At 40.9% G+C, this 72,089-nt stretch overlaps 1 non-coding gene across 1 annotated transcript; it reads left to right on the top strand.

Moving 5' to 3' along the window:
* The first annotated feature begins 35,971 nt into the window (after window positions 1–35,971).
* LOC119251947 (uncharacterized) lies at window positions 35,972–57,905 on the top strand. Its single transcript, XR_005126667.2, has 3 exons — window positions 35,972–36,009; window positions 36,169–36,359; window positions 57,867–57,905. It is a non-coding gene; the product is annotated as an uncharacterized LOC119251947 (transcript).
* Window positions 57,906–72,089: the final 14,184 nt, after the last annotated feature.

Below are 72,089 nucleotides of genomic sequence, written 5' to 3'. Positions count from 1 at the left end.
AAGCATGGGGCATGCGCATATGTAAATACAGACACCTGTGCCAAGAAGCAGGCGCTAAAGGGGAAATTCATAGGAGCTACCACCCTGCCTGCTGGTCTGCCTGTTGGTCTGGTCCCCTGATTCAGCATTAAAGACCCGTCATATGTACTGAAGGCTCCAAAATTCTCTTTTCATCTGCCTGAATTAACAATGAACCTGCCCAGCCTAGAATGGTTTCACAACACACTCACACATCATCATAAGTTCCCCTATAGGACTGATTTGGCTGGACAAAAAGGCAAGGTTGGGGGGAGGGTCATAACAAAAGAGAGACCTGGGGCCTCCCCTGGTGACAGAGCTCGCGCTGGGCTGCGAAGCTGCCTGCTGCCTCTGCAGTGCCAGTTCAATCTCCTGGCCACAGGTGAGGGTCCCACATGGCGCAACAGACCTCTCCTGCCACGCCCGCTGCTCCCCTCAGCAGTGTATTTCGTCAGTCTGGCTGTTCTGTTCCCTGCTCTGGCTCTGGTGAATTCTCTCACCCTCCTGCGCTTCTGACTGTACCCAGTGCTTGTATAAATAAATAAATCTTAAAAAAAAGAGAGAGAGAGATCTGAGCGTGGAATCCCCAGCCCTCCTTATTCTTGGGGATATTGTCTTGGTGCCCAGAGTTCCTGTTTGTCAGTGTAGTGGCAGGAAGGCCACAGAGCAGGTTTTCATTGATCTGAGCAGATGGGGTAAAGGAAAGTCCTGGAGCTCTAAGTGGCTTTCTCAGGCATTTATTGAGCCTTTACATGTAGTGCAGCAACCAGGTACATGGCAGGCAGCAGTGCCAGGGGGCCAGGAAGCCAGAAGGCCTCCAAGCCCCTGGCAAGTCTTCAGTCTAGCCTTCTATCTCCACTTCTCTCTCCTGCCTCTCCTGTCTCTTGGTGACTATCTCAATACTGAGCCATGGCCCACAGAAGTAAACAACACAGCTTACAACAATGTAACAACTGCAGGTGCCCTATCAGGCAGGGCAATCCTAATGGTGGGAGGGCAGAAAAGCCTGAAAACTATTTACCCTAAAGTTGGGTAGGGATAAGATCATGCAGGGGCCTCTCACCAAGGACAAAAGTTCTGGTCTGAGGAACATACTGGGAAACCAGTATTTGCTGAAAACAGCAGGCAGATATTAGAATAGATAACATGCTTGACTGGCAGAAACAATGGAGCCCCCCAAGCAATAGCCCCTGGTCACTCCACCCTAGCTTGCACCCCTGATAACACGCCCCATACCATGCATTTGCCCATCTTCTCTGAACCTGGTTCTAACTAAATAGGAGACTGCCCATAGATCGGGGCCACACTTTTTTTTAGATGTAAGCCCTTTTAGGCCTCGCTCCTCTCGGACTTTGAGTTATCTTTCCTTCCTCTGTTGTAGCTCCCAATGCTGCCGCCTCATGCAGTGACGCCTGAGGAAGGAAGGCCTCCCTACTTTTGGAAAAGTAGAAGTGGGCCCTCCTGGGTCAACTGGTTGATCAGAGATGGTGGGGTAGTGAGTGGTGTGTCTTCGTGGGTCTTTCTAGGACAGATGACTTTTTTGCTTCTCCTTTTGGGCCCCAAGAGGTGAGAGTTGCTGCTAGAATAATGAAAGCTACAGAAACTGCCAAGTGAAACTGGTCAAGGGATCCTTATCTTAGAACTTCCACCAGCCAGGTGCTACAGTGCCGAGCTCACTTTAGGCTCAAAGGGGTGGCTTCCGGTGCCCTTCTGTAATAGGGTAATCCATAGGGAAAAAGGGAGGTTCCAGGTCCCCTGCCCCACCTGAAGGAAGGGTGGAACTGGGCAGGAAGGAGAAGCAAGGAAAGACTGGGAAGAATGGAGAAGAGAGAAGACCCTTCTGAGAAGCAGAGAGAGGAAGGAAGAAGACCTGGAGGAGGCACATGGTGCAGAAAGACATGTGAAGAAGCTGTGCTTGGACTTGTGCTTGGACTTGTGCCAGGGACTTAGGGAGCGTGGAAGAAGACACCTGAAAGAGACAGAGAGACCCATGGGGAGGCTGACAATGGCAGCCAAGTCAATACCTTGACTTGAGTTTTGATTTTGCTCTTTTCCTTCCAGACTTGTCTGGATCTTTCTGTCCCTTTCCTACAGTTCCCCACCAGAAGGTGCCTTACACTTGTGGCATGCGTTTGGGCCTCAATGGCCCTGCTTTGTGAAGGGATGGGTAACTTTGGGTGTTTCATTGTGAAACTATATCCTTTCTCTTTTCTTTCTATTGCACATTAATTCTATTAAAGTTCTTTTTTATTGAGGGTCTTTTGCACTATGTATCTAATGTCTTTATGCAGTGGATGGCAGAACCAATTTAGGGCAGGTAGCTTTGGGGATCCTGGGATGCCCCTCAGTCTGCTCTTCTCTCCTTGCCAATCTCATCACTCTCCCTAGGGGAAGTCTAGCACCTCACCTTCTCCAGGCACCCCCACTGCTAGGCATGTTTTAAATGTGGCTGTCTCCCTAGGCCATCAAAACTGCTAATGTGTTTCTCGCCACTCAGTTTTACCCTTATTGTAACCATGTTTTCCAGGAGTTTTCCTCTGCCATGGATGCTTATTCCAGCCATCCAAAATGTTTCTTTTTATTTTCCAATGCTATTCAATCCTTGCCCTCTGCCTAAAGACTTTCTTGAAAACATCAAACAGAGAAAATTGCTCTTTATATTTCTTTCCATGCTCGGATACCCTGCTGTCCCTATACACATCCCTTTGGACATAGTCACTTGTTGACAGTACAGGTGTCTCACACAGAATTGGGTTCTAAAGTCACCTACGAGGTGAAAATTGTTTGTGATCAAATTACCCCTGAAATTCCCTTCCCCATCATGATCGAGCTGTGCATACAGCTTTGTGGTAGTAGCTCTGGGGAAAATTCACCTGTGCCTCTGACCTGACTGGCCCTGGGCTCTCAAGGCCCTCAGTGTGGCTTTCTGTTTCTTCATGGATGTCCAGGAGACCGCCACCTGCCCCAATCGGCCCTTCTGTCAATGCTCAGGGAAAACCAGGGATCCACATTCTCTCCAGCTGTCTGGACTAGCTTAGACCTCCTGTCTGTGCCACGTTCTGTAGTGTGCATGCTTGTGACACATGACAACAGTGAGCCCTGGGTCTCTGTTTCCAGTCTCCTCTTCAGGGAACAGACCCCCTATGTGGGAGCTAAACGAGTCTCCATTGTGAACCTGTGTACTGTGTCCCTACTAGATGGTAAGCTCCCGGAGAGTGGAACCTGTGTGTTACTCATTTTCAGTGACCAAACAGCAAAGTGCAGGGTAAATAACACTGTGACCAAGGATGTGAGATGGTGGCATTGAGGAGAGTCTAATGAATATTAATGCATACTCGGGCCTCCCTAGTGGCACAAGGGGTTAAGCACCGCACTATGAAGCAATTCACAACCTCTGCAGCATGAGTTCGATCCCCAGCTGGCCAGGGAGCTACCCACATGGTGCAGCAGATCTCTTCTGACACGCCCACTGCTCCCTTCAGCAGTGGATTTCAGTCAGCCTGCCTGTTCTGTTCCCCACTCTGTCTCTGGTGAATCCTCTCACCCCCCGCACCTCTGGCCTATACCCCAGCTCTTGTATGCATGAATAAATAAATCCATAAAAAAATATTAATGCATGCTCCTGAGTTAGCTTCCTTTCTGCCCATGCAGCTGCGGCAGCCATGAGAAGGGGTGGCCCAGAATGGGTGTATGGCTCTCTTTAGCCTGCTCTTCATTACAGCTGTGTAATGCTGCCCAGTGTTCTTATTATGGGATGTGCTCTCTGTTACTCCAAAGCCTAACCTCTGGAAGTCTGCAACACTCATGAATCAAACAGCATATTCCACCATGTCTTTTCAGTTAGTGTTCTTATAAATGAGTAGTTCCTGATATGTGTCTATTGACAGGTGCTGTGCCGAAGACTTCTGTATATTCCCCAATCCAATTCCTTGAACTTTTCAGAAAATGACCCTGAATCCAGGAAAGATCAGGAGTGATGTGTTTCCTGTGTCCTTAGTGATGGTTGAGGCTGCTACACATTCTTCCCTTAGTGCCAGCACCTGATTCCTACGAAAGAAGTGCTTCTAATCTTCAAATTGTGCATCAGGAGATGGTGGTCTGGACATTTTCATGGAACACTTTAAGAGGGAAGGAAGGAATGTTGTAAACGGACAGTGAGAAGCCAATCTCTGCTGGCCCCAAAGATATATTTTGGACTGAAATGTCTTCCAACCTAAGGTACAGTTGGCAGAAACTCTCTCAAACTGTATCAGGACCATCACCTCCCTTGTCCTAGTCACCATGCCCTGGTTAATATAGCCAATAATAACACTCACCTTTCAGCTATGAGGCCTTTGTTAAACATAGACATCTGTTAAGTGCATTGTCTATGCTGGTAGTGACAGCAAAAGGAGATATTTTTGTTCTCAGCTTACATGAGAATCAAAGCTACTCCAGGATTGGGGAAGTTTTAGGTTTTAGGAAGGCTGCTTTTCTATGTAACAGAACCACTCACTGGTGCTCATTTTGTTTCTGTTCACAGACACCTGACTTGAGTCATCACTGGCTTACATTGGCAGGGAATTCTTGACTGGCGTCATTGTCCTTAAGGACTTTTGAGATCACTGTGCTGTCTTCCAGCCAAAGTCAGTACGAAGGAGACAATTGCCTGTACTCCCCCATCCTCAGCTGCTTCTCCTCTTCCTATTCTTCTTCCTCCTTTGTATTTCTCTGTAAGAACTTTCACAGAAATTTACCTTTTTTTGTTCACAGTTCCTGATGTGGGGTCCAGGTGTACATTTATGTAATTATCCTGTTTATGACTCAGTATCTTCAGCTTGAGAATTCAGGCTTCATTTCTGGAAATCACTTAACTATTGTGTCTGCCTCATTCTATTTATGCCTGCCGTCTGTAATTCAAAGCAGACATATGTTGGGATCTGGTGTCAGTTTTGTCCAGGTATCATTACTAAAGTTAAAAACTAAACCCCTTACTTCTTGCCCAGCAGGCAAGTTTAGGAGGGTTGAAAAAATAAAAGGATCCATAAGGTTGCCATGGGCAACCAGTAACCTTGACTGTGACATGCAGAGTTCCAGGAATGTAGAAACAGAACCAGGACACATTCTGTGTCAGAAACAATTGCTCAAGATCAGACATCCCAGCAGATAACTGGTGCAAACTGGCCCCTCAAGCAAGAAAGCCCACAAAAAAAAAAGTATAAAAGAGAAATTCAAACCCTCCCCAGGGCAGACCATTTTCTCCCACCTTGACCCCTGCTCCCTTTCTGGGGTATTTCAAAAGGTTTGCCTTTTCTATTCAACACTCTGTCTCTGGGGACTTCTTTCACGCCTGTGTCTCTGGCCTGTCCCTGGATATTAGACCACCACAAGTTTCCCACAAGCTCTCAATCATATTTTTAAATCCTCTCCTTTTCTGCCTCTGTTGCATTTCAGCCTCTTTCCTCCTTTCTGTCTTCCCTTTTCAGCTTCCTCCTTTCTATCTAATTCCCTTTTCAGCTGCTTCCACCTAGCATTTGAATGATGAATTGACTTTTTAATTTTAGTGATCATATTTTCCCTCATGAGAAATTCTATGTGGCACTTTTTCAAATCTATGTGGTGCTTTTTTGTTTCTTTTTAGAGCTGTGTTCTTTCTCTATAGGTTCTATTTGTTATTTTACCTCTTGAATGATTTAAAACAATCATTTTTGGTTTCACAGAATTTTTTTTCAGTTTTTTTTAATTTTATTTTTATATTCCCCATAAAATTGCAACCCCCTTATTTTTACCCCAACCCTCCTTGCCCCACCCCCGCATAGTGTGTCTCTGGTTCATATTTGTTGATTTTGATTTTTTCTTTCTTATAGTTATTCTTTTTCCTGGTCCCTTATTTAAGTTTTCTAGATTCCTGCTATGAGACCATCCGTATTTTTCTTTTTCTTTCTGGCTTATTTCGCTGAGCATGATCCCTTCCAGCGCCATCCATGTTGCTGCAAATTGCATGTGTTTATCTTTTTTGAATGCTGAGTAATATTCCATGGTGTATATGTACCACATCTTCTTGATCCAGTCATCTGTTTTTGGGCATTTGGGCTGTTTCCAAAGCTTAGCTATTGTAAATAGTGCTGCTATAAACATAGGGGTACAGGTGCTCTTTGGAATTGATGTTTCTGTGTCCTTTGGGTAAATCCTTAGGAGTGGAATTGCTGGATCATATGGAAGCTCTATGTTTAGTAGGTCCAGAAATCTCCACACAGCTCTCCATAGTGGTTGGACCAGTTTACACTCCCACCAGCAGTGCAGGAGAGTTCCTTTCTCTCCACATCTTTCAAGTCCTTGGAGAGCTGGGCCCACTTATTCCCTGCCACCCCCTGGTGGCCCTGGGTGCTCTGCAGCTTCTTCCCATGAGAAGAGATTCTTTCCCACCACCTTGGAAATTACTTTGACTGAAGGGATGTCAGCAAAAGTGCCTCATTCATTCTTCAGAGTGTGCTTTAGGTGAAGAAGACATGAGCAGAGGCAATGATGACCTGCAGTCGCTATACCTGTTATATAATGTAAGGTGGCAAAAACTTTGGTTTTCAAGGCACTGAGATTTGGGGTTGTTTGTTACACAGACAAGCGGTATAAATTGGCAGACAATCCTAACTTTTCTTCTGTCTTGTCTGCTAGCACTGGATTATGGTGGGAGAATTATTCATGTGGTTTATAATTTTTTATTGTGAACTATCTTCATTGTGCGTTGTTTCTGTTTTTAATTCTGTAGGTGGTCAGTGTATCGCTACAGAAATACATATATTCTTTTCTTCCTTCTTCCAAGGGACCCAAGGTTTTAATCAGCCTGGTGGCTTTTCTATCCCATGGCGTTTATTTCATGTTGCTCTTGTAAGTTCTTGTAAGCTTTTGTTGCCCTGTATCTACATATGTCTCGTTATGACATGTGGCAACAGGATGAAAAAGGATTACTCAGAGTCCATGTCCAGAACAATGAGAAGCCTAGAGGGACTACACCAAGAAAATGCAGCCCAGCTCCAAGGGCAGTCTCATTTTTATTTAGAATCAGAATATAAAAAGACCAAAGAAGCAGCAGGCAAACGGGGAATTCACATGTATATGGGGGATGCATATCCAGCTACAGAGCCAAGGCTGAGAAGTAAGGAGAAAGCCAAGGAAAGTCTCAGTGTTTATGCTACTCTAGCCATAACACCTATTACTGTTTTGCACATGCTGTTTTCAGCATGTATGGATCCTCATACCAAGCCTTTTGCCCTTAGAGGTTCTCTGTCAACATTCCCTGTTTCTGCACACTGACAGGCACAGAACAGTCAAAGCAAAGGATAATCAAGGCAAAGTCAGAATAGTTGAGGCACATAATAATACAGGCTCCCACATACCTATGACAAAGGCTTATGTGCTCAATTTTCCTGAGATTCTTTTCTCTACTCAGAACTGGAGACAGACATGCCTCCCTTGCCAGTTCTCTACTTGGAGGGCAGCTTCTTGTACCTTTCCAGGGTGGAGTGGCCCCCCTTGGAACCTGCCTTATGCAGGGTCTCAGTTTCAATCCCATATAAGTCAAGGCCTTGCCTGCTGCCCAGTACTAAGGGAAGCCTGGAGCCTGGCTTCCAGGGTCACATCCAGACAGGAGCCCTGGTGATAGCCTGGTCTCAGGTCTTGCTCTATTTCCGACAGTAGGGTCCCTTTCTTCCTTTGCTCTTGACTGTGGTTGATCTTTGAAATTTATACATTTCCCAACTTTTCTTTCTATGTGTAGCGGAAGGCTTGGGGGAATGCCTGGATGGGTTCTTTGGGCTTCTTTAATGGCTTGTCTTCTCAATGAGGGGAGGGACCATTCATGTCTTATTCCAGATGGGAAGAAAGATGAGGAGGTGGGTATAGCTGGTTGCTTCTGCCTGTCATCACCCTGCTCCTTCTAGCCTTCCCAGGAGTTGTCTCTTATACAACAGGTTTGTGCAGACATGGCCTCGGTACTTTCAGTGTTCCCACACAAGCATTTTCTGGGTGCAGGAGCTGGCTTTCTTCCAAATGATGGGTGGCTGGGTTTCAGCCCTTGCTGAGAGGCAGTCTCCCTTTTCCTTGGCTCCAGGGGCACACGGGGTTAGGGGGGCATTCACACTTTCATCCCAGCAAGTCACCCGCTAAGGGCCTTGGGGCATCAGAGGGGCTGCTGAATCATTCCATCCTGTCACTTTTCACCATTAGCATGTGCTATTTCCCTGCATTCCATCTGCTGGGGTGTCTGTTGAGGGAGATGTGATTTTACCTGTGCACCTTCTGTTGCCCAGGCCCGATAGTCTGCAGGTGGAGAAGTTCCCCCGACCTCTACCTGGTCACTATGGGCCAGGCACACTCAACACTTCTGACACCTTGGGGGCTGAGTTGGTATCCACCCAGCAACCAGTGAGGGCTCTGGCACCCCTACCCCATGAGGAGATTGGTAATGTGTGTCCTGGATGGGTGGCTGTGCTCTGATCCTGTTGCTGGTCTGAGCCCTGTACTGTCATGGTGGAGGCTGAGACAGGCTGCCAGTCAACATGGATCATAGTGTCTGGTACTGAGTTGTTCTGTGTGCATCCCTTTGTGTGCGTGTGGTTCGTCCTCACTCTAAAATGTGTGTTGTTGGGGGGGGGGGTCACTCCAGATGTTTTGTCCCCTCACTCCGTCCTGCCACATTGTTGCAAAGATCCTTTGTTGGGTCACTCCAGATCTGCCTATTTCCATCCTGACTAGTTTATAACTCTCTCCCTGAGGTTTGAAGAAAATACTGAATCAATTGTTTTAAATCATATTCATTTTGTATATGTTATATTATAGGACTAGCACTTAATACTTTGCAGCCCAGGTCACCTCTAGAACCTTGCTCAATAACTAGAATGGATACTCAGCTTTTCCTTTAGTTTCACTGATAAAATGTCCTACAAGAGCCCTATCTTCCTGATTCCATGCCACCCTCCCCTATGACTCTGTCTTGGCGTGTGGATGAGATGATGCTATCATGTTGCTAGCTGGGGTGCCCGGGATATTACTCAGACCTTTGTCCACGCAGGTACCTGCAGTGTGTGTGTGTGTGTGTGTGTGTGTGTGTGCGTGTGTGCATGTGTGTGTGTGTGTGTGTGTGTGTAACCCCTGATGGGAGGCAGGTGGCTGGGTCTTCTCTCTCCCTCCTTGTGACTGGCCACACAGGCCCTGGACTCTGAGCAAGCCTCTCTGTGCTCAGGCTGCTGTTGATGAAGGGAACAAGTGGAGCACTAAGTAAACTCCTGAGAGCAGGCGTGGGGAGCCCTTCCAGACAAATTCCTAAAAGCAGGCTTGGGGATCCACCTTCTTTGGTGGCTGTAGCAAGACACACAGGGACAAAACCCACTCAGACTCCTCCTTGACTGGATGGGCATGGCAGGCCCACAAATTTCTCTGAGTTTTGATTCTTCTATTTATAAATCAGGCAAAACAAATGGACATCTTTGGGTTGTGGATGAGTGCAGTGGAAAGAGCCAGGTGAGGTTTCTTGCTAAAGGGTTTGCAGCACACAACCCACCCCCTTGTCTTCCATTTGTCAGAACTATTGTTTCCTGAATTCACCAGGAGTTTTTGACCTTGAGACTGCCTCTCCTCTTTGTTTTAACCTTGACTGTGTGTCCCCAGTTCCTGTCTGTAGTGCTGACCCTGTTGCTGGAGGGGATGTCCCTAGTGGGGCAGAGGAGACCCAGAATCTCCACATCCTACTTGAGAGGCAATGCCAGGGCATCTTTCCTGCTTCCCAACCAGGGAACACTTGCTGTCCTGGTCCTCCCTGAGGGCTGGACCCCCATTCTGTAGACATGGAGTAGGGGGCATGATCACCCCAGGTGTCAGGATTCACCACGAAGATGCCAGTTTGCCCCCAGGAGGACAGAATGGCCAGGACTCACTCTCTGCCCATGGCCTTAGCAGCTCCTAGAGACACATTGGCCAAGCTCTCAGGAGGAATGCCTCTGTAGCTTCTAAAAAGGTCCAACAGAACTTACCAAGAAAGTGCACACTCAAAGGGAAGAAAAATGATTCCTGGGAGCAAGAGCAGCTTCACAGCCCATGGTTCTTCTCAGTCAGCACAGAGGGCAGGTGGGACAAAGAGAGGAATCCATTTCAGCCAGTGAGTGAGCTGGCAGGACAGCGGCCAATACTTGTCTATTTCTTCCTGGTTCCGCTGGAAAAGTGATCTTGCAAGGAAAGTTTACCTGTTACCTGTTTGGTCTGCCAGTCCCAGCCCAGCTGCACGGTGCCAAGATGGACACAACATTCAGCTCCTTTCAGGGGCTCTGCAGGATGTGAGCAGCCTGGCCAGATCCACAGAAGTGGGGTGTACTGAGAGAGTGGGAAGTTGTGGTTCTGAATGTGAGGGTCCTGCTGCCACTGGGAGGGAGGGCAGTGACTGCCATCTGTGCCCCAGCCCCTCCACTCCTCCTATAGGGGTGCCCCCAGGACCATAGATGCTGCCAGTACTGTAGAGGCTGCAGAGATGGGTGGGTACCAGGGAACAAGGTATCTGGAACTGAAAGGAGAGCCCTGTGTTTGAGTCCTGGCTGCTAGTGCAGGGGCTGGGGCATTTGGGGGTGAGCTACCTATTATAAACCTCCCTTCTCTGCATTCCACAGGAGATAGGCATCAGCTAGACAGGCTGTGAGCAGCATCAAATCACCAGGGTCCACAGGTAGGCTCCACACGTTGGCCACATTAGGAAAAGCTGCTACAGATGGTTATCCCTCTGCTCTTTTTCTACAATCTTCTCTATAAAAACTCATGTGGGCACTGGAGACAGCCAAGGTGGACTCCCCAGCAGGAAGAGAGATCTCTGCACAGATCTGCCCCAGACTCAGTCAGGACTCACTGACTGATCCATCCACCTGAAGCCGCTCCTTTTATTGGTCCCCAACTTGATACCTGCCCTGCCCCACCCCAGCCCTCCTGGCTACTCTTAACTTGGGACACACAGAGGGGAAGCCAGTGACACCCGCCTCACCTCAGAGATTCCTTAGAAAGGACACCCATGTGCTCCATCTTACCCTCAACCGCCTCTGCTAAATGCAAGCACTGGCTGACTGGTGGTTACTGAACACTCTTGCTGTCAAGAAATACTTGTTCTTTTCAAATGGATGATCTTTGTGAATTACCACAGATCTTACCCATTTGGGGAACAAATAAAGCACTCAGGATAATACCCATAGGGTGTGTGTGTGTGTGTGTGTGTGTGTGTGTAAGGCCACAGACTGCTATTTGCTTTCTTTTATTTTTTAATTTTTGATGCGATAAGGAGGGAATGGAGTTTTTCCCCTTGAAAGGAGAGAACCAGAACCTGTTGCCCCCAAAAGACGCCACTTTGGCACAACGATTCTTTAGCATCTGGGCACAGAAGAAAGGGCAGGCAGGCACCCATAGGAGGAGGCTCTGGCTCCCCCTTCTTCCTAATTGCAGAGGGGCGGACAGCCACAGCAAGAAATGATATCTCCGGTCTGCAGGTCAGTCAGTCCGTCAGTTAGTCCTGACTAAGCCTGGCGTCGATCTCAATGGAAAATTTGATTTCTTTCCTGCTGCGGAGCCCACCTCAGTCATCCTCAGTGCACTCCACATGCCTCCTGGATAGAGAAACGTTATTGGGGTTTTGACTTTGTATAGATTGCTGCTGACGCTGCCACTGCTGCTAGTATTAGCACATCAAAACCATCGTCATCATCATGGACCACAAGGAGCATTTCCCAAGATACAGAAGTCAGGGGACCTCCATTTTTATATCTAATGAATCAGTGTGCCAGGTATTGAAAGTCTTTGTCACTGGATACACGAAAGTTTACACAGAAGAATGTGCCACGAAAAGCACTGTCCCAGAACTCAGGATGACTCTGCCCCACCTGTGGTGCCTCCCACACCCCATCAGCCTGCTCCCCCTCCCGCTCTGGACACACGCAGACGCAGGGCACTCCGTCTTCCTGCACCCCTCCCCTACTCCCCTGTGCCCACCAGCTGCAGAGACTACAACAGCGGCGGCAGGCGGCAGTGGGCGTTTGTCTGCGCCGCTGCACTGCAGGGAGCTGCACGGACCCCCGTGGCAGCACTGCAGGCAGCTTTCCTAACTCGCAGTCGGGATCTTCCGCCCTGCACAGGGCAGGCTGCGAATGCGCCAAGGCACCTAGGAAAATCTCTCTCCGCTGCTGGGGAGCGGCAGAAGGACTCCTTCCACCAAGTCCTTTCACAGGAGTGAGAGCAAGCGAACACCCTCAGGCTGCGCTAGCGGTTCCCAGGTGGATGGAGGAGGGCGCTGCAGCCGCCTCGCTCCTCCCTAACCCAGTCACCTTGCAACGTAAGCACCATGAAGCCGGAGGATCCAACAGACTGTGCGCCGAGGCCCGGCACTGTAGGCCGAAGTCCGAAGCCCATCAGCGGGTCGACCCGGGGATCAAGAGGGCGGAGTCGGAACCCGGGCGCGCCACCAGGTAGACCCCTGGAGTCTGGAGGTGGAGTCTCAGCCCGGGTTGCTCCGCTGGTTGAGTTGGAACTTGCAGCCGCCAGGCGGAGCCCGAGGCCCGTGGAGAAAGAAAGAGGCCCCAACACTTGCACGGCGTTGCCTCGCATGGCAGAACGCGCCTGGCTGGCCCTCGCACACACTGGACGCAGCCCCCTGGGAGTGGGGCCCGCGGCCCGCCTGCTGTCGGTGCCTGTCTGGGGGCGCAGTCCCAGACCGCGGTGTAGTCCTGGTGGGGTGTTCGGAGAAGAGGCGGGCGGGCGGGCAGGGAAGTGGGGGGGGGGTCTAGCTGGTGGACTTAAGGGCGCCACCTCCCCCGAACTCGTCCCCCTGCATCACTGGAACCTGACGCCCGGTCCCCTTCGCTCTGGCTCTGTCCCTCAGAGCCGCAGGTGGCCGGGGCTGGGGACCAGGACCGGCGCCCCATCTGACAATGCCCGTGATAACCCGGCTGAGACTCGCAAGCGACTGCGCCTCTCCCAACGAGTGGTGATGTCCACTTTTTGGTGATGCTATTGCCTGATAGGGTAGAGACTGCAAGGAGTGGTGGATGAGTCCGTTTGCAAGTGTTTGGGGAGCTCCTTCCTGATGGGGATGCAATGAAGACTGGAGCCATCAGGTGACGGGGAGTGGTAGTGCGTGAGCGCCCTCTGCAGACCGTGGACTCCAATGTCAGTGGAGGTTTCCTTTTGAATGTCCATGAGAACACCTCTCTCCCTGAGAGCATGCCAACTGCCTAGAAGCTCAGGGAGATGTCATGCAGGTAGCTGAGGCATCTGTTGTAGATTATCTGACTATAAATTTCTAGTGGAAAATATCCAAAAATATTTGGAGAAGTCTGCAAAAGAGCACAGAAGGGATGAAGCCCCAGTGTGTAAAATATAAATACAAGTATGTGGCTACCGTAATCAAGCTTCCCAAATCTATTTGGAGATTACTATCTGAGGAGCCAGTGTTCTGAACCAAGACAAATCTTATTCAGCAAGTGGTTTGAGTATCGAAGGTTATGAGAAAACAGCTGTCAACCCAGGACTTAAGCCAGGCCAAATCAAGTGGTTCAAAGACTTGTTCATAAAAATGTATTAAGTGCACAAGAAAGTGCCTTGTGACTTTGTTTCTCTAAAAATCCAGAGGAGAAGCTTTCTAACTGGGACATTTTTCTTAAAAGCCACTTTTAGAAAGTGACATATTCTACCACATGAAAATCAAGTAGTTCTATGGGAAGAAAAACCCATAAGCAAAGACCTCCAACTGGAAAAAAATAATTGCAGTTTGAATTCCCTTAATGTTTGAGGGGTTGCTATAATGTCAAATTTTAAAATGGACATTAAAACTGCTAAATGCTATAAACAGATGAAATGATGTATAAATGGCTCCTTTCAGAAAGGAGCCACAACCTTGTGATGGAGAAAGGAAAAACTCTTTAACATCCTGGTATGGATAAGTCTCTTAACATATAGTTATATTCAGTTTGCTAGGATTTTGCTGAACTTTTAAAAATTCTTATTTTAAGAAATAAAATAATAACAATTTCTGGCCTCCCTGGTGGCGCAGGCGGTTGAGCGACGTGCTGTGAAGCTGTCTGCAGCCTCTGCAGCGTGGGTTCGATCCCGGCCACCTGGCAAGAATCGCACATGGCAAGGCAGACCTCTCCTGTCTCCCCCGCTGCTCCCCTCAGCAGTGTATTTCATTAGTCTGCCTGTTCTGTTCCCCACTCTGTCTCCAGTGAATCCTCTCACCCTCCTGTGCATCTGGCCTGTACCCCGGTTCTTGTGTAAAAATAAATAAATCTTTTTAAAAAGATAACAATTTCTTAAAATTGTTATTCTAAAATCTTTGTTGGGTACTCAAATTCTGTGTCCTTTATATAGTTTTCTGGCCTTCTATTCTTCTCTTTTAGATTTTCCATCTTGTGTTCAGATGTTCCTTTTCTCCTAGACACGTGTGTTGGTTTATTTGCTTTTACCAGTTGGGGTGTTATGCATTGCTTATGTGTGGTGGTGTTCTTTTTACAACTTAGTGGCTGCTGAGGTTGGGAAAGAATGCTGGCATCCAAAGTCTGGTGGGAAGGGAGGGTAAAACCAATGAGCGTTATTTATACTCCCTCTTCTTCCCTTGCTCTGTAAAGAGAAAGCTGTTCACTGCTTCATGAAGCCCTAAGTAAAAGACTCCATTTCTTGCCATTCCTTTCACTGTTATGACATGAAAGACCTGTTTCAGGCAACAAGAGGCTTGGTATGGACCCTGAAATGGGGCACCCAAATCTTAGGGCAGGCCCTAATGTGGAGCACCCTAGGTTTGGCACAGAACTTGGCTTGAGTAGTCTGTGCTTGGTGTGAAGTGCACAGCATTTGGGGATGCTGATGCCTCCTGGTGTAAAGCACACATTCTATCTCTTTGAACTTCCTATAGTTACGGGTTAGGAGGCTTATCCTGTTATGATTTTCAGTTCAGGCTACTGAACTGAACAGTCTTAGAGCTCACAGGCAAGGTCTGTAGTCCCAACACTGATAGATAGGCAAGATATGTACTCTCTTCTCAACACTTGCAGAGCAAGATATGTCCCTTCTCAACAGTCAACAGATAGGCAAGATATGTCACTTCTCAACAGCTGCAGAGCTCACAGGCAAGGTCTGCACACTCTGCTCACTGGATGAGACTTACCCAGCAAAGCCTGTGCCCAGTCTCTAGCTTTCTGGGCTGGCTGGTATAGCCACTGCCCTGCTGGAAATCCCTTTACCAGTTAGTGACTCTGCTCCACCACTGATTCAGATACCTTCGAGCAACACATACTTGTTTCATTTTCCCACTGCTGCAGTTGAACTGGTGATATTTACTGTGATCAAAGTTTATTTTTTTGTAGCTGCCTTTAGGGAGGATAGTTATTTAGAGCCTCCTATTTTTGCCATATTGGAGGGAGCCAGAAGCAGGGTTTCTTAACGGGCACCAATGTGTCTTAGAGGATTTATCCCTCTACTTGTGACTTCTGATTCTATTCAAACTGTCAGAGTCTCTGGGCAACCTATAGCTCAGTCCCGTTCAATATTTTGACCCTTTTCACACTCAGTCTGTCTTTCCTGTATCCAACAACTCACCAGGAAATCTTTTTCATAGAGCTTCGTTATGTAAAGTTAATACCACTATAGGTTGTAATGAGAAAAGTCATTTTATTTCCTGGCCTTCAAATTTCCTGCTTACCTTATAGGAAACTCATTCTGATTTTAAATTTAACTTCTTCTGAAAAGAATGTCTTTTTTTTTTTTTTTTGAGCAGTCGTGTGTGTGTGTGTGTGTGTGTGTGTGTGTGTATTTATTTTTTTTTAATGAGTCTTTTAAATGTATCCCTTTTAACCTCTGGGCTGTACAGGCAAATTAAGTACTAGTTACTTTGTGTTGAACCAGTGTGCACAGCTTGAAGAAAAATAAAGCTTTTCCATCAGTATCCAATACCTTCTCCTCTGAGTTTCATAACAAGAAATGGAACCTATAGTAGACTTTCTTTTGAGTCAAGGTGTCTTTTATTTCTGACCATGTAACAGTTTAATTTTGTCATTAAAGAAAAAAATAAATTTGACTCACACATAATCAAACCCAGTGATTTTTACAAGATTTAAGAGCCATTATCTCTTTTGCAATTTCTCATCCCTCTGTAGTCCCACATCTGACTTCTATTTTTACCTTAATTCTACTGATGCATCCTGGTTTATAGCAGTGACCTCAGCTCAGCTTTCTTTTCAATCCCATAGCATTCTGGCTTACAATTTCTTTTTGCATTTACATTCAAAAGGGAGCTATTAGCTTGGATTTGCCTAACTCCTGGAAATTTTGAATCTCCCTCAATATTGTCCCAAGTCTTTAAAAGCAAACTGGATTCTGTACCCATGGATCCACTCTTATTCAGTAATTTGATGATCATTTTCCTTGTAATCAAACTAAGCAGGAAATTCTTACAGATTTCCTCATTCTCATAAAGACACTTTCTGCACAAGGCCATAAGCCTCCAGATCTAAATTGCAGTGTGTGTAAATGACTCTTACCTGCTTAGACAGGATATCTCAGAGCTTTCAAAAGTTCATCCCAAACTGCCTTAAGTCATTTTGTACAGATACACCCTCATGAAGGGGAGGCACCATTTTCCCCACCCTCACTTACATGTAGCTGCCAGTGTGCCATGAGCTGGACTTCCTGTATGGGGAGCAGCTGGTAATCAGTGAGGTGGGTATGTAGAGGGGGCCTTAAATAAAACGCATTTAACTGTTTCATTTAAATGAGACACTAGGAAGAGAAACATGGGTGAGAGACATTTTGGGAGGCTGCTCCTGGCCCTGAGCAGAGAAAATGGCAGCTGTTATCTTGACCACGTATGCCGGATTACGTGGTATATCTTCAAATTTGACATTCTCCTGTCCCAGCTCTCTGGGGCCTGCCTAACCCCTTTATTTGACTCCTTGCCAGAAGGTATTTTAGACTGTGGCAATCCTTTGGTCTCAGCAGTCCCACTTTGGGCTGAGTCTGCTTTTCTGGGTATTTGCTTATGGGGGGTTGGGTAATTTTTGGAACTTTATCGGGAAACTATTATTTGAAATCCTTTCCACTCTCTGAATACTAATTTTATTAGAATTATTCTACACTAAGAGTGTGCTTCCTTTGCCTTTGTGTGCACAGTAGGCAAGACCCCTCTTAGAGCATTCACCCCTTAATAGCTTGGGATCACTGGGTCACCCCTTGTTCTCACACTAGCAATTATTTTAATTCCTCTCCACAAAAGGAGAAAACATCATGTAACTTTCTAGGAGAAGCTGGTTACTGCTGGCAATGCATTTCGAATTTTGCCACCCTTGCTGAATATCAGTGTGCTGTTTCCCATTTCCTGGCTTTCAGAGTCATTAACCTCAAGCCTTCACATCTATATTGTCATGAAAATATCGTGATTGCTGCAGGTATTTGAGGACAACCTTTTGCCTCTCAGATATACCCTATGTTTTATTTCTCATGTCAGTTAGACCCTATGGCCTCAGACATGACCCCATGCTGCCTCACCTTAATTGAGCATTGAAATTGATACTGAAGCAAAAATATATTATTGAGCAAATGAATAAAATAAAGATTCCAGCAGAACTTCCAGCCCAGGTGCAATGAACACTCCAACACAGGCATAATCAGCAAGTTTGCTTACTTACAGCTCCTTCCCTTTCAAGATTCATGGCCAGGGCCTCAGCACTCTTATCTACCAGGTTGGGAAGCCAGCCAAGCTGGTCTCTCTCTCCAAAGCCATCCATGAATGCCTGCATCTTTCCCACCTTGCCTTACCTCCCTTGTCTGGGGACTTTGCAGCAATGGTTGTGCCTGCTGAAAAGCAATATTATCCATGTAACATATGGACACAGTTGTATATAAAAAAGGAACCCTTGGTCTTTAAACGGGACTACACAGGTCTGGGATCTCTTGGATGAGTAATGAAACTTCTCCTGACCTTACCATTCCTGAAGTACCCCTTGTTCTTCCTCTGCCTGGGTGAAAGGCTAGAATTTATTTCTACAACAATACAGTGATCAAAAATCTCCTAAAAACAAAAGCCTAGGGACAGATGGCTTTATAAATGAATTCTGGAAAATTCCAAAGAAGAAGTTACACCTGTATTGCTCAAATTATTTTTAAAACTCCAAGAGGAATACCCCCTGATATATTTTATAATACTAACATTAAACTAACAATCCAAATAAAAATAAGTATAAGAAAACTAAAAGCAAATACCCTTCATGAATGTTGATGTAAAAATCTTCAACAAAATATTAGCAAACTGATCTCAACAGTATAAGGACTATATATCATTATAGCCATATTCCCACTCCTACCTGTGACTTAAATGTTTCACTAGAGAAGTCGAAGTAAGCAGAATTAAATACGAGTACCCTCTGTTCTCCCTCATTCTCTATCTTGTGATTTAGTCTCTAGCTGTATTCCTGGAAAACTTGTGAATTGTGTTATATCTCTAGAAAAATTCTCTGTGACCCTCCAAGGTTGATAACATCTGCTTTTGTGTCTTTGCAGGCTGTTGACCCCAAAGGAACATACCATTTTCACAGTGTAAATCATGAGCCTACACTGCCCAGTGTATCTCAGACCTAGCAATGTCAAAACCTCACTTCCTTTATGCCCCGCAACTCATACTCCTGTCTCCATGTATAATCACAGTATCCTCATCATCCAGATTTGGGTTTATTAAGGTACTGACCCTGCCAGCTCCCTTAGATGGCCACCTCAAATAATATAATAAACTCCTTTGTGAAAAGACTTTCTTGTATTCTGAGTTTGGCTTTCTGGGTAGAGAGGAATTTTTTGTTATTGTTAATCTCAAAGTTCTGATATTTGCAAAAATTGTTTTTGAAGAAATTAATGGGAGAAAAACTTTGGTAATATCTTAAGGCCTAAGCCACTTGATAGAACTCAAAGAGTGAGAATTTTCTACATAGGACTGAATGGGCTATTGGATTGAACAAGATTTTAATAAATTTTTTTGAAATGATATTGTTTTGATTCTGCCTCAAGGAAATTTTTCCTTCTTTTAGCTGCCCAGAATATGCAGCAATATTAAATTGATTTTTGTGAGTAGAACTAACTTGTGTTTGCATTTTTCTCTCTCCTTCACAATTCTTATACTGGAATAAGTATTCATTCTTATTACTCATGTCCATGTGTATATATTTACATAATTTCAATAGGAATTTTTTTGTCTTTCCTTAAACTAGAGAATTGAAAACATGTTTCATTATCAAGATTTCCATTGGAATGTCTTTTGTGGGCTGAAACTGAGACGATCCAAGAAAAAAAGAACATGCCACTTTGCCTATAATGTTCCAGAGACCTCCAAGGATGGGAATGAAACATCTCCAATGGCAGGTTTGGAGGCCCCAGAGAAAAGCTTTGGGAATCTTAAGAAGAGAAAATCTACCCCGAAATGCAGACATTGTAGGTACAATCTGGTGATACCATACTATGGCCTACCTCCCAAAGGGTACAATCTGAATGCTGAGAGCTTAATCTTAGATCCCTTATGGGAAATTCCAACAAAGTCAACAAAAATTCTGTGTGGTTATTTTACCTCATGAATTATGCAAAAGTAGATCAAATGAATTGAAATTAGATTTAGTTTACTGAAGCATTTTGCTATACTACTTAACAGAATTGGGTACTAAACAGAATTAGGATAAAGATGGAAAGAAAATGATTTTAATAGTAACTATTCTTAAACATTTTGAAATTTTTTTCTTGTATTTTTTTTTCTCCTACTGAGTTCTTCAATATCTTTTTGCCATTTATCAGACTAATATTTCTATCTATTTTTGTTTGGCTTGGACTTTATTGCTATTTCCTTTGTATACATTGTAACTCTGGAAAAGACCTATCCTGTGAGTTTGCACCTCAGTACCCATACATTTGAAATGGTGGTTAAAATTATAAGGAGAGAAATTGTTAGAGGAACTGAGAAGAGCAAACCCTGAGCCAGTGAATGTTCTAATGGCCTCTATCCCCATTTTCATGCTAACAAGATCTCAGGCACCAAGAATAAAAATCCCAGCATGCAATAAACCTCAATTCCTGAATGGGGGATCCCTGGGAACTAGTGGTGGAATTTATCAGCCACGTTGGTTTAAAACTGAACATGAGTGTGCTCTCATTCACTTACTTTTCTGACTTCAACTTGCATGCTGGTGTCAGCTCAGATGGTGTTTCTGGCCAATTAACCTTTTCTCTCCATCTCAGTTCTCCCTCTTCTTAACTTTCCTTATAAATAAACACTTTCAAAATTTTTCTCCATAAGTCTGCTTTTGAGTGCATGAATGAGTGTTCACAATCCCAGTCTCCGCTATTTCCCTTGGTGTCACCCTGTAACAATTCTACCAAAAATTTATTAGAAAAAATTAATGAATACAACAAATTGACTGGCTACAAAATCAACATGCAAAACTTTGTTCCATTTTTATACACCAACAAAGAACAAGGAAAAAATTAAGAAAATAATTCCATTCACAATTGCTTTAAAAATATAACTAACAATTAATGTAACAAAGGAGATAAAAGACTTTTACAATGAAAACTAAAAGACATTGTTATATTGAAGAATTCACATCATAGGAAATGATGGGAAGTTATGGGAAGACATTTCATGCTCATATATAGAAGTATCTATACAGTTAAAATGACTTTCACTAAAAGCAATTTATAAATTTAACACAACCCCGATTAAAAACCCTAACATTCTTCTTTGAAGAAATTGAGTGAAAAATTAAAATTTATGTGGAGCTATAAATCCATGAACAGTGAAAACAATCCTGAGAAAAAAGGTGGGGAGTGGCAGTGTCATGTTACCTGACTTTATATTTTAAAACAACAGTAGTGAAAGCAGTAGGGCACTGGAATAAAAAGACACATAGGTCAATAGAATAGAACTGAAAGCCCAGAAATAAGTGTATTTACATATCATTACTTAATTCATGATAAGAGTAATGACCATGCAGTGGGAAAAAAGGACAGTTTCTAACAAATCATGTTGGGAAGACTGGAAAACCATGTGTGAAAAAAAACAACCTTAGATCACTCACTAACTCCATGCACAAAAATGAATTAAAAATGAATTACAGATTTAGATTAATACCTGCAACAATAAAATATATGAAGGAAAATTGCAATACATTTCATGTTATCAGTAATAAAAACATTTTAGATATTTGACCACTACAGCTAGGGAAATAAAAACAAACATAGACAATTGGCATAATGTCAAATTAAAAAGACTTTTTAAAAGTGAAAGAAAATGTATCAAAAAATATCCTACTGAACAGGAGAAAATATTTACCCATTTACAACTGACAACCGGGTTTAATATCCAATATGTATAAAAAACTTATTCAACCTAAAAATAAAAAATAAATAAGTGGACAGCAAGATCTGAATAGTTTGCCAATGAGGATATAAAGAAGGTCAGTAGAAAAATGTGAAAATGTTCATTATCACTTTTAATAAGGGAGATGCAGGTCAAAACCACAGTAAGATGTTACCTCACACCTGTGATAATGGAATGTATTTAAAAGATCTCCAACAATAAACACTAGAGAGAATGTGGACAAAGAAGATTCCTATTACACTGTTGGTGGGAATGTAAATGGATTCAGCTATTTTGGAAAGAAATAAGGATTTATCTTAACAAAGTGAAAATGGAAACACTACCTCTGATTATCTATTTGAACGACATAGTATCACCAACTCAAAAAACTCGCATGCTCTCCACTCTTCGTTGCAGCATGATTTGCAATAGTTAGGATATGGACATGAACTAATGGCCCACTGTCAGAGGACTGGATCAAGAAGATGTGGTGTGGCCACATAATGGAGTACTATTTTGCCAGAAGGAAAGACAAAATACTGCCGTTTACAGTAAAATGGGAGGAGTTTAAGGGAATAATTACAAGTAAAGCCACAAAGACAAATAATGCATGTTTACATAGACAGTGACTTGAAGAAGCAAAATAATTATAAAAACTAGTAGATACTAATAAAACAAGTGAGCTTTCTGATATTAAGTAGGAGGGGGGAAGAAAGTGTAAAAGAGAGAAACAAAGGGAGAAACAAAGGTTTTACATAAATAAAAATAAATAAATGAAAACAAAGGTTTAAATAAATAAAAATTTAAAACACGAGCCTCCTCTGGTGGCGCAGCGGTTGAGCGCTGGGCTATGAAGCTGCCCGCAGCCTCTGCAGTGCCGGTTCGATCCCTGGCTGCCAACGAGGGTCCCACATGGCTCCACAGACCTCTCCTGCCACGCCCGCTGCTCCCCTCAGCAGTGTATTTCATTAGTCTGCCTGTTCTGGTCCCCGCTCTGGCTCTGGTGAATTCTCTCACCCTCCCACACTTCTGACTGTACCCAGTGCTTGTATAAATAAATAAATTTTAAAAATAAATAAAAATATATAAACAAATTGGAGGACATTACCGAGTGAAATCTCATTCTGGGGTGACCACAGTGGGGTACATATGATTTGCCCAAGTTAATATATTTGCATATGCAATTAGAAAAATCCAGCTCAGAAAAAAGATCAAACATAATGAATGGGATGCGTTTCTATTTTCTAATACTATAGAACTTCCAGCAGCTTCTCCATTTTATCTACTACTTTCAGATATGCCAGTCCCTAATGTCATCTCCCTGTCTTCTCCTCCCTCACCAAAAACCAAAACCAAAGGACACCCAGGGAAACAGTCACAGTCTTGCTGCTTCAGATATTTACTAACTGGCCCACATGCTTTTTGTATTTTTTTAAGTAAAGTTAAGAATAGGTAGTAGTAGAGTTTTCTTTCTTGAATTTTTTTGAGAAGTGAGATAATGACCATGTTCTTTCTTTTGGCATCACTTTGGGGAGTACTATACTCACATTTATTGATTTATTTATTTGTGCTAGATTTCATCTGGTCTAATTGGTCCAATTGTATATAAATATTTTTAAAGATTTATTTTTATTTATACATACAAGAGCTGGGGTGTAGGCCAGAGGAGCAGGAGACAGACACAGAGTGAGGAGCAGAACAGGTGGATCCACTGAAATATATGCTGCTAGGGAAGCAGCTGGTGAGACAGGAGAGGTCTGCTGCACCATGTGGGTCACCTCCCTGGCCAGGGATGAAACTCATGCTGCAGTGACTGCTGATAGCTTGAGAGAGCTGAGACTTAACCCCTTGTACCACCAGGGAGGCCCTGTATATATTTTTATATATACAATTACTATATTTTTATTTATTCAGTTATTTATTTTTAATTGTTATTCATTTGTTTATTTTTAATAAAAATAAAACTTATGAAATTTGTACATCTTCCATTATAAAAGATAAAATGATGTAAGCTTTTTATAATTGCTTTAGAAATTAAGATTTTATCAGTTGAGTTCTAATTAAAGTTTAAAACTATAATGGGTATAAATTAAAAGGAAACAATAGTGTGCAAAGAAAGAGGATAGGAATGTGTTCAGCAAAAAAAGAAGGTATAAGGAAATAATTTTGTTGAGGAAAATGAGAAATTTAGTTTCAAGATGAGGCTATTCTGAAATGGGATGTAAAAATGCATAGAAGATTTATGAGAGGAATCTTAGAAAAACATCCCTCTGCTGAAAGGACAAAATTATTCCTAAATTGTGGTCAGCTTTAACAAAAGATTGTATAAGTGATGAAAGTATCTAGGATTCTTTTACCCTCAGCTTGATTAACTAAGAGAGACCTAGGACTGTCAGCATTGCACATGAGCTAAGCCTTGTCAGAAAAAGAGATTTACTCTTTAAAATCCTTGTCATTGAGTGTCATTAATTATTGTTTCATAGAAATCTATGTGCTTTAAGTTTTTTAATATTATAAGCAAACTTCCATAAAAATCAAAATTATAATAAAGTTTTTGATTAAGAGAAAAAGCTATCTGAGAGGCCTTGGAAATGAGACAGACAAGGTAAAAGAAATTGCAAAAGGCAGGTAGGATGAGTTGCCCCAGTCCTGTTTGAACAGGCGGACTAAGTCATGGAATGGTGAGCCACAGCCCACCACGCTGACCATGAGGGCCATGATAGAGAAAAAGCATTAGATCCTGCCTGACTAATGATTTCCATGAAGGAGAAAGCCTAGAGCACAGGTTCGGGGGCTGTAAACATGTGAGCATGCCAGGGCATAGCCCTACCCAGAACAAGCCGGGACACTGCTCCCTCCCTCCCTGCCTGCAGACTGACCCTTTAAAAACCTCCTCCTAACTCTCTTGGGAGAGCCTGGTTTTATTCTCCTACTTTTCTCCCAAACTGGCTCCCTCATGCTTGTGTCTCTAATAAAGCCTGAGTAGTTCAGCTGCAGAAGTGCTCTCTGGTGAATCTGTTCTTTAGTGGGTAAAGGACCCACTCTTTGGGACTGAGGTTTTTAACAGAATTCCTAAGACACCCATTTAATATTTCTTCTTGTGGAAAGAGAAATATTAAATGAATTAGACCAAACTGAATATGTTGAAACTTCATATAAAGCATTGTCACATAAGGAACAACACTGAAATTTTTTAGTGGGTATGTGGATATTAATATAAATGTTCTGAAAAATTATGTGAAACTTAAAATGTTTGACATGTCCTGATTATATTATTACTGGTTAATTCTAGTTTATTATTTTAAAATATTACACGTCACATATAACTTTTATATTTTGCTTTTTCCAGATTTAAGAAAACTTTCCTTTTAACATGTGGCTGTCCACACCCTCTTCAATGCTGATTCAATACCCTGCCGGCCAACGACAACCCTACATGGTGCAACAGACCTATCCCGCTGCTCCCCTCAGCAGTGGACTTCATCAGTCTGCCTGCTCTGCTCTCCCCTCTGGCTCTGGTGAATTCTCTCACCCTCCTGCCCTTCTGACTGTGCCCAGTGCTTGTATAAATAAATAAATAAATAAATCTTTTTTTTTTTTTTTTTAAAGAAGTAAACAGGACAGTTTGCAACAATGTAACAACTGCAGGTGCCCCATCAGGCAGGGCAATCCTAATGTTGGGAGGGCAGAAAAGCCTGAAAAACCATTTTACCCTACACTGGCTATGGATTTACAAATTAATATTTCCAGTTTTTTTTTCTCAATCTTTTGACTTGAATAAATTGAAACTCCTGAATGTCCTTTTCTGAAACTACACAAGTTGGAAATGTAGCACTTAATGTCAATTTCACAAAGATCAACACAATGACTGTGCATAGACATGACTGAATGCTGTTTTCTAAATACCTGATGATATGTAGAAATATTCTTGACTAGCTGCCCTCAGAACTCCCAATTGAATTTGTGATTTACTTCAATCTTTAATCTTCCACCCACTGCCTCCAGGAATTGGACACTCTGAACTATCTAATACAGGGTCAATTGATTAAATCACATAATTGACTGGGAGATTGAATTAGAGCCTCCATATAAAATAGTTTCCATGGAGCTCCAAGGACCCAAGGAAGAACTACACCTATTTTGGACAATGAACTGACTGATAGTCCTATGGTGCAACACAATCTTACCATAAGTTTCAAATCTCAGTTGACAAAAGAGGAAATTGACTAACCCAACTAGTTAAGAAATGCAATAATGTTTGTGCCAGGTTTTTTTATTGGATTGTTTTTCTTTTTAACTCTCTACCTTCCTCTCATAGTACAGGAAACATGATTACTGCATATTATTATTGTGGTATTACTACTTCCTAATTTATAAATGTTTTAATATCAATGACTCACTATATAAACTGAACTCAAACTTGTGATTTTTAGACTAGTTCTCAGAGTAAAATCTGTAAGACTGCTTCCCAGATTTGAATCTTTTTTTTCTAATAAACTCTTTGTCTATCATCGATACCTTTATTCCAGTCAACAAATTACTCTCTATTACATGCTATTCACCTAAGTGATTACTCTCCACTCCCTGAATACTATTCACCTGTGTTCACTCTTCAGCTCGTATTAAGGAGCCCAATACTACTGTTACAGATACATCTCCATGAAAGGGGAGGAACACTTATGGGTGGCTTTTCACCCATCCCCACTTATAAGCAGTCAACATGGATTACAAGTCCCAGTGTGCCATGAACTGGACTTCATTAATGGGGACAGCTATGAAGGAGCAAGGTGGATATATAAATGGAGGAGAAATGAGGAAGTGGAAAGGAGGCACTTATGCGAATATCCATGGAGGAGAGTCATGTAGACACACTTGGAAGAGACAGGAGGATGAGAGCCGTGGGGAGGCTGCCTCTGGTCTTTGGCAGATACAATGGCAGTAGTTAGCTTGACTTCTTTGTGAATTATGTGGTATTTTTTGAATTTTGAGTCCTTCTGTTTTAGGTCTCAGGAACCCCTCTGATTCTTTACAGAAAGTACCCTAGACTTGTGGCAAGGTTTTGACCCTTAGTGGCTCTGCTTTGGGCCAAGCCTATTTGGATGGGCATTTACTCATGAGGGGAGGGGTGATTTTTGGAGTTTTATTTGGAAAACTATTGTTTGAAATATTTCTCGCTCTGCACAACAATTTTATTAAAAATCTCTTATGCTGAAAGTCTGCATCTTTTGCTTTTATTCATAAAGATTACCAGACCCCTGTTAGAACTGCACCCCTTAACACTTTGGGATTCCTGCGTATCCCTTGGTTATATGTTAACACCATATCCCAAGGAAATGACAGAACTGACAAGGTTGCTAAATATACAGCCCAAAATTGACCTCCTTATTCTTTCTTTACCCAATTTCTAATTCTGCCTCTATATGACTGACATTATAAAATCCCAAATGCCTATATCTGCTACTCCAAAACATGTCTTTTTGGCAAAAGGATTATTTCATAGGAAGGGGTCTGAAGATTGGATAGTAGTTGTCCCCTGTGACAGATATGTTTAAAGGAAGTGTTCTCTACCCCTTCTCTATATGGTAAAACAATCTCCTTAATTTTTCTCAGTGAAGGTAGAACTTAAATCTACATAATAGTTGTACCTTTGTTTACTCTGTCTTTCCATGTAAACTTTCTCTTTCTCTTCTCCCACCTCCCTTGTCTTAGTTGAGCTATTTATGGTGGTGTCTGAAGCCATTTGGGTGAATTACTCAGTCTTACTGGGTTTCGGTCTTACTATATACATGAGGGCTACATAGTATTGATGGAAACTTAGGGTAGAAAAATTTAGGATGGGACAAGCACCAGAGGTAGGGGTAGGGATATGGAAATTTCCAGGAATCTAAGAAGTGGGGGCAGACAATCTTCTAAGATTGCTAATCTTAGAAGACCAACTCAACCTGACCCCAATTTATTACAAAGTAATAAATTCAGTTAAAGAACACTGTAAAAGAACACCAGCTGCTCTATACAATGCAGCTCTTGTCTTTTTAGACTTCCCTCTCTGTCTATACAGACATCTCTCTTTCCTTTCTTTCTCTTCCTTAATAAAGTTGATGTGTGCTGATGAACAGGAAAGTCTGCTAAATTCTTTCTCAGAGGGACCCAAGAATTCCACACATTGAGTTTTCACTCTGGACTCTTTTTCAACCTGTGTCTTGCTCTCATTAACCCTCTGTCAACCCTCTATTAACCCTCTAAAAATAAAACCGTCTTTTATTTTTCAGCAAATTGGACAACACACCCTTATGCCATTTTACCAAACCCTGGCTACATTAACTTATAAGTCTGACTATTCATTATATCAACACATATATAGTGCAAAAAGTCTTCATTCCTGAGAGATGAGTAACCAATAGACTATGGAAGATGGATAAATGACAGGTTACAGTATCTACAACCATGAAAATATCACTCTGCCTCTGCTGGTTAGTCATTTGAGTCTGCAGAAATCACTATGGAAGCTCAAGAACTATCCCTTTTCCTACTAAAGACATTGGTTCCACACCCCTGGCCACAGTGAGTTGTAAAGCATGTGCATGCACAGTAGAATTTCGGCAGGTCTTGGGCCACAGGGGGTTCTCCAAATCTGTGGAACTAGGTGCCTTCAGAGGCTCGAGTAGTTGGGTAGTGGGAGACAACTCTTTGAATATGACTCTGAGGCATCCGCTGAAAATTGTCATCAGGTAGCCCCTACTTGGACTTGTTGCATGATGGGGTCCCATGATCTCCATGGGATCTGGTCCTTACTAGTGAATAACCCCCTGCCAGTTCTCCTGGCTACTCTCTGTCAAGATATTTCAGTAATCTGGATTTCTACCTTTAGGGACAATGTTCACCATTGAGTGGGCTAGGGCTTGTGAGTGGTATATGCCTTGTCCCTCAAGAGCTCTCTCCTGTGACCTGTCCTCTCCCAAACTTTGTCCTGTTCTATATCTCTGGTATTATTGGGCAGAGGGTCTAAAAACTATCACTGGTCCAGAATCTGATTCTGGGTCCTGCCACCACAAATGCAAACAAAAGGGCCTTTGGTGCAGCAAAAGAAATTAAAAAAAATATTTTAATGAAAGAGGGATAGAGAGAACTAGAAGAGCAGAGGGAGAAGGTCCAGTTACTGACTGATGATGAGAAGTGGAATTGCAGTTACAGGAGCTGGCAGGGCACAGCAGAGGTCTCCTGTTGCTGACACTGCTGCCTCCCTCTCCCAAGCCTCCCTGATCAAGAGAGAAAGTCCACATGCATTGTTACCTTTGAAAGGCTTCCAAAACTGACACTCATTTCCCTTCCAAGCAGCCCACTCTCTTGAGACATCAAGGGTGGAGTTCAAACCACTGTGTAAGAGACCACTGTGCAGGTGTGTCTCCTCTGAACTGGGCAGTGCCCAGAAGTCAGTGGCAGATTGGCCCGTTATGGTGGGAAAAAATGGTATATGGCCAGCTTGGAAGGCTATACCTCCAGCCACAGTGGGTTGCCATGGCTCAACTGCCCCTGGCCACTCCAACACTCTGAATTGCTCAGCCTGCACCTGCACTGTGGGCACTTTCAGAAACCCAGCTGCCTTCCCCAGGCCTGTGGCGGTTGAGCCCAGAATCGAACATTTGCATAGACCCAAGTGTGTCTGGAGACAACTCCTGGGTAGCCCTCTGAGGTGGCAGCTGCAAATTGTTGACATTCTCTTCCCATTTAGACTTGTTTCCTATTGGGCTTCCTCGTTTCTCCTGCAACCAGGACTCAGAGGTGTTTCTTATTGAAAGACACTCCAACTGCCCCCTCCCAGGGAACCAGCATACTCCAGCTGTGCATTTAGGGGAATATGCACATTTATGTAGCACAGGGTTTGGAATTTGATGCCTCCTTATATGTGTACATCCTGTGTCCAGGCCTCTTCTGACCCTAGCCCCGTTCCACATTCTCTACTACCCTGAACTAGGCAACACTGCAACGCATGGTGACACTTCTTCAGCAGATCTTGAGTAACTGGGGGTTGAGGGAGAGGGGTCAAAGACCTGTGGAGCAAGGGCATTCCCTAACCACCTGCAAAGCCTCTAGGGTAGTGAAGCCCACACCCGTATTTGTCTCTGAGGAAGGAACTGCAAATTGGCACCAGACGGTTCCCTGATGGGGTCCTGTATGGTAGGTAAAAAGTATCAGGCTTTTCTGCCCTTCCGCCATTAGGATAGATGAGGGAAGCCTGTGGTCCTGAGTGCATGCCTAATGGCGAGCACCTGAAGTGGGTACACCTTGGCTGAGAGACTGAGTTTATAAGGGAGGCGTCACGGGGACTCCAGCAGAAGCCAAGAACGAATAGAAGCCGAGAGAAGAAGAAGAGAAGCAGAGAGAACGCCAGAGAGCCCAGAAAGAGTGAGGATTTGTTGGGGGCTGGGAGGACTGCCAGCCTCCCAGGCCCCCAGCACCCCTGCCTGCCATATGCCTGGTAAATCTAAATAAAAGACCTGCAAAAGCCACTGAGGACTCTGATTCCTCCTTTACCCGGTCTGCTGGATCAGAAAACCTGCCCTGTGTTCTTCTTGCCCCTACAGGTCCAGTAGCTCTCCAGTAATCAGGGATCCCTGTCATCTCTTATTGGGGTCCACCCAGCTCCTCTAGTCAATATAGTAAACTGGAGCTCTACCTTCATGAGGACTATTCCTGATGGGTGGTGGGTATGCAACCATCCCAGGCCTGGTAGGTTCATTGTCAGTTCTCGAAGGTGAAAAGAGAATTTTAGAGACTTTGGTAGATTTTACAGGTCTTTAATGCTGAATCAGGGGACAAACCAGCCAGGAGGGAGACAGAAACTTAGCCCAGTAGCCTCAGAGTGACGCCACCCCCCTGTGAATGCCAGGGCATTCACTCCTTCAGGGCAGGGGTGTCCTTATTTGCATATGTGCACACCCCCCGCACTCTCTGGGCCCAGGTGTCCATAATCATAGGCACCCTGCCTCATGCCCACGCCTCTCGGCCCAAGTATCTGTGCTGCAACCTTGGAGCAATACAAGACCACAGGTGCCGCCATAGAGGCTAGCAGCAGGAAGGTGGAAAACATCTGATTTTAACTCCATTTTCCATACAAAGGGCTTATGATTAGGCATATAGCTTATTCCTCAGCGCCATCACCTATATCTGGATACTTCAGACCCTTGCCCTCATCCGTATCACTGGCTGCCCTGACTGCTCAGCACAGGCATACACAGAGAGCACCTGTCAGCAGACCTTGGGTAACTGACACCCGCCAGACCAGTAGAGATAGTGCCTGACCCCAATGATGAACTTAGCCTCCAGGGTGAAGGAAGCTATAGGGTAAATGGAAATGATCAGTTTTTTCCCACCATTAGCATCAATTATCGACACCTGTGGCCTTACACGTGTGCCTGATGGTGGCACCTGGGTGTGCATGAGTGGGCGCACCTGAGCCAGAGACGGAGCATTAAGGGCGGTGACACAGAGGTGCAGCAGCAGAGAACAGAGAGTGGCAGAGGATACGGCGGCAGAGGACTGTAGGGGAGTGCAGAGCCCAGGAGAAAACACCAAAGAGCCCAGAAAGGGCAAATATTCACCTGTCAGCCTCCTGGTGCCCAGGCACTGCCCCCTCCCCCCTTTAATCCCCCCCCTGCCCTACCCTGCACCCAGTTATCTCACTAAATATGGTGTAGAAAGATCAGTAAAAGCCTGAAAAAGCCATTGAAGGCTTCAGGACGCCTCCTTTACCTGTCTGCCTGGATCGTAGAAAACCTGCTCGGTGCCTTGCTGGTGCTGCAGAAACACACCCCCAAACATCACACTGTTTAACAAAAATCCAACTAATTAATTCATGAATCAGGTATTATCCTATCAAGACAGTGGAAAGGTATTCTGAAGAGCTAGCAAAATGAAAGGTTTCTATAGGCAGAAAGAGGACAAAGATAAAGGAAGAGGGAATTATCTCAGGCTTAGGTAAACTACCTATGGGGAATGGAGAAAGCTCTTATAGCAGGTTATCTCATCTTCCTTTGGGTGGTAGAGAAGATTATCTCATTGGTGCTGACCAGAAAATTCCACCTGCCACACCTAGGAAAGACCAACATCTTTCACTTCTAGATTATGAGAGAATACCACATTAGTGTAGACTAGAGCTTGACCTATAGGCAGATGCCATATTGAAACTGGAACCCACTGGGCAAGACCAGCTCTTTCCTGCTGCAGCCTGAGCACCAGGAGCCTTTGGAGCAGCAATAGTGGCTCCTCCTCTTCCACCCCCTCCCCCCACCAGAGTTGCTGTCTGGCACCCAGGAGCCCCTCTCCTGGGTTTGAGGGTGGAGCCCCTAAGTTTCCCATGTAGAGCAGGAGTGGCCCACTGGCTGCCCAAAGTGCTGCCTCTGGGCAGCTCCTAAGCTGTCCTGCAACCTCCAGGACATCTACACAGGGGCCCTCCTCAGTGGACCAGGCTTGATGGCTTCACTGGCACTAGCTGGGTTTGAGCAGCAGAGCCCCTGCCCCTGCTTAGGGCTTCAGCACCTGGCCTCAGAGCCTGCTTGTGAGCAGTGCAAGTGGCAGAGGGTGGTGGGCATTTTACCACCTGCCACCAGTGGCCCAACTAAAGCTCAGGCTGCCGGCGGAGGCTGGCAGTGATGGCCGGTGGCGGTTGTTCCCCTATCATGCCACTCCAGGGCCTGCAACCTCGTTGGGGCTACAGAGGCAAGGTTCACCTCTGCTGTAGTAAGGTCTGGCATAGGAGACAACACCTAGCCCCACAGCCACTGGCTCAGGGCTGCAGAGAGAAGAATGGGGCCCCACAACCCCACTGTGCCATCTCCAGGGCTGAAGCTCCCTGGAGCCACAGGCAGAAGAGAGGTCCGCGGAGTCCTGGAACAATATGACAAACTCCCAGAGGAGGCCACCCTGCAGTGCTGCTGCAGTACGGCCTCCCCACCCCACTTCTACATTGTTACACCTAGTCCAGCTGAAGTTGTAATAAATGTAGAGCCTTTGACCCCACTGGGACTGGCTTTGGTTGTGGCTCCTCAGAGCCCACCATCCCATGAGCTTGCCCTGAAGTCAGGGCAGGTTAAGTCTGTGGAGGCACCATTTTATATTTGGCTCCTGGATCATAGAATGGACCAGTCAGGTATGAGCAAAATGAACCAAATTATGTTCAATCAGTTCATTAGTTATTTAGATTGAAAATCAAGAATGGGCTGATTGGCCCTAAATTGAAAATGGTCCAATCAGGCATGTATGGTGGGGGGCCCTGAAAGAGAATTTAAGGCAGGGAAGGAGCCAGCTTAGACCACTCTGGTCCTGGCCTCCGAAGAAAGTAGAAGCATCCAGCAACCTACCTCCGAAGAAAGAAGAAAAGCTGAAGAGCTTAACAGAGATCTGACCACTGCACCTGCCTTTGACATCATCTGAAAGGACCACCAGAGGCCCTGGATCTGTTGTCTGAAAGAGCTGTTTGTTGTTGGGGTAGGTCAACAAATCACAAAGAGCTGTTAACACTGGTGTCTCTGACACTGCCTCCTGGTGACCACCTCCTGGTGGCTGGCCAGTACTGTCCAGCACCATTGACCTGTGACCAGCACTCTGTGTCCTGGTCATCTCTGAGAGCCCTCTACCAATTCTGATCATATGGCCCCAACTCCTGGTGCTGTTGTCTCTGTTGTTATCTTGTCTAGCATCAAGTATTGTACATCCTCACCTTCAGATGGTTGCTGTGGGCTGTTGCAGTGTCATCTCAGCAATCCCAGCTGAGAGCACCCCCAGCTGCCACTATAAGTTGGATCCTGGCCTACTGCTTCCTGGTGTGCCACCATCTCCAGGTCCTTGTTGACAGGACCGCACCATCTGAATGAGCAGCCTTTGTTTGGGACTACTGGACACTGTGGACACACTTGTGGCCTTAGAAGCTCTTTGTTTCCCATTTTTAAAATAAAAGCCACTGTTGTTGTGCCCTGAATCTGGGTGAATCTTACAATTGTTCACACAGGTGAGAACCATATATATAGTGACCTGGCCACTATCTTGACACTTGTCCTTTGAGGCTATAGCATCCTGCTATAGTCCTGTTTCAGATATATAAATGGAGGTAGAATGAGGTGGAAGAGGAGATATGTGGAGAGAGACATGTAGGTGAGAAATGTGGGGAAGCTGCTCTTGCTCCTTTGTCTTGGCAGCTTTAGCATTATGGCAGCCATTATCTTGACCTTGTGGTGAAGTGTATGGTACATTCTGAATTTCAGGTCTCTCTTTCTGTCCCAGCTCTTTAAGACCTGCCTAACTCCCTTCTTCTGGTTCCCTACCAGAGGTGCCTTAGACTTGTGCAAGACTTCAGGCTTCAGTGGCCAGACTTTGGCACAATCTATTTGGTTGGGTATTTACTCATGAAAGGATGGGTAATTTTCAGAGTTTGATCAGGAGTCTCTTATATGAAATCCTTCCTTTTACCCCCTCCCTTCCCTCTCCTTTTCCTTCCCTCTCTACACCAATTAAAGACCATTTATACTAAGAGTATGCTTTCTTTGCATTTACATATGGATGATTGCACCTTAGATCATGAATTTTCCCCTTAACAGTTTGGGGTTCCTGGCTACCCTTGAGTGATTACATTATTAGTATTAGCCTCTCAATGTGCTTAATTTACAATTAAACTATACTGTAAGTACATATGAATAGAAAAAAAAGAACAAAGCAAAACAGTACCAAACTCTAACATATGGTATCTGTGGTTTCAGGCACCTACTGTAGGGAGGTTGTCTTGGAAATTATACCCTGTAGATGAAGGGGATGGTATATTACTATGAAAACAGAACAGTATCTGTTACAGGAGGAAAAGGGTTCTGTTGTCTGGTTTAGGGTTTCCTGGATTTAGGAGTTCCTCGTTTCTTGACTATGGTGTGAAAAGAATACACAGCCATGTCTTTAGCAGAAGCAAAAGCAAAGTTTATTTAGAGAAAGAATAAAAGCACACCCAGGGAGAGGTCTCTGGAAAGAACAACTGAGAGGGGATTGTTGGGGCTCTGGTCTTAAATAGGGTGCAGGAACTCTGTCCCATCTGGCGTGCACTGCACAGATGCTCTGGGGGTTTTTGATGATTGGCCCAGGCAATAGTTTAGTTTCTAAGTCACTTCCCCTTCTACTGTGCTCCAGGGATGTAGTTTTACCAGTCCTGGCAGCTGGCAAGGGGAGGGCCGAGCATTGGGACTGAGTTCCCATGCTTTCAAGCAGTTACCCTGCTTTCAGCAGTATCCTTCCCTTTGACGGGGAGAACATCCTGTTTTGGCTTTTTTTTTTTTTTTTTTTTTCCCTGGGTATTGCTTGTCTTTTTTAGGGGAATTGCCTTATGACCCAGAAACTGGAGGATAGTTTTTGAGGAACTGTGCCCCTCTGGGTGCTTCTTGCTCTTCTCGGCCTTTATGGCATACCTGTAGGTTGGTGTGGGTGGGCTGCCTTTCTTCTCCCTGGCCCTTCCTGGGCTTTATCAGCTCTGGCAGTTTCCTGGGGTTCTAAGTAAAGTTGTGAGTTTCATTTTCTTTAGGCATTGTATAAAGATTCCGTGACGCTGGCTCCTCTGTTTGGCAGGACTAACGATGTCCTCAAAAGTCCCAAGCATCTGACCTTTGCTCCCAGCAGCAGGGCTGGTTCAAGCGCAACCAGTTTTTCAGGCAGCTGCCTCCTTTATTTTCTCTCTGTGCTTTGCTGATCATGGCTTTAAACAAAATAACTTTGCGTGTGGTGTGATGGCTGCATGTACTCTGGCCTTTAGGCACAGCAGCGCCCGAGAGGCAGTCAGCCACCGCAGCCGGGACACCGACTAGCAATCTGCAGACAGAGATTGCAGCCTGAGAAACAACGCTCAGCGCAAAGGGGCGCTGAGGAGGGAGGAGCAAAGCAGCCGACGCCACGGTGCATTGTGGGAGTTGGAGTCCCCGCGGGGCGGCCGCCGCAAGCCGGCACCGTCCTCTGCACTTCATCTCCCAGCCGCCCCTGCGCGGGGGACCGGCGAGGTGAAGAGTGGCCGCTGGGGGAGGGGGCTTGGGGCAGCCATCGCCTGGCAGCCCCGCCAGGAGACGTTAACCTCTGCAGCCCGAGGGCTGGAGGGGCTGTGGGCCGGCGGCGGCGACCACGAGGGTAGTGAGGCCGCCCCGCGTCCCTGTGCGCACCCTCCCCTCTCCCATGGCGCGCGGCGTCCGCCATGGAAGCGCCCGGTTCCGCTGCCGGCGTCTCCGGGCGCCGCGACCCCGGCTCCCCGCGGCGGTGAGGGGGTAGAGAGACGCCTAGCGGCGCGCCTCCCGCCAGGGCCCGGGCCCCGGGAGAGAGGAGGCTGGTCTGGCCGCCGGGCTGACCAGGGACCCCTCCCCCGCTCGCCTCCCCGTCCCCCTGGGGGCGCTGCCGAGGGGCGTCCGCCACCCATGAGGTGTGAGCGCCCGGCCGCGCCCGGCGCCCGCCGCTGAAGCCCAGGACGCGCGCCCGCCGGCGCCCCCCGCGCCCCCCGCCCTGAGCCTACCGCCCTCCGCCCCCCAAGATGTGGCACAACGTCGGGTTGACCCTGCTCGTGTTCGTGGCCACGCTGCTGATCGTCCTGCTGCTGATGGTGTGCGGTGAGTGGGGCATCGTCCTGGGGCATCTGCGCACGGTGGTGCCCACGCGAGCCCGGCGGCTGTGCCCACTTGCTTGTTCTGCCTGTGTTTGTATTTTTTTTTTTTTTTTGAAGGCGTGGATGTTCAAGTTTCTTAAATCATCTGTTGTCCAATTCTCAGGACTGAGCTCACAGATGTACCCCTGACCAATGACAGGCCCGCTGGCATCATGGAAAGGAAAAAAGAGCAAGATCCAGGGCTGGGCATCTTGACTAGGGTTAAAACAAATACTGCTTCACCGGCAGCGTCTGCTCTTGATTGCCATTCTTACCACGGTCTGCCCAGATTTTAACCTTGGCCTGTATTCGAAGGTGAAGTGATTAGTTACTCCTTTTTTTTTTTTCTTTTTTCCTTTTTTTTTTTTTTTTCTTTCTCACAGGTCCTGACCTGATAGTAACTAGAGATTTCTCTACCTTCCTTTAGTCATGCCTAGGGTACTGAGTTGGGTTTTAAGCACGTATGAAATTGTTTACTCGGAGTTCAGACTTAAGCTAAATTCCAAACTGAGATGTTGAGACTCTGCAGAACTTAAAAACACGGGCTATATTAAACTGACAGGGTCAGGTAACCTAATTCTTGAGTTCTGTAATAATAGTGCTATTTTGTTTGCTGTCGATTATTTTTCTTCTTGCAATGAGAGGACGTTAAACTTTCTATCAAGGTAATGTTAGTGCAGTTTCACATCTTTTGATTTCTTTATATACAATAACTGATAATCGCAGAAGGTGTTTTAGGGTAACTGAGCAGTTGTGAAAATTGGAAAGCAGATGTCAGTGATTCTTTCGTCATTACAATATTGAAATATGGGTTCAGATTGTTGAAATACTGGTCAGAATTCAAAATAAATACCGCAGGGCCTGGTCATTACACGATTAATGTACTAAATGCTCAATATTGGATCTATGTTTGGAGAACTGTATGCCCTTGTGCATATGCACATATGTATATTTGTATTTTTATGCTTGTATGTACATTTTCAATTTTTTTCCTTTGCTTTAATGAAGTACCAGAATTAAAACTTCTAACTTACAGCCTTTCTTTTCTGATAATAAAAAAAAATTCCTGCTTGTGATGTCAGGACTTGGGGCTAATTGTAGAAGTTTGAGATTCTTGAAGTAAGGAAAAAAGATTTTTATTTGTTTGGATGTGAAGCAGGAAAATTTGTTTTCTTTTCTAATTTGAAGGTAGAGCTACCTACAGATGCGGGTGTGACATGTAGATCATACCACACGTTGGGTAGAATATTTGCCAAACTTGCCTTTGTGTTACCAAAATTCCTAACTGCTACATATATATTAGCCTGGTTCTCTCTGATCCCAATAGATATTTGACTTTAATTTTACTCATTTTTGTAAAAATGTGTTGCCTTTGGTTTCACAGAACTTTATGGAATGATAGGTAAGGTGTGTTAAGTAAAAGAACATCTTATTTTGATTGGAATAGTCAAGAACTAATAGCTATATAAAGTAGTAATTTGAAACTTTTTTGTTGGGAGAGCTAATGATGGGATAGCTTAATGTTTTGGCTTTGATGTGCCTGGGGTTTGGGGAGAGAAGGGATCCAAACAGACTTGAAGAGAGAAACCAGGACATTGTATTATTGATAGTTTGCTGAAATTGCCTTAACAAAATACCACAGAATTTTTTTTTTTTCTCACATTTTGGAGGGTACCAGTTCAAGATCAGGTATCAACAGGGTTGAGTTCTTCAGAGGCTTCTGTCCTTGACTTGTGGATGGCTGTCTTCTCCCTGTGTCCACACGTGTTCTTTCTAATATCTGTATCTGTGTCCTGATATTTTCTAATGACATCAGACATACTGGATTAAGACTCCACCCATAGGAATTCACTTCATGTTAATTAACTCTTAAAGGCCTTATATCCAAATGTAGGCAAATTGGGAGTTAGAAATCTATGATAGAGGTCTGCTCCAAAAAACTCATAGTCTAGTTTGTTTTAGAACTCTGACAGGCTTTCACATAGTGAATTTTTAATTTTCGATTTTTAATTTTCTGGTTCAGACTTGAGGAGAGTTCCTTTTGTCCATATTGGTTGTATTTACTTTCTTATTTCTCATTCTAAAATGTTTTCCATCCCCACCATTCATGGAAACTGCCCCTGTCAAGGTCAGTCACAAATGACCTCCATATTGTCTAGTCCATGGTTACTCATTAGTTCTAATTGTTCTTAAGGAACTCTTAAAAAACAAAGCTCATCTGAATAAATCTAATGACTTTATAAATGATTCATGAATCAGGCAACAACCCATTTAGCAAGTAGAAAAGCACTGCAAGGAATTTGTACAAAATGGAAGGTTTTTAATAGTCAGAAAGTGGTGGGCTAAAGTTATTAGCAAAAGTATGTGGATTATTTTATTCCACATACTCAATCTATAGAGGTGAGCTTTCCCTCCATTAAATAGTTCTTTTGGCTTTTTTATATTATACTTTCTTGTATTCTTGCTACCATAGTGGCAAATTTGATTTTCGTCTCCTAGAATTTCTTAACTTTTTGATCACAGTCTAAGGTAGAAAATGCATCTTAGATTATTTCAAGTACATTCATAAGTCTACAAATTATACCTATTTCTGTAAATAAAAATTTTATGGACTAGTACCCATTTTCTGTTACAGTCCTTTATTATGTTGTAGTACAAATATGTATTTTTTCCTTTTCTACTCTCTCCCTATGGTGTCTTAGATTTAAATATATAGTCTTAGAGCTTTAAATATTACTTGTAACTAATGATTAAAATTAATGTCACCAGTTCTCACTTCTCTCCAGAGCCCCAGGCTCATGCATCAGTTTTTATCACTTGATATTTCCACTTGGAAATCTAATAAGCATCTCAACTTAATGCATCTAAAATAAAACTTGATTTCTACCATCTAATCCTCCATCCTTTCACTCTCGTGTCTTCCCCATCTCATATGTGAACAGTCAGGGATGTCAGTGCCCTCCTGATCTGCCCTTTCCTCTACTCCCCTTCCCCTTCAAAAATATCACTTCCTTCTGGAAATCACTTCAGTTTTTTCCTCTCTGAAAAATGTGAAATATGTTCTTTTTTCCATATCTGCCACCACCATCATCATCATCTTTCACTTCCTTTTAGTTGCCCAATTCTTACTTTTCAACTCCCTTTTCTTATAATCCACTTTTCATATGCTAGTCTCTCTTGTTAAGAAAATATGTTCTCAAAAGTTTTAACAAAAGGAAGTTTCACAAGCCAGTAGTACTAAAAGGTGTAAAAAAAAAAAATAGTTCCATTCAATCTGTAGTAACTGTTCCCACTAGTTATTTATTTCCAGTCCTAAATAGTTTATTCATAGCTATTTCTTGATTTTAAAATTTTAGGCATTATGTATTAAACATAGTAGAATCTCCATTAATAATGACAATTTTTAGAGCCTCCCTGGTGGCACTGGGGGTTAAGATGCAACCTATGAAGCTATCCTATGAAGCCATCCACAACCACTACAGCACCAGTTCGATCCCCGGCCAGGAAGATACTCTCCACATGGCACAGCAGATCTCTCCTGTCTCTCCTGCTGCTCCCCTCAGTGGTGTGTTTCAGTCAGTCTGCCTGTTCTGCTCCCCACTCTGTCTCTGGTGAATCTTCTTACCCCCTACACCTCTGGCCTGTACCCCATTTCTTGTATGCGCACATAAATAAATCTTTAAGAAACATGACAATTTTTAGTTAAGTGGAGAGTCAACATTTATATTTCGAATGTTTAAGTAATCCCTGCTGGTCAAATATGACTATACGCTTTTATAAGTTTTTCCATTTTTCTTGAAATAATTGCCTTTTAAATTTATCTAGTTTTATTTTATTTTATTTGTACTTCTACATTGTTATTCATCTCCCTCGGCATATTTTTCCATAATCTCACACATCTGTCTGTAATATTTCCCATAGATTCAAATGAATTGCTCCTTTTCTACCCCCTGGTCCTCTCCAAGTCCCATTGCTCTCCTTCCTTCTCAATTCCTATCATTATCAGCCTTTTGCTTTCTATGCTGTAATCCCAGTTTTCTGTATCTATCACATCATTGTTTTTCTCAGTTTACACTCTTGTTTTATTGGAGCACATCTTGTAATGATTTTCTAAGAAAAAATGCATGGTAACAATTTTTTGAGCAATTTATTTTTCTGCTTTTATACTTCCTTGAAACTTTGAGTAGATCTAACATTGCAGATAATTTTCATCCAACATTTAAAAATTATTACTTCATGAATTTTTACCTTCCTGGATACAATTTTGAAAAATCCAATGCTTTTCATTTCTTGTCCTTATAAGTGACCTGGTTTTTCTTCTTAGGTGCTTCCAAAGAATTTATCAATTTTTATATTTTACATTTTTTTAAAGTCCTAAGAAATTGTTGCTTACCCCAAGTTCACAAGGATTGGAGTTCTCTCTTTCTTTGTTAGTCTAACTAGAGGTTTATCAATTTTGTTTATCTTGTCAAAGAACCAACTTTTAACCAACTCTTAATCAGTCTCTTCATAGCTGTAAACTATTATTGTGTTGTCATTGTGCTTCTCTTTTGTTCTGTTAGTAATTTTTGTGTTATGTATTTTGGTGCTCCATCATTTGGTGCATATATATATTTGTAAATGTTATTTTTCTTGTTGTTTTACACCCTTTCTTATTCTTAACATGATTACTGTATTTTTTAATTGAAAATTTATTTTATCTGATTTAAGTATAGCTGTTTCTGACTTTTTTTGATTATCATTTCCTTGTAGGATTGTTTTCCAGGATTTAAATCTGTGCTTGATTTGATGGTAAGATGAGTTTTATGCAAATGGCAGAAGGTTGGACTTTGTGATATAGCCCAATCAGCCACTCTTTCCCTTTTTATTGGTGAACTCAAGCCACTTACATTTAACGTGTTAAAAAAATTTTTAGTTTGTCATTTTATCTTTTAACATTTTTCTCTTATGTTTGTTTATTTTCCATTTCCATTGTCTTATGTGTTACTTCTGTTGAGTTTTATTTGATAATTTAGGTGTCGGGTACCTGTATTTATTTTTAATTGCCCCTTTAGTACTTCTTTCATGTATGACTTGGTGATGATATATTCTTTTAATTTTAGCCTTTCACTGAAGCTCCTGCCTCTTCCTCTGTCCTAAGTGGTATTTTTTTTTTTGTAAAGATTTATTTATTTATGCATACAAGAGGTGGGGCACAGTCCAGAGATGTGGGGGTAGGGGGGATGGTGAGAGGATTCACCAGAGACACAGTGGGGAACAGAACAGGCAGACTGTGTGAATACACTGCTGAGGGGAGCAGTAGTGGTTGTGGCAGGAGAGGTCTGCTGTGCCCATTGGGTTGCTCCTTGGCTGGCCGGGGATCAAACTTGTGCAGCAGAGGCTGCAAATTGCTCCATAGTGCGGTGCTTAACCCCTTGCACCACCAGGGAGGCCCCCTAAATGTTAATCTTACTGGTAAAATATTCTAGGCTGGAAATCTTTTCTACCATTGACTTTTTGCCTGTAGGTCGCAGACTAAGAAGACTGTAGACAGTCTAATAGGTGTTCAAGTATAGGTTACTCTTCTTTGTCTTGATACTTTAAAATTCTGTCCCTGCCATTGATGTTCAACAATTTACTTACATTGTATCAATTTGATATTATTTTCTTTGTTATTTTTTGGACCTTTTGGATCATGATGTCTGTTATGTTTCCCAAATGAAAATGGTTCTCAGCAATTATTTCTTTAAATGGATTTTCTGTGCCTTTTTCTTCTTCTGGGATCCCCATGATACAGATGTTATTTCTCTTTAGGTTATCCCAGAGAGCTCTCTACAGTGTTACTATTATTAATTTTTTTTTTTTTTTATGTTTTATTTGTGTGTTCTCCACTGGTGCTTTCAAGTTCTACACTAATTTCAGTACTTGTATTTGTCTGAGTTCTTATCTGGCTTTATTGCTAAGACAAAAGGAATTTGGAGAGAGACCCAATCAAAGATTCAAGCAAGGGACATTTATTGAGTTAACTTCCCTGAGCCCCATTAACAGCCAGAGAACAGCGGGGGTTCTGGTTGTTGGGGCCTGATTGTCAGGACTGGGTGGGAAGTTGTGGTTTTTAGCAACAGTAAACACGACAAGGTTCCAGGGCCCCTGTATCAGATCCATTTGTTCCAGTTGTAACAGTCTCATTTCTCTCCATCTTTATTGTGTTCCTGTTTTATACCCTTTTTTCCCCTTAACTTGACAAGCATGGTTGTAATTGTTACCTAAACTCTGAGCATATTTCGTAGTTCTGCTGAATGAGACTTACCTACAGGGTTTTGTGCTTCAGCAGTTACAATAACTCCTCTGTCTTTTCATTTTCAGATTTTATGAGTTGTGGTAGGGAGAGTTTCCTTTTTTTTAATAAATTGACTCTCCAGCAAGAATCTGGATATGATTCTAGGGTTTTTTTGTTTTGTTTTGTTTTGTTTTTACCCAGGATCTTTAGGTACCTTTTACAGAGCTGTGCCTTTGCACCTCTCAGATGACCAGGGCACTAGTGTCAATGTGGGGTAATAGGAAGGAACCAGGGTAATACCCACCAATAGTTCATGTCCAGTTATCATCAAGTGTTCAATTTTGCTACATTGCTATGTGTACCTGGGTTTTGTGATAGAGATCCACTCTAAACCCCTCTCCTAGGCTAACTCCTCAGCTAAAATATCTGTACAGTTTCATGTCAGCCTCAACCTCTAGTCTGCAGTGAGTAATAGATGTAGCACTTGGTGAGGACAATAGTTAAGACAAAGCCATAAGGTGGGAATTGTTTTCCTTTGCTTTTGGAGTACAGTCTAACCCTGGGTGTTTGCTTCTGCCATTGAGATCCAGGTGCTTAAGTTATCGTTAATGAGAACATTCAGTTATCTCAGTTATGGCCCTCAGTTATGGCAGGTGTTTCTGGCATAGCATAGTCTCAGGCTGCCGGTAATAGTCTCATCTATGAAGAGACATAGGTGTCTGGCTCTCCCTTCTTGTTTTTGCTCCATCTGTTCTAATTTAGACGTCTCAGACTCAATCTAGTAATTGTCACTCTGCATACTGTAATAGTTCTCCAGTGATGTACCCTCTGTTCTATATGCCAACTGTGTGTACCTCCTTTGCCAGTGTTTTTAACATGCTAGATGTAGGCATGTATGCTGAGTCAGTAGCAGCAGGGGAAGTTGTATACAGCAGCTACTCCTCTCTTATTTGTTATAGTGCCCTATATGGCCTTAATATGGCCTTAATCACAGTTTTAGTTTTTCTATCCCCATTTGCCACATCATTGGTCTTGATGTATGCGGTGGTTCTCCCTTTATCTTTCAGGGATATTGACATTTTCGTTAATTATAATTTGGTTATGAATGTGCAGGCGATGAATCTGACCACTTCACTATGCTGCCATCTTACCAGATCCCTCTACCAGTAAATACCCTTTTAGCAGCTTTATCTGGCACTGTAATACTTTTCTTTGTTTTTAATTTGCTAAGTCATGATTTTCCTGGTATATACCCACTGAAGTTTTAATAATAGTTCTTTTTTACAAAATGATTATTTTTTGTATTTTTTCTCTTTGACCTACAGGGAATTTTTAGTATCAGCCTTTGTTCAGACTATTATTGTTCTTTGATAAATAATCTATTGTGGAAGCATTACATCTTTACCACTTTTAGGTACTGGGATATGGAAACTCCCCATTCTCTAATCTCTTCCTCTTATCTCTGCCTCCCAAATTGCAATTATGTAAGAACTTAACTCATTTTACTTGAAATATGACTTGTTTAACTTCCCTTAATATACTGAATACCTCTGTTATTCTTATCAATGCTACAATTAAAATGCAATTAACTTTGCATTTCCACCCTGCGGTTATAGTAATCATTGTAAAAAAATCAAACACAGTGGGTATTTGTTCTTTTTTGGCTGCCCAGCAAATGAATTCCATGTCTGCATTAGGGGAATTCTCTATTTCATGTTCTTGTCCCTCCACCCCCAACCCTTGCACACTTTACACCTAGTAAGAATGGGGGGAAATGTGCATACTTTCCAAGTTAGCTTATCTCTCTATATAGAGGAAAAATTAAGGAGCTGTGGATTCCAGAGGTTTATTTACCAGGTGTGGGTGGGGAGGAGGAGTAGTGAATAATTTACTGCTCCAAATGCTGAAGCTTCTTTCACTGGCAACCACACTGAATTTTCACTTGACATTAAATCCCTTACAGTGCTTGCAATGATTAAAGAATTTTGGGCTTGTTTTATTAAAATTGGGAAGTGAAGAGTTGGTTACCTATCCAGTGGCCCCTATTTTTCCCAGAACTGACTGCTACAGCTATCATCAGGTCTTTGTTTTGTAGATTTCTGTGCTGTGAGACTTTGCTTTCTATTAACCATCCCAAGAGCACTATAGTGTTTTAGGATGGAAACCCCAGTGGTGACAGCTACAAATAAACCCCAGTTTATTTTCAGTCAAAAGGCTTCAGTAATTTCCTTCACTTTTATTTATGATCTTTCTATACCTTGTAGTCACTGTTGGAATGTTTGCTTTTTATGAAGTCAAGAATATCATATTTGAGCTTGATTATATTTCCTTGATGATAAGTTACCTTTGTAATCTCTATTTAGCATAATACTTTGGGCAAATGAATTCTTTTAACTCTTAGGTTGGGTTCTCAAAACCAACCTAATGGTTAGAGGTTTTCCTTAGTATCTGTTGAAATCAACTGGCCTTATTAATTTAAACCAATTAATGGCATTGGTGTATTTAAAGCATACAAGTCAATATATTATTCATGATTTCCTTTTCAATTTCTGACCTACTTTTCTCCTGACTTTCCTGATTATCAAAGCCATATGTGTCCGTTGTGGAAAAATTTGATGACTATTTTAAAAAAAACAGTGTAAGTCCCCACATTTATCTACAGATTCAGTGCCCTCCTTAAAAAGTTCTTGTTGACTTTTTGGCAGAAAATTGACAAGATAACCCTAACATTCACATGGAAATGCAAGGAACTCACAATAACCAAAACAAGTCATGAAAAGTTGTTGGGCTTACACTTTTAATTTTAAAACAACGCAGAGCTACTATAATCAAGATGCTGTGGTATTGGCATAGGGCTAGATGTACATTCAATAAATTGAGAGTTTAGAAATGACTGTAACATGGTTATTTGCCTGCAACAGAGATGCTAAAACATTAAGGCAATGCAAATAAAAGTCATAATGATATACTACTTCATACCTGCTAGATCACTATGTATGATAGATTTCATCTACATCCTCACAGTTTTTTTAGACTTCATCCACATCGTCTCAGAATAGAGAAGTTGAGACCAGCTTCTCCCCTTAAAATAAATATAAAAAAATAAGTTTTGCTAAAAGAAAGACTCAGAAGTTTCCTACAGAGTCCCAGAACTTTTGTCAGAAGACTTGAACTGTTGTTGATGACTTGCTGTGGGGAAGAAGGAAATGGTGAAGGGGAATGTGACTGGGAAAGTAGATACCCCAGCCAGCAGAATGGGCTGGAGGTGGGCACCCTGGGACACTATGAATTTCTCTGGAAGAACTTTTCAGAGAGAGTGAGTGCAGTCATATGTAGGCAGAAGTCTGACTTAGGATATTGGAAACTTCTTGATTGGCATGGGCAACAAATATCTTCACTCAACTACCTTCCAGAAGTAAGAGATGGAAGAGTCACCAGATACAGCCAGGACAGTCTTGATCTTAGACCCAATAGCAGAGAAAGAAAACGATGGGTAAGAGAGAACTCACCAATCCCTTGGACAGAATCTAGCAGGTATGCAGTTCTTGCAGCCTCAGTCCATTGGAAGCAATGTGTCATTGAAAACAGTGTATCAGTGGAAGCAGTATGTCAGTGGTGGAGCGGGCTTTGGTGGCTATTAACTATGACCTTAGCTTGACAATAGCTCAAACAGGTGCCTCCTGCCAGCCTGGCTTAACTAAAACCTGGAGTATAAATCTTGTGGGCCAGAGCTAGGCCCCCTCACCACAGGATTCAAGCTTCATAGATTATAATAAAATGGCAGAAATGAGCAGCAGGGAGATGGGGTGGAAAGTTAGGACAACTGAACCACTGAACAGAGTTTTGCATGAAGAGAGAAGAGGCAGAGGTAAACAACTTCACTCTTCAAACCAAGATTGAGTATTTAAGTCACAGACTTCCCTCCTGCCCCCAACTTCTGCCAGGACAAACCAAGAAGAAAAACAAAACTAAACCTACAGTGCCTCAACCACAAAAATGCAAATAAGGCAATACACAAGCTTATTAGGAAGCAAGGAATATCTGAACACAAAATGGAAAAGCAAAAGGAGAAAAAAATTCTGTGAATTTCAATAACAATATTAAAAATGCTAAGTGAGTTAGTGGGAAGTAAGCCAAAGGCAGATAGGCAGGTGCAAAATCTTAGAAGGGAGATACAAGAACAAATAGTTCTTCACCAAAGAGAATGAAAACACTAAAAGAACACAGGAAGAGATTGTGAATGAAGACAAATATAGGAAGTGCTTTAAAAAGAATTAAACTAGCAGAAGAATATCAAAAACAGGAGACTCAAATGTACAAATCACGCAGTTTGGATAAAGAGAAATAAGACATAGAAAAAATGGGGAAACTCTATGAGAAATACCAGATTCAATCAGAAGGGAAAACAGGATAATGGGTTTTCAAAAAGTGAAGAGAGAAGGGAACAAAGAATCTACTCAAATAATAATTGAAAATTTCCCAAGGCCAAGGAATGAATAAAGTGTGGATTCCAGAAAGTAGAGAGAATACCCAAATTTCGAAATGCAGAATCATCATTGACATCATTGTCAGAGACATCACTGTCACATTATCAAAAATCAAAGATACAGAAAAAGAAATCACAGGAACTGGGACAGAGGTAATTTGCAAAGGCATCCAACCTAGCCTTTCCTCAGTTTTTTGCCTCAGACACTCCTCAGGCAAAAGAGGTTGGAAAGAAGTGTTCACAATCCTAAAAGACAAGAACTGCCAGCCAGGAAGACTCTATCTTGAAAAATTATTCAAATATGAAGGTGAAGTAAAGGCTTTCCCAGATAATAAATAAATAAATAAAGCTAATGGAGTTTATCACCACCAGACCTGCCCTACAAGAAATGTTGAAAGGAGTTCTACAAGGAAAGAAAAAACACAATTCAAAATCCTGAAAGGAGTAACAATAAAAATATAAGGCCAGAAACATGAGCAAGAATATTGAGTCAACAACAAAACATTAAAGGGAAGAAACAAATAGACAGAACATGTAGTTAAATGTCACAGAGCAGACAAGCGCTCATAATAGACTTTTTCTGGGTATAACCCCTCTGGTAACCACTTGCTAAAAATCCAGAATAGAGGGTCACAGATGACAAAACAAAGAAACTGATAGAATCATTAGGGAAAACCATCCAGAAAGAGCAGAAAGAGACAGATGGGAAAAGAATAAAAGGATAAAACAGCAAAACAAATAAGAAGAATGATTGATAATCAGCAGGATCAATAATCACTATAAATGTGAATTGCTGAAACTCACCAGTTAAAAGGCATAGAATGGCAAAAGTGGGTTAAAATGTTTAGCCATCTATACTTTGTGTATGAGAGACCAATTTAAAGCTGGAAGACAAAAATAAACCTAAATGTTGGAACAAGGTTTTACATGCCAATAATCCATAGAGAAAAGCGAAAACTGCTATTCTCATATTGGATGAACTAGATTGTCAGCCAAAAAAACATAATCAGGGGCAAAGATGGGCATTATGTAATGATCCAGAGAACAATTCATCAAGAAGATAAAAATGTTACTAATATTTATGCACCCAACACATGGTCACCTAGTTATATAAAGCAACTATTAACAGACCTAAAACAACATAACAACAAAAATGAAATTTTGTCAGAGACCTCAGCATGCTATTGACATGAAGGGATGGATCATCCAGATGAACTGTTGGACCAGATGGATTTCCTGGACATATACTGGGCTTTCCATCCTGAAAGAAATGAGTACACTTTCTTCTCAAGTGCACTTGGGATATTCTCAAGAATAGATCATATACTGAATACAAACTGTGTCTCAGATAATGTATGAAAATATAAATTATATCAAACTCTCAAATGCCAATGGTATAAAGCTAGAAATTAATTACAAAAAAAGAATACCAAAGCAAACCAAAAATATAGAGACTAAAAAAAATGCTTCTGAGCAACTCCAGGATCAAAGAAGAAATCAAAAACTATCTAGAGACTAATGAAAGTGGAGAGACAAGCTACCACATTCTATGGGATGCTCTAAAAGAGAATTTGGTAACAATAAAGGCCCACATTAAAAAAGAAAGAAAAATCTCAAGCAATCTAAATCTACAACTGAAGAAAGTAGAAAAAAGAGAAGAAATGTACCCAAAATCAGTAGAAGAAAGAAATAATGAAATTAAGACAAAATAATTAAGTAGGAAAAAAGTCTAAAAGATCAGTGAAACCAAGAGCTGATTCTTGGAAAAAACAAAATTGACAAGCCTTTACCTAGTCTTATGTGGAAAATAAAGAAAACCCAAATAAACGGGATAAGATATAAAAAAGGCAATTACAGCATGTGGTACAGCTGTATACCAGATCATAAGAATCTATCATGAATAGAGTATGTGTGATGTTTCTATGCAAACAAACTGGACAATCAGGAAAAAAAAGTTCAAATTTTTAGATTTACACAACCTTGCAAGACTGAATCTGGATGAAATAGTCTGTTTAAATGGCCCAACCATAAATGCAGAAATTAAGTGTAATAAAAAAATCTCCCTAAGAACAAATGCCCTGTACCACATGCCTTCTCCAGTGAACTCTTATAAACTTCAAAGAGGACCTACTGTCTTTCCTACCCAAACTCCTAAAGAATATCAAGAAGGGGGGCCTCCCTTGGTGGCGCAGCAGTTGAGCGCTGGGCTACGAAGCTGCCCGCAGCCTCTGCAGCGCCGGTTCGATCCCCGACCGCCGCCGAGGGTCCCACATGGCGCACAGACCTCTGCTGCCGTGCCTGCTGCTCCCCTCAGCAATGTACTTCGGTCCTTCTGCCTGTTCTGTTCCCTGCTCTGGCTCTGGTGAATTCTCTCACCCTCCCATGCTTCTGACTGTACCCAGTGCTTGTATAAATAAATTAATAAATCTTTAAAAAAAATATCAAGGAGGGTGGAAAACTCTCCAACATTATCCTAATCCCAAAATCAAACAAAAACAGTACAGAAAAGAAAACTATACACCAATATCCTCAATAAATATAGGTGCAGAAATCTTCAACACAATTCTAGCAAACTGAAGATAGCAAGATACTAAGATAATCTTCCACCCTGACCAAGTAGACTTCAGCCCAGGGATACAAGGCTGGGTCAGCATAAATTAATGTATCATTGTCATTCAGCAGATTAAAAAAGGAAGATAAAAACCATATGATCATTTCCATAGATGCTGAAAAATCATTCAACAAGCTTCAGCATTGATTTCTGATAAAAGCATTCAATAAAATGGGAGTAAATAGAACTTACCTAAACATTACAAAAATCATATATGACAAAGGCACAGCCAACATACTCAGTGGTGAAAAGCTGAAAATATATCCATTAATTTTTAAAGCAACACAAAGATTTCTACTGTCACCACTACTGTTCAAGATAGTGTTGAAGGCCCTACCTGGAGTAATTAGGCAAGAAAAAGACATGAAAGGAATCCACATTGAAAAAAAAAAGCGGAATTGTAACTCTTTGCAGATAATGTGATAGTGTACATGGAGAACCTAAAAAGACTACAAAAAAAAAAAAAACTGGAAACAATAAATAGGATACAAAATAAATACACAAAAATCAGTTCCATTCCTGTATGCAAACATGTGTCAGAAGAAAGGAAAGTAAGGAAAACAACCCCATTTACAATTACATTAAAGGTTAATGTCCTGAGAAACAACATAAACAAAGATAAGATTGAAAATAATACTCTAAAGAAGGAAATAATGGAATTGTAGGATGAATAAAGATTTAAGAGGAGATGAAAAATATAGAAAAGTATAGAAGTAGAATAAGCTAGGAGTGAATCAATAATTGTGAAGATACAAATTTATACAAAGGAGCAAGATGAAAGAAAAATAGGAATGAAGTAAAAAAAATGTAGTGAAGAATCACTTTGAGGAAAGACAATAAGAGAATAATGGGTATTCCAGAAGGGGACGAGTGACAGAAAATGTCAGAGAGTATATTTAAAGAAATAATAGAAGAAAACTTACCAAACCTTGAAAAGGAAATAGGCAAATCCAGGAGACAAAAAGAATGCTAGGGAACCTAGACAAAATGAGACCAGCACCAAGAAATATAACAGTGAAACTTTCTCAAGAGTTCAAAATAAAGACTATGAAGTTGCTAGTGGGGGAAAGCAAGTGAGTTCTAAAAAACTCACTTCACAAGTGAGTTCTAAAAAGCCTTCACAGATTAATTAATTCCTATCATGTGTGGACACTTTCAAAAAATTGAGAAGGAATAGTCCCAAACGTGTTTTATGAGAAATGTGTAGTAGCCATTATGTTAATACCAAAACCAAGCAACAAAAATAAAACTACAGACCAATATCCCTGTTGAACACAGATGTAAAAATCCTCAATAAAATCTTAAGCAAACAGAATTTAATGATGCATTAAAAGGATCATACATCATGATCAAATTGGATTCATACCAGGAACACGAGATAGCTCCACATATGAAAATCAGCATAATTCACCACATTAACAAAAGGAAATAAAACTGTATTATCATAGCAATAGATGATGAGAAAACATTTGATAGGATTCAGCATCTGTTTATAATGAAAACACTTGAAACATTGGGGAATCAATGTAATATATCTTAACATAATAAAAGCCATATACAGCAAACTTACATCTGACATCATTCTCAGTAGTGAAAAACAGCTTTTCTGCTAAGGACAAGACAAGGATGCTCACTCTCATTACTACTTTTCAACCTTATTTTAGAAGACCTAGCTAGAGCAGTTAGACAAGAGAAAGCTATAAAATGAATCCACATTGGGAAGGAGATGACGCTATCATTATTTGCAGATGATATGATTTAGATTAAATATACATTTAGAACCCTAAAGAATTCATGGAAAAACAATACAACCAGTTTTGCAAATGACAGGCTATAAACCAACACTTGAAAATCAGTTTCCTTCTTATGTGCAAACAGTGACCTAGGAGAAGATACTAAGAAAACCATCGCATTTATGGTCTCACCAAAAAGAAAAGGAAAAAACAACAACTTGGTAATAACAATGTAGGTGAAGGACCTTGGTAATAACAATGTAGGTGACGGACCTATTCAAGGACCTAAGACATTGTTAAAATAAATAGAAGACAACACAAAGAATTGAAAAGCTATTTTCTGCTCATGGATAGGAAGCATCAGCATTTTCAAAATGGCCATCCTATCCAAAGTAATTTACAGATTCAAGAAAACCCCAATAAAAACCTCATTGGCATTCTTCAAAGAAATGGAAAATTATAACTGATATTCATATGGAAACACAAAATACCCTAACTAGCCAAAGCTTTCCTGATGAAAAAGGGAACTTAAAACTACACTATAAAGTATTAGTAATTAAGCAGTATGGGTACTGGAACTAAAATAGATACTCAGATGAAATGAATAGAATTGAGAGCCTAGAAATAAAATCAACACATTTATGGACAGATAATCTACCACAAAGGTACAAAAAATTTACACTGGAGCAAGGAAAACCTCTTAAATATATTGTGTTGGGAAGATTGGACTGCCATGTGCCAAAGAATGAAATAAGTTCAGTATTTCACACCATACATGAAAATCAACTGAAAGTACATAAAACACATGGATGTACGACATCAAAACATAAAATACTGCATGATGTAACCTTCAGAAATATCTTTTTAGACTCATCCCCACTTGCCTGGAAAACAAAGGAGGATATAAGCAACTAGTACTACATCAAACTGAGACACTTCTGTACAGTGAGAGGGACAGTAACCAAAATGAAGAGATACCCCACTGAGTGGGAGAAAATATTTGTACAACATACATTTGACAAGGGACAGATATCAACAATCTACAAAGTAGATTGGGCAGAAGAGCTAAATAGGTATTTCTCCAGAGAAGACACATGAAAAAGTGCTCATCATAATAATCAGCAGGGAAATGCAGATCAATGCCAGAAGATACTACTTCAAACCAATGAGAATGGCACATATTAAAAATCTAGACACAACAATTGCTGGCAAAAATGTGGTGGAAAAGGAACCCTATGACACTGTTGGTGAGAATGTAGACTGGTCCAGCCTATGGAAAACAGTGTGGAGGTTCCTCATAAGACTAAAGATGAATCTGCCATACTACCCAGCAATTCCTCTCCAAGGTGTGTACCTAAAAACACAAGAACACTAATTCAAAGCAACCTGCACTCCTATGTTTATAACAGCACTATTTACAATAGCCAATGTATGGACACAACCCACACGCCTAAAAGCAGGTGAGTGAATTAAGAAGACGTGATATATACAGTGGAGTGCCTCTCAGCAATCAGTATAGTCTCATGCCATTTGCAGCAACGTGGACGGAGCTGTAAGGGATATGCTAATCAAGGTAAGTCAGATGGAGAAAGATTAATGTGATATAGAGAAACAAAGGACCAGATGAAAACAAACTTTAAAACCAACCCTTGTAAGCTGATCGTACATGAGACATCCATGAATCAGGGGGAATTAGGAGGAGACAGGGAGGGATGGACAGGATGGAGAGAGCACAGCTGACTGTGGTAGAGGACTATGCATGCTTTGGTGGAGGGAGGCTTATGGTGACCACACCTGATGGGCAAAATCTTATATTGTCAAAATAGTAACAAGGATGTAGAACAATGATAGCAGATTAATTTTTAAAAAATTAAAAAGAACAAAATACCAAAAATATTCCCTTGAAAGAAGACTATTAAACTGAAGCATCCAGTGGGTGAAGGGGTGAAGGGGGAATGAGAACAAAGAGGGACGGGAGCACCGTTGCTGATGTTCTAATCTTAAGTCTGTGTGACTTACTGGGGGTATAGTCAGGTGGTGATACTTAGGGGCAAGAGGATCCTTTATTTCCAAAATACCAAAAGCAGTATAAGCCAATGTTACCTCAATAAAAAATAAAATAAAATTTAAAAAATAGAATGGAAACAACAAATGTTGATGAGGATATGGAGAAAAGGGGATTCCTCTACTGTTGGTGGGAATGTAAGTTGGTACAGCCTCTGTGGATGATGGTATGGAGATTTCTTAAGAAAATCAAAATGGCAATCCTGTGATCAGGCAGTACATTTGCTAGGTAAAAAACATGATAACTCTAATCTGAATGTAATCTGAACACTGCTTTTTGTTTATAGCAGCAACTTCCACAATTGTCAAGTCATGGAACCAACCTGAATGCCCATTAACAGACAAATAGATTGAATATATTGTGGAATATATTGTGGAATATATTGTGGAATATATTGTGGAACAAATTGTGGAATATATGCTCAATGGAATACTACACGGCTATTTAAAAGATGAAATAGTGTATTTGGGGACACATTAACCTTGAGGTGATTGTGTTCAGTGAAATTAGTGTACAAAGTGAAAGATAAGTAGCAGATGGTTTCCCTCATCTGTGGAGTATTAATAACCAGAATACAAACACAGGCAAAAATACAGCAGGAAAAGATCTTGCATTTAGTGAAAGAATTTAATGGTTGCCAGTGCAAACAGACAAGAAAGAGAAGGGAATTTGGGAGGCAGACAGATGGCATATTGGCACTGGTGGTTTGTTGGAGGATAGTGGCACATGTCCAACATATGGAGGAGTAAAAATGGAACCCCCAAATTAAAAGAAAATGTATTCATTAAGATGTAGAGGCAGTGGCCTCCCTGGTGGCGCAGGTGGTTAAGCACAGTGCTATGAAGCTATCTGCAGCCTCCAAGGACACTGCAGTATGAGATTGGTTCCCCGGCCAGCCAGGGAGCTACCCACATGGGGCAGCAGACCTCTCCTGTCTTGCCCACTGCTCCCCTCAGCAGTGTATTTCAGTAGATCTGCCTTTTCTGCCCCCACTCTGTCTCTGGTGAATCCTCTCACCCCCCACCTCTGACCTGTACCCCAATTCTTGTATGCCTAAATAAATAAATCTTAAAAAAAAAGATGTAGAGGGAAGGTAAAATGTTGCAGCTCTTTGGAAAACAGTGTAGCAGTTTCACAAATAGTTAGGCATAAAGTTACCATGTGATCCAGCAATTCTGGCTCTACCCAAGAGAAATAAGAACAGGTCCATACAGAAACTTTTACACAATGGTTATTACAGCCCAAAGTGGAAACTTTGTAATAGCTAAAAAGTGAAAACTACACTGTTGCCTATTAACTGGATAAACAAAAGTATAGTTAGCTATACAATGGACTGGTATTCAACAATAAAAAGAAAGAAAGTCATACATGGAAAAGTATGAATGATAACCTGAAGAAATATGCTAAATGAAAGAATAAGGCTATCTAGTATGATTCCATTTATATGAAATGCTCAGAATATGCAAATTCATAGAGAAAATGAAACTGATGATTGCCATTGCTGGGAGAAGGAAGGAAGAAGTACAAAGTGACTGCTAATGGGTATAGGGTTTCTTTGAGGGTTTATGAAAATTTCCGGAATTTTGACAATGGTGATAAGCTAGTATTACTAAAAACCACTGAATTGTATAGTTTAATAGGGTGAATTTTACATTGTGTGAATTGTTCCATAATAAAAATAGACAACAAAATGTAAGTTTTTTTAGATCCCACAGGGACAACCACAATTTATATTTTTTGAGCATTTTATAAAATATTACTACAATGCCAGACATTCTTAGATACCTGCCCATTTATTCTATACAATAACTGAATCTTCTATCAGATTTGGGAGTCCTGACTCCATAGTTCTTTCCACTAATTCACTGAGCCTATTATTACAAAAGAAATTTGGGTGAAACAAGATCATGCTAGTTTGGAATATCATTAAAGTGCTCTTACAAAGTTAGATGCCTTACTCAAACATACTGTTGACCTAAATATGTTTATAGTATGGTTCAGTTACTATATGATTACTCCCTGGCCGCCCGGGCGATCAGACTTGTGCTGCGGACAACTTCATAAGTTGCTTCTTAACCCCTTGCACCACCAGGGAGGCCCATCCATAGAGTTTGTTAATTATTATTTTATTTTATATATTTTTACATTGTTTTTCATTTTTGTACAATGTATGCATGTTCATCTTGGTTATAGTCCCTGTGAAACTCCCACCACCCATTCACCCGTGACAGTGTGGTCCCTTGTGCTCTTCCTACCCCTGTTTTGATCCTACTCCCTCTCCTCCACTGCAGAATGTCTCTGGTTTATAGTTGCCTGTTGATTTTGATTTTTACTTTATTATAGTTACTCCCTCCCCCCCCACCCCACAATCCCATATTTGGATCCTCTACATCCCTCCTGTAAGTGAGACCATCCAATATTTTTTTTTTCTTTCTGGCTTATTTCACAGAGCATGATCCCTTCCAGCTCCATCCATGTTGCTGTGAATGGCATGTTTATCTTTTTTGATTGTTGAGTAATATACATAAGAACTGAAACCATAAAATATATAGAATAAAAATGTAGGCAAAACACAACATGACATAAACCTCAGTAACATCTTTAAAGACACATCACCCAAAGCAAAGATAGTGAAGGAAAGGATAAACAGCTGGGACTACATAAATTAAAGAGCTTCTGTATAGCAAAAGAGACATTAGCCAACACAGACACCCCACTGATTGGGAAAAAATTTTCACTCCATACATTTTTAAGAAAGAAACAAGTAAAATTAGAAACTTTCTGAAAGTGACCTATCTTGCACTAGTGAAACAGAGTAGAAAAGCTCGTTGTATTTTGCTTTTATAAATGTTAGTCATCAGAATATGTCATGATCTATTGCTTTTCTTTGAGACAAAAAAGTTTTTTGTTGTTTAAAAAAAAATATTTTATTTTTTTATTTTATTTTTATATAAGCAAAAGGCACCAAGAAGATACACTGTATGAAAAACTTTGTTACAATGGCTAATACTGTTTGTTTTATGCTCTTAACATTTTGGAGCACACAGTCATGGCATGCAACCTCCAGAACAAATAAGTTCCCTCTAATTGAGAGGATAACTTCAGTCTAGTGGACAAAGGAACATATCCATTAATCATGTTTAAAGTATATCAAGGGCACCTTACACATGCAGGGGTGCCTGTGCTGATGGACAGGACTTTTTGAGTTATGGCAGGATCCTTATCACCCACCCCTGACAGGATCCTCATCACCCACCCACCACTGTCATTCTTGTGTCAGACTAATGACAAAAGATGTCAGGGGGAATATGTCACATGTGTCTTTACTAAGATCAGTAGAGTTGTGTGGGGATCACTAGTACAGGTTAATACAGGTGAAAGAAACAGTGAGGACAACGACCATCCTCTGAGGTTAGGACATTTCCTGTCACATGCCTCAGATGGCATTTATACAACGTGGAGTCACTTTGGTTTTCCTCCACATGGGTTCAGAGGTTTTATCCTATGACCTCCATTGTTGATTACTGTGTGTTCCTTATTGTGGCTTTCTAAAACTTAATGACCTTACAATTCCTAATGAAAAAAAATTTGGTATTTTTTTCCCCATTTCAGCTTTTGCCAAATGGTCCTGTATTTTCTCTTCCAATTTAAGGGTGGTAGCAGCTTCTTGTTCCTAACTTCCAAGTTATTTCTTTACTTCTCTTGACTTCTCATTTCTTTCATCCACTGTGTAATCAATTCCCTGTCTTAAATGTGCTTTAATTGAAATGCCTTAGTTTCTTCTTTCTGAGTGCATTGTGGCTGATACAGTTGTTCTCAAATATTTTTTAAATCACCTCACTTAATCCTCACAGTTCATTCAACTCTGTGAGCAGATATTATGATTCCTTGCCCCAATTCGTACATGAGAAATGAGGAATTTGAATATTGAGGCATGATATAACAAGCGTAAGGCCAAACAGCAATGAGGGACTATGCTGGGATTAAATCCACATACTCAGGTTTGGTTGCTAATTTTTTTAAGGAGAGTTACTGACTTTAATGATTTTAACATGAGAATGCTGTGTGTGTGAGCATATACATTCATATATATAACATCTCCAGTTTAAGGTGCCAGTGATTTGGCTTTATTCTTATCATATAATGAAAGAAAATATATTATTTCTTGAAATTTATGAATACCTTGGTCTTGATGGAAATGTTTTCACTGAAGTGGAGTTGATTCCTGCCATTTAATATCCCTTGTATTCTTGTGGAAGCAAACTTGTTTTTAGTAAATATAAGCATTTAGTAAATATAAGCATTGGGTGTCCAAGTAAATAACTAAGTGTACTATTTCTTCCCAGAAAAATGCTCTCAAAAATTTTATTTTAATATAAAACCGTTTTTACTTAGATTCATAATCTCATTACAATTGTAATGTACATAGACCAAGCTTGTATTCTAAATTCTGTAAAGGCAAAAATCTGTTTTTGCCCTCTCTGTATAATCCCAAAGTTTATTCTTATGCTTTGCCCATAGTGAATGCTCGATAATTGTTGAGCAAATATACGTTTGTAATCACATATTTATATTCTATGTACTGTTTTGCAATATACCTCTCCACATAATTGGGATATTTTCAGTTAACATTTTTAATAATTTTTCTTCATGTTTTTGTCTCTTCAGGTTGGTATTTTGTGTGGCATCTTTTTTTATCAAAATTCAAGTTTCTGCGGGAATTGGTGGGAGACACTGGATCCCAGGAGGGAGATCACGAGCCTTCAGGGTCTGAAACAGAAGATGATGCTTCCTTGTCTCCACATAGGATCAGATCTGCTCGTCAGAGGAGGGCACCTGCTGATGAAGGCCACTAACCCCAGCCATATCCTGTGTTAGTGAATGATGAAAGGCAATTGGGAGCCTCTGTCTTTCATGACTTTTGGCTTTGCAATTTGCTAAAAGATTGAAGAACACTTGTACTTGGACTTTAGATTTTAAGTCCAATTCAAGAAGATTTGCATGTAAGCCATATGAAAATAAAGGGAATTAAAACCAAATTCAACCATTGCAAATTTCATTTTTAAATAATCTTGCTTCACTGTCTTTCTACTTACACTCTTAATCCTTTGTCTTTTTGAGCTTATTTTCTTGCACTGGTGTGAATCTGGTAAATATTACCGGTTTGAAGAACTGTATTTTATTATATTTCTTTCCCACACATTTTACCTTGTCTGAAATTGGGATGCATCTCATGATTATTGTCAACCAGGCAATCCTCATGAGTAATTATCTCAGTCTGTGTTTGTGTGAACTTACAGCTTGTTACAGCTTCCTCACTGTATTGTTGGTATTAAACCTTGTCATGTTTAGTTAACATTAAGAAGTGTCTTCAAAAAGATTACACTATGAATCAGGATTGATACCTAAAGTTGTTATGTATGTAGAAAAGCACAGAAACACAGTAGTGGGGCATACATTTGGTATTAGTGAAGTAAATGTCCATTCCTGGAGGAATTACTAAAATTCGATATTTTCTTATAAAGCATAACAAAATGTTCTGCAGGACCTAAGAAACCCACAAGTAGATGAAACCTGTACTATATTTTGTGAATGAGTTATGTGCAAAAGGATTTCCTATATTATGCCACCCATTGCAATAGAAAGTGGGGGAAATTGCCAAAGCCCTTGGAATAGGTGAAATAATTCAAAGCAATGACAGACTAATGTGATTGATTCATATGTCAAGTAGACGATCTTAAGGTGTCAAACATTGTTTTGTCCAGCGCTTCCTGCTAACATCAAACAGGACAGTGGAGCACTCTTTCAAGAAATGTTGTATCACCAGTACACCAAAAGTGTTATTTCATGGAAGAATGCAGATATCAATGACTGATTTTAGAAATGATTCAGAGGAGTTGGACTCAGTATATGAAATTATAATTGTAACTTAACTAATTTATTTCATACACATTCTTTACATATGTACAAGATAAAAATTTGACTCCAAAAAGTGCTTCAATAAACATAAAATAAACATTCTATGTGATATGAAAGCATTGTGTGTGTGTATTTTATCTTAGGGATACATGTGTTACATCTTAAAATTGATGGTATCTCTGATTAGAGAAAAAATAGTTTGTATATATATTTTTCTTTCAGCAACTGCAGTTATTTATTGTGGAACTTGATTCTGACTCTTAAAATGTTAAAGTATATATCCCGTACAAGATTCATTTTTTTGACAATTTGTTTTTTGAGTCTAGAGCAGTAACCTGTGAATCTACAAAGTATCTTGTACTTTAGAGATTTTAGGATAAATTACTCCTTTTCTGTGGGAGACTTCACATCCAAGGCATGTGTTTCGGAGAAAACAAGCAAGTGCCAAGACTTCATAACTACTGGGTACTGAGGGAAAATAGAGTAGTTAAAAATGCCTGCTTCATTGTAAAATGACAGGTTTTCAAGTTTGTTTTAACTGAATTTTAGAGTTTACTGGGGTAGAGAGATAAGGATTAAAGAGCCTCCTGGCTTAGTGTTATCTGCTTTTTATAAGAATTACAATGTCAACTTACTTTTTTTTTAGTCTTAAGTTCTTTTATGTTACTAACCCTTGTTTCTCAAGAAATAGCCATCACAGAATATTACCTCTGTTTTATGATAGCGTATAAATTATATCTGCATACTTCTTGCTAATAGTTTGTAGTTCATTTGCTCTGCCCCAAGTTATATTCCTGATGAACAAATCTGCTGTCATTATATTCCCTGGGATACTGAAAGGGAACATACGGATCATGGATGTCTTCCCCAGCAGCTGAGAAAGGGCCACCGTCTTTCTGATTTCATTTCCTTATAGATGTAATTTATTTTTGTGTGAATGGGATTAACAGTGATAAAGATTTCAAGTATTACTTTTAATGCCTAATACTAGTAATATATATCTTTAAAAAATGATCCTCTGTTAGGGAACAAAAAAATGCCTATAAAACCTCCAAATACTGGGAGGATAATTAAGTTAGATCTTTAGTAGTCTGCTTATTTGAACTGTATATTATTTTTTTAATAGTGGGTATCTCAGATTTAGATTATAATTGCAACAAATTTTAAGTAGCCATTGAGTTTTCTTGTTCTGTCAGTATTAAAGAATGATGGCTAATATAACCATCTCCCCTACAAGGGTAATACATGAGTTAATAAATGTAAAGGCTTACATGTTAATATTTATTGATATCTATGCTTCAATAATGTCTTACTTAATAGAATTTTAAGAAATTCTGCTTAATTTTACTTAGGAAATGTACCCAAATGCATATTAATGGCTCAAACCTGGATATTTTTACTCCTAAAAGAGTAAATAGAAATCACTGATTCTAATATGAAGAATTCTACAAACTAGTTCCTTTGTTTAAAACATTTCCCCCTGCATCCCTCTCTTCCAATGCACTCACCATAGTACATTTTTCTGAGGCCAGAAAGAGTCAAGAAATGGTTAACACAGAATTGTTTGTGTTCTATAGTGTGTCTGTTTTTTTCCTGTTTTAGTGCTTTTGTAGTTGAACTTAGCATAACTTCATCACAATACATTTCATCTTTCCAGGAGACAGACTTACCTGTGGTTAATTTTAAAGTTTATAAGGTTCTGAGCATTAAAAACATATACATATTAGAGTCTTGTCTGGCAGCTCACACACAGTGATGGTGATCAAGAATGCCATCTGTTGAGGACTAACGTAAAATCAAAGGTTATGGTAGATTGTTTTTTTTTCAACCAACCATTCACTAATCTTTTTATTTTGCCTATGAAACTTTTGTGACAATTGCTTATATCTAATATATTGGTTAAAAAAAAAACCAATAAATGCATGGCACTGTTAAGGTTTTTAATATTTACATCATGCCAAAATAGAATTAAATCTATGGTGTTTTCACAACAGAGACATAAACACATCATTATGTGTTGGATAACCAATTCATAGACTTGCTGGCCCATGCATTATATATTACTCAATTTAAGAACAACTTCATACTTTTTGCTTGTAGTTGGAAATTCTATAGCAGTTTCACAAAATAGGGAATTTCAAACCAAAATATGTTGAACAATTTAAAAAGTAGTACATTTTTACTTTCAAGAACAATACTTTTTTGAAATTTTAAGTCAACAGTGCCATAAATTTTAGTTAGCATTTCTTAAAAGGTATGGTTCAATGTAACTGTAACCAGTGTAACTTCAGATTTTGACTAATAAATTTCAAGTGGTTTTTGAAGTTGACTTTAAAAGAGCCAATAAACAGTACTCAAAGGATATAGATTCTCAAGCAGAGAAAATATTTCTGGTAATCAGTCTAGAATTAAAGCACTTTAAATTGTCTACTTTTAAAGTATCCCATAAATATCTAATTTCAAGCATAGAATATATTGTTAATAAGTTACATTTTCCATTTGTTAATGTGCTGCCTATTTTATAACCAGTGCTTAACACCCTCCAAATCAGTTCTATGAAGAAACGTTCACCAAATAATTGGTACAGTATGTGCTGTGCTGTGATGCACTGTCATCTTGTTGCTTGACCAGTACATTTATAAGGAATTAGAATTGTATTAATAATACCTTTGTATAATGAGGTGTAAAATCAGAGATGGGGAATGTTTGTAAATGATCATTCACTGTTTTTGTTTTAGTTTGTGATTTTAACCTGTATGGTGTTTTAACTTCCACTTAAAAGTTTACAGAATAAATTTCAATGAAAAGTTGCACATGTTTAATTGATAAAGTATACTAAGTATATGAGGATACCTTAAACTAAGGGTATGAAATGAAAGCAGCTGTTTTTACCAATGAGCCACCCTTTACCTAATTTTTCCCACACTTCATTTTCAAACACTCAAAAGCTATAAGAACTAAGACTGCAGCACGGTAGTCATCCCTTAACCATGATTATCCTTTCTGCAATTTCACTGTCAACCACAGCTGAAAAACATTACATACCATAAGTTACTTTGAGAGATCACATTCACAGAACTTTATTATTAGAGTATATTGTTCTATTTATTGTTAGCCTCTTACTGTGCCTGATTTATAAGTCAAATTATCATGGGTATGTAAGTACAGGAAACAACTGTGTATGTAGAGTTTGATACTATGTGGTTTCAGGTAAACACTGGGGATCTTGAAACGTATCTTCCCTTGATGGGTTTGAGGAACTACTATAGTATTCGTAGGGCCAAGAAAGTACTTGACTTGGAGCCTAAGGGAATATATAACAGCAAAGTAGAATTATTTTACCAATTCTACCAAGTAGAATTATTTTTTCATTATAGCCAATACCCTCGAGATTGCTTGAGTAATCTATGTTTACTATAGATCATCTCACATTTTTATTAGCATTTACCACCAGGAACACTTAGTGAGGAAACTTGAAAGGCAAGTAAAGCTAGAAATGTCTTTGGAAATTCATCTTAGAGGAAATCATTAATTGCTGGGATGAGGTACAAGTCTTGATTTTTTTCTTACAGCACTGATCCTTAGCCAAGAATGGGGATTGGAGAAAAGTGGATTGTACCAGGGTTAGACTTTGTAATGTAAGAATATTACTGGAGTTTGGGGTCTGGGTAGTTGCTCATTGGAAGCCAAAACTCAAGAGGCAGGAGTTGGTGGAAGAAAATTAGATTTAATGAAGATCCAACATCCAAGAAAATGGTGTGCTACTATTTCAAAGATCATCTTCCTGAATTGAGAAGTAGCAGGGGCTTATAAAGGGAAGTACTAAGGAAGGAGAGATGCTTAAATGTCCTCACATAGGATTGAAGAGAAATAGGTGGAGGTTCCTAGGAGGCCCCTCTTGACTAGATCTGTCATGGCACTGGTGTATGCTTTTTACTGTGGTAAAAGGCTGTGGTGTAACCCTTGTCTCCTACTCCATCATGGTTTCAGCCAATTTGTCTTTTTTTTTTTTTAAAGAAAAGATAAACAGGAACAAAACAAGGTTAAACAGGGCAAGAGCGAGGTGTTTATGGTAACCAGGCCAGTATCTAAAGAGATCATTGGAGTTCAGCCCTGGGATTTAGGATGGTTGTAAGAGAAGTCAGATCAGTAAGGCACTGGTAAATTGGGTGAATGGGAAGGGATAGATTGAAGATAAAATTAGTGTGATATGTATAAATGGATAACAGGAAGCTTGAGGTGGAAAGTAGGATTTGAGAGGTAAAGTAGTTCTAAGCAGGACACTAAATACAGTCACAGAAAAGGCAATTCTGAGAACTGTTGCTCATTCTAGGTTATTGTGAACTTTTAGCATGACCACAACTTTTGCATGACAACTATAGATGGTGTAGAGAAGATGACCATAATTTGGGCACCAGTCCATGAACTTGGAAGGCTGATCTCAAGGTCTTAGGACCTTGAAAGGAGGGAGGTATTTCCTGAAAATGAAAAAGAATTGTTCTCAGGGAGCTGTGGGAATACTTTCTTTTTGTTCTGCCCCCTCCCCTGCATGTCTACAAGACAATATGTTATGTACAAGTAAGTATTTCAGTCACAAAAATGTTGTTGATCAGAATCTAGGGGACAAAACCATGAAATGGCAGAATAGCTGACTTCAGACAAACCTCTCCCCAAGGACAACCAAAAAAAACACAAAAAACAAAACAAAAAAAATTACCCACACATAAATCTCACAAGCTCATCAATGTCTTGGATTAACACAAACACTTTTCTCCCAAAGTTGGGTTCTTTCTTACTCATTAAGATGTTGGAACAAGAAGAGAGGAAGGGAACCCTGAACATGGTAGTGGCTCTTCCCAACAGACAGACAGGCAAGGGAAAGGCATAAGTTCTGGTGTGACTAGGTTGGCACGGGATTTTTGTAGTGGTTGTGAAATAATACAGTGCTTGCTAAATGAGCCTTAGAGCAGATAGATCAGTCCCGGGGTGTTAAACTGGTTATAGCAAGAGCTATAACCAGTGGCATAACACCATCCCCCTCTCTTCTTTTGAAATGAGATCTGAGGTTGGAGAGAAAAATGCTGTAAACTATGGAGCCCAGCAACACTGAGATGGGGCCTGGGAAGCAAGTTCTGGCCATGGAGTGATCTGATCTGAGCATGGAGAGAGAAGTAGTGGCACATGCTTCCAGCCCCAGCAGGCCTCCCCTCACCTAAAACTGTGAAAACTGTCACTTGAGACATCTAGGCACCCACTTTCCCACACGTCTTCCTCCTACCACCTTGTCAGTGATAAAAAAATTTAAATACTGCTAGGGGGAATATAGCATGTAACATAAAAAGGCACCTCAATCATCAGACTTCTTAGCGGAAACTCTGCAGGCTAGAAGACAGTGGATGGATTGATATAGTCATAATTATAAAATACAAAGACCACCAGCCATGAATAATGTATCCCACAAAATTATCATCCAAATATGATGGTAAAATAAAGATTTTTTCCAGACCCTGCCCCCCCCCAAACCAGACCTGCACTAAATGCATGTTGAAAGTTTTTCTACATTAAAAGAAAATAGAAGAAACACTAGACCTTGAAAAAAGTGGTAACTACTAACAGAATAAGAAACATAAGCAAGAACAATATGGGGCAGCAATATAGGACAGCAAAAAAAGTATTAAAAGGGAGGAAGAAAAGGAAAGTCCATGTAGTCAAACAATGATTTGTTGATATGCGTGAGTGCGCGCACACACACACAAACACACACACACACAGACTATTCTAGATGTAAAAAGTTTAATACAATCCTCATGGTAGCCATTGCACAAAAATATGGAACAGAGATACTTAGGAGGAAGAAATGAAAAATACAGAACTACAAGGGAAAGCCATCCAAATGAAAAGACAAAAATTCATGGGGAAAAAAATCCAGAAAGATAAACAAACATTAAAAAAAGACAGAATGTCAATAAATAAGCCTGACAAATGAAAAATTATCCTAAATGTTAATGATCTGAACTTATCAATAAACAGACCCAAGTGGGCAGGTTTATTAGAAAAGCATGATCCATTTTATTATCCATTTTATTTTTATTATTTTATTATGTGAGACAGAAGTCTCACATCAGATATAAAGATAAATGTAGACTTAAAGTGAAAGGCTGGAACAAGTTGTTATAAGTCAGTAACACAGAGGAAAAAAATCAGGACCTGCTACAGATGATAAATGATACCTTTAGCCAAAAAAAGAAAACTAGTGACAAAAAAAAAGGGCACTATATAATGATCAAAGGAACAATCCATCAAGAAGATATTACTGTCATCCACATTTATGCACCCAAAGCAAGGGTGCCCCAATATATAAAATAACTAGCAGAACTAAAGTAATGCAACAATAAGAGTTTCTCAACGTATTTAATATGGCAGTGGATAGATCATTTCAAAAATATACAAGACTTTATTAACCTTAAGAGAAGAAATGTATCAGATGAATTTAAAAGGCATACACATAGCTTTGCATCCCAAAATAAATGAATACACATTTTTCTCAACTGCACATGAGATTTTTTCAATGATAGAGCATATATTGGGACTTAAGACAAGCCTCGAAGACATAAGAAAATTGAAATCATGTCAAGCATCTTTAAGGCTCACGATGGTATAAAGCCAGAAGTCAAGTACAAAAAAATTTATAATCTCAAGGAACTACAAACAGAGCAAATCAAACCAAAAACAGTAGAAAGAAGGAAGTAATAAAAATTAGAATGGGAATAAATGAAACAGAAACTAAAAAGATGACATGAAACCAAGAACTGATTGTTTAAAAGAATAACCAAATTTGACGAGTCCTTAGCTAGACTCACTAAGAAAAAAAGAGAGAAACCCTAGTTAAAAGAATTATAATGAAAGAGGTAAAGTCACAGTAGATACCACAGAAATACAAAGGATGACAAGAAACTACTATGAACATCTATGTGCAAACAAATTGGGAAACCTAGAAGTAATGGCAAATTTTCAGATCATAAAACACTGCAGGATTTAACCAGAACAAATTAAATAGTTTGAAGAAACCAATCAATCGCAAGTACAGAAATTGAAGCAATAATCAAAAATTTCCCTAAGAAAATAAACTTAGGACCAGATGGTGTCACTAGTGAATTCTACTATTTTTCAAAGGTCTAAAACCCATCCTTCTCAAACTCGTAAAAAAATTGAAGGAAGTGTGTGCGTGCGTGCGTGCGCGCGTGGGGGAAGGGTGGAGATAATCAATATTCCCAAACACTCTGATTCGTAGATGAGGATTGCACACAAAAGGAAAACTATAGATTGCTATCTCAACAAAATTTGGGAAATGGAAATCAATATTACATTAAGAGACTCATACATCATGACCAAGTAGTATTCAATCCAGGGATGCAAAATTGGTTCAACATATGCAAATCAATCCGTCCTTCACCACATCAACAAAAAGAATGTTAAAAATCACATGGTTATTTCAATATATGTTGAACAAGCATTTCACAAGATTCAACACACATTTATGATAAAAATGCCAAATAAACTGGGAATAAAAGAGCATATTTCAACATAGTAAGGACCACATAGGACAAACACATAGCTAACATCACATTCAATGGTAAAAATTAAAAGTGTTTCTCCTAACATCAGGAACACACGAGGATGTCAATTCTTACCAATGTAGCACACATAGTATTTAGACTTCAATGTGCCTCACTTTTCAACATTTTTAAAAAATATTTATTTAGGGCCTCCACTGGTGCAGTGGTTGAGCGCTGGGCTGCAAAGCTGCCCGCAGCCTCTGCAGTACTGGTTCGATCACCCGTGCGGGGCGAGGGTCCCACATGGCGGGCAGACCTCTCCTGCTGCACCCGCTGCTCCTCTCAGCAGTGTACTTCATCAGTCTGCCTGCTCTACTCTCCCCTCTGGCTCTGGTGAATTCTCTCACCCTCCCGTGCTTCTGACTGTACCCAGTGCTTATATAAATAAATAAATAAATCTTTAAAAAAAAATTAAAAAATATTTATTTATATATATTTTGTATCAGTGTTCATCTTTTTTTTTTTTTTTTTTTTTTTTTTTTTTACAATGTTTGCTTTCTTTTCTCAGGTGTAGTCCCCATAGAACTTCCACCACCAATTCACCTGGCACCATCACCTTAGTCCCTTGTGCTCTTCCAGGCCTGCTCTCATTTTGATCCCTCTCCCTTCTTCTCCCCAGTAGAATGTCTCCAATTTATAGTTGTCTGTAGAGTATTGTTTTGTTTATTTTGTTGTTAGTATTATTTTTCCTTGATCCCCTGTATGTTCCCCTATATTCCTCCTATAAGTGAAGCCATCCGATATTTTTTATTTTTCCTTCTGGTACATTTTGTCTGTGAAATGGGTGTAATAAATGGTATCTAGAGCATAGGGGTTTTGTTAGGATTAAATGAGTGAATACACACAAAGCATTTAAGAATAATGTCCAATATATATTGAGTATTCCTACCATTAGAGTGCTGAAGTGAATTACTGCAATAGTGGTCGCCTCAAATCCATTATAACCCCTCTGTACTCTTTTCACCTCATAGTTACCCGAATGATCTTTTCTTTGTAACTCAGATATGACCCTATCATCTCCTGTTTATAGCATGTGAATTGTTTCCAATCACTCCTCGAAAGAGTTTAAAATCCTTAAAATACCCAGTAACATATCACACGATTGGTTTACCAATCTTTCCAGCATCATCTCCTGCCACATCCTCCCTCTCCCTTCAGTCATATAATCCATTTACTCAGTTTCACCCCACATCACCCATCACTGGATTGTTGCACGGGCTCTTAGACCCACTTTGGCCTGCTCTCCCCTTATCATCTAGTCATTCATCAGATATAAGTTCATAAGTCCCTTTTTTATTTATTTTAAAAGATTTATTTATCCATATAAGAACTCTATAAGAACTGGGGTACAAGTCAGAGGTGCAGTGGGTGAGAGGATTCATCAGAGACAGACAAAACAGGCAGATCTACTTAAGTACACTGCTGAGGGAGCAGCGGGTGCTCCCTGGCAGCAGGGCATGGAACTCCTAACTGCTGCAAAGGCTGCAGATAGCTTCACAGTGTTGTGCTTAACTCCTTGCACCACCAGAGAGGCCCTTAAGTAAGCCTCCTTTTTTTAGGGAAGATTCTTTGAACACTTTCCTTTCCTTCTGAGGACCAATCTCAGGCAAGAATTGAACACTTGAAGGATTTATTTGGATAAAGTCATAATTCCCACTGTGACTTGATCAGTCAATAATTTAAGGTAGGATTTATATCAAGTAACATTCTAACCAGAAAGCTGCTGCATATATTTAATCTTTTAGTCAGAATCTGAATCTAAAATCTGAGTCTTAATCATAGGCCTAATTTCTCTTATTGGCATCTCCAAAAAGATTATTTTTTCTTTAATCAACTAACACAAAATTGTATGTTAATGATATAGTTATTTTGCAAGCCCCCAATTCCTTCTGCATGTTCTGCATTCATTATTCTCTCATAGATTCCAAAGTCAAAAGAACATGTTAGATACTGTCAGAACAGCAGCTTTTGACCACAAGATGGCGACAGATTTCAAGAATTAGCAAATTATTCTATTCTGGTAGGGAGTGTCCCTTAGGAAGGGTGATGATGAGTTTGGTCTTTAGATGGCATCCTTTTTTGTGTCATAATCCTTAATTCTCTTTATTTAAAGTAGCTAGGGTTTGATAATCTTTGATCAAGCTGGAGCACTTTTGTGAAGGGGTGGGGTACAAATTATTCATCATTGAGCCAAGGTGACAGATAGAAACCAGGTTGTTCTGCCCACACATCATTTCCCTCCATCTAAAGCTGAGGAGAGCCAGAAGACATTATTTATGGTCAGTTTGATTATATGGACTTGAAGTCAGAGAAAAAAGAGTAGCATTTGAACTTTACTTTTTACTGCCTGCCTCCAGATAATAGACAACTTTAGAAAGTGAGTAATGCAATGACCTACATGTTTACTTGTGGGAGTCAGGAAACCCTATCTTTGGTGAGATGTCATGGAAATAACAAAGGTTTGCGGGGCCTCACTGGTGGCGCAGCAATTGAGCGCTAGGTTGCGAAGATGCCCACAGCCTCTGCAGCGCCAGTTCAACCCCCGGCCCCTGGTGAGGATCCCATGTGGCACGCAGACCTCTCCTGCTGCCCGCTGCTCCCCTCAGGAGTGTACTTCGTCAGTCTGCCTGTTCTGCTCCCCGCTCTGGCTCTGGTGAATTCTCTCACCCTCCCGCACTTCTGACTGTACCCAGTGCTTGTATAAATAAATAGATAAATCTTAAAAAAAAAAAAAAAAAGTGGGAGAAAAAAAAAAACAAAGGTTTGTGTATTCCTTTCTCATAATCCTCCATTGAAACTCACAGCTTTTATGTAGAGTGATAAAGGCAAGGAAAATGTTCTCCTTACTATACAGATCAAGAAAATGGTTTCTTTAAGGTAAATTATCTTGGCAATGGACACAGGTGCCAAGCCCTAGGTTCTGCCTTGTTGCTTAGAGAAGAGAAACATAATCTCTTTTCAATTAATTTAAACCATTTAAATCACCTTGTGTTATTCAACATAAAGAAAAATAAGTAAACACAATATGAAGCCCTAACTTTTATGAGCATATATGACTGAATAACTAATTGAGAAGTTTGTGATGCTTATTTTCTTGTGCTTCTCCATAGTCCCTCAATAGACCCACCAACCTTTCTGTCCTGTATCACTGGCTTCCCTCATACCAAGAGGAGCTCAATAGGTTTGGGCTCACTGGAGTTCTAACTGTGGATTGCCCAACAGCAAGAAGGACTTGTAAAGGGCCACCAGGGAAGGGAAAGTGACCTACTGGTCATGGGGAGTGTGTCTGGATTCCCAAGGATTGAAACAGAAAATTGCACTTTCCTCTGATATATCCCTGGGAGGTGCCAGGGTTGTGATGGTGGTACTTGAGATCCAAATGCTAAACTGCCTTTAAAAACTGCAACCAAAGGGCCTCCCTGGTGGAAAGGGGTTAAGATGCAACCTATGAAGCTGTCCACAGCCACTGCAGCATGATTTCAATCCCTGGCCAGGGAGCTACCCACATGCTGTAGCAGACCTCTCCTGACAGCCCGCTGCTCCCCTCAGCAGTGTATTTCAGTAGATCCACCTGTTCTTCTCTCCACTCTGGTGAATTCTCTCACCCCCCACACCCTTGGCCTGTACCCCAGTTCTTGTATGCATACATAAATAAATCTTTTTTTAAAAAAACCTGCAGCCATGTTTTCTGAGGCATCAAGGAGTGATGCTGTGACTGGGTCTCATGGTGGCCAAATGGTAGCCATCTCAGTGGGGCCCTGATGACTGGAGAGGGAAGGGTTTTGCTAGGTTTTCTGGATTGTATAGGATCCTTCGGGCTCTCAGTAAGGGAGAAGTATTTTTTGCCAATAAGGACTAAGACTGAACGTTTTACCAACTCTTATGAATAAGCACAGGGTCCCAGTTAATTTGATTTAGACCAAAAAAAAAAACAGGCAAAACAAATTTCATAACAGGACTTGTACTGAATGTTGTTGAGTTAATTCACTTATTGATTGTACATAAAAAGAAGCTGCTTAGTGTGTCTCTGGTTTATAGTTGCTTGTTGATTTTGATTTTTACTTTGTATTAATTAGTCTTTTTCCTGGTCCCTTATTTAGGTTTTCTAGATTCCTGCTATGAGTGAGACCATCCCATATTTTTCTTTTTCTTTCTGACTTATTTCACTGAGCATGATCCCTTCCATCTCCATCCATGTTGCTGCAAACTGCATGAGTTTATCTTTTTTGAATGCTGAGTAATATTCCATGGTGTATATGTACCACATCTTCTTGATCCAGCCATCTATTTTTGGGCATCTGGGTTGCTTCCACAGCTTAGCTATTGTAAATAGTGCTGCTATAAACATAGGTGTGCAGGTGCTCTTTGGGATTGATGTTTCTGTGTCCTTTGGGTAAATACCTAGGAGTGGAATTGCTGGATCATATGGGGGGTAGAGGGGAAGGGGTGGGAAGAGGAAGCACTAGGGTCAAAATAAGGGGGTGGGAATTGTATGGGGAATATAACCAAAATGAAAATGCATACATTGTGCAAAAATGAAAAATGATGTAAGAATTATATATATATATATATATATATAAAGTTGTCATAGAGCCTGGAAAAAAAAACAAAAAACAAAAGCAAGCTCTTTAGGGGGTCCTCCCCAGAATTCAAAAAGGAACAAAAAGAAACCCAAGGCCCTTGTCCCTCACCTTCTGCCTCACTAACTCCATTGTTCCTTTAGTGTTCCTGCACTTATCAACTTGTCTGCTGACCTGCCCTCACCTTTAATTCTCCTCTCCAGAACCAAATCGCGTGTGAAGCCTTCCTTTCACACCCTCTGTTCCTGTGGCCTTCTGTAGTTACTTCCCATTTATCTAAACCAGTATTCTAAACATACAGACTCACCTGGGGGCTTGCTGAATGCAGATTCTTGGTCCTTCCTTATCCAGTCTACAAATTCAGAATCAGAAGTAGAGGCTAAGAATCTGTATTTTTTTTTACATGTTTTCCCTAAGTGATTACTATCCTGTTATTGGTTTGAGTAACGTTGCTCTAAAATCCATTCACTTGGAAGCTGTAAATGAGACTTTATTTGGAAATAAGATCTTTGCACCAGTTAAGGAGAAGTCATTGGATTAGATCGGACCCTATTCTTGAAAGAAGAGAGGGATTTAGACGCAGAAAGATACAGAGGCAACACCATGGAGTGTTGGATGGAGAAAGAAATTGGAGTGATGCGTACAAGTTGAAAAATGCCAAGGATTGTCAGAAATTACCAAACACTGGCGTGGCACAGATTCTCCCTCACAACGGAGTCAAGCCTGCAGACACCTTGATTCCACACTTCTAGTTTCCAGAACTATGAGAGAATACA

Source organism: Talpa occidentalis, unplaced genomic scaffold (assembly GCF_014898055.3).
Source record: "Talpa occidentalis isolate TD23 unplaced genomic scaffold, MPIMG_talOcc4v2.1 talOcc4.2, whole genome shotgun sequence".
NCBI lineage: Eukaryota > Metazoa > Chordata > Mammalia > Eulipotyphla > Talpidae > Talpa > Talpa occidentalis.
This window is presented reverse-complemented; position numbering and strand designations above follow the sequence as displayed.